We start from the raw sequence: 72,089 nt of genomic DNA on the forward strand, positions 1-72,089 counted from the left end.
TATGCATTGTGTTTGGTGCACTGTGACGCTTACGCCAGCTTTCGCGTGGCGGATGTGTTTTCGGGTTTGCTTGCCTTTTGCAGTGCGCCAGTGAGCCCTGTTCGATTACATAAATAGTTCTTGTTAGCGCACCTGTGGGCGTTGCGAGTATTTTACTGTGGTAATTCCCACGTAACGCCCACATTTACGCTTGTTGTTCCCCATTCCACATGTGCCGCCCCTTGTTACGTGACTGCGCTCAGTGGTATGCGCCTTCGCTGGGCGTCTCATGCAAGGCGTTTGCGATGTTGCTGTGACGTGTTGAGCCTGCGCCAATTCCGCACACGTCTCAGGTAAGCCACGTGCAATGTGTTCCATGAATCGGTAAAGGTGCGCTTGCGCCCATTCTCATGCAGATTATTCCATGAATCAGGCCCTTTGCTTCTGTCTTGCACTGTAACCACTCTATTTCGTGCGCTGAAAAAATTGTTATGAAATGCGAAATTCATGGTCAATGTCAATTTCTTATGCTTTTGCCTACTGTCGCATGTGTTTTCTCAGAGAATTCGCCAGGAGGCTCGATTGTAGGGCAGAAATCCAATTTTCAAATAAACATGGAAGCGGATGGAAGTAGGCGGGTTGCCTGTATCTTTGGATGATTTTGCCTAACCCTACTCCCCCAGTGGTTTCACTAGGTTGGAGTCAGAGGAATGCTGCCCCCTACAATGCTGCTCCACACTGGCCCTCCCCCAGTGAGCAGGGGTGATGCCAGGTCTGGAAAAGATTTGGGGCTACACTAATGTCGGGATTGTCGTGACTCGGGGCTAGCTAGCCTTTTGGTTGTAGACTCCCCTGAGATTCTATCCGGGGCTACAACCAAAAGACCCGGGGCTATAGCTCCCTAAGCCCCCCCCTAGCAACATCTCTGCCAGAAGGGAAGGTGAAGAGGAGCGATTGAAAAGATCCCGATCGTACAGTGCCCCCTTGTCGGCGCTATAGTCTCATGAAATAAATGTAGACTGCACAGAAGTATTCACACATCAGTCATGGGCGTGGCTTGAACATGGCGGTAAAAGAGATATTTTTAAGTGTGCTCACAACACTGCAGACAAAACATATGACTAAGAACAGTGCTTTAAGAGGGCCTGGGGCCAGGCTGGGCCCTGCCATCTTCAAAAGGTGAGGCTGAGCCGTGGCCCTACCGGGGCCAGCCGGTCCCACCACTTCATGGTGTGTCATTGTCCTACCACGGCCCCAGCCGCGATGGGAGATGAGCCCGCAGTCATTAAGTTAGGCAGCTGTGACTGACAGAAGTGTAGGGCAGTCACTGCTACGCTCAAACTAGATCACGCGAAGGAAATGCGCAGCATCCCTACCATTAACACCCCTTTGCCTCCACTCCCTGTTGTGTCTTTTACAGCTTAAGGTTGAGATTAAGAATTCAGTTTCAGCCGTGCACTGTAACAGGCACAACAGGTATGGGGACAAAAGGGTGTTAATGTTTGACCCATTAACCCCATAGCAGAGACATTAGCTTCTGAAATCCTTCAATTCAGGGGAAAAGGCCATAACCTCCCAGCCATCACCTCTTTCCTTTTGCAAATGACCTGGTGCAGCAGATCACATGCACACCATGTTGGTGATGACATACTCACTGCCTTTGTAAGTTTCAAGTCATCTGGAAACTGAACTCTCCATGGGTCATTAGGACGCTGCTTATACTGCTCCCAATCTTGATACTGGTTGCATGTTTACAAACTACCGGTTTTTTTCACAAATGCAAGTATGACGTGTTTATCGTTATGTGTATATGAGCTTAGTTATGTAGACGAGACCACCCCTGTTCATTTTTACATGCTCTTCTTTAGGCCATGCCTTCAAGTTTTAGGCCATGCCCATCTGGCAAGCCATGCCTCAAATGAGGCCCCCCCACCTCAATTTCTTACCCCACTTAAAGCACTGACTAGGAAGTGCTAAATGTCATTGTTTTGGATTCCGCTGCAATGCTTGCCTTGGGTTATGATATGTGTCTGGCTCTGGACAAATGCTATCTCTTGAAGTTCACAATGCAGGGATACATATGATTTCCTAAAATGCAAAGGGACCTCTATGCCTGCCCCACCGCCCCTTTCCCCCTTAGACTTCACTTTGTAGGAAATTTTGAAGTGGCAAAGGGGAGGGGGGGGTCAGAAAGCAAGGCCTCCCTGGCCCCATCAGGACAGCTTCCCTTCCAATGGCCTTACTTTCTCCTACATTGCTGCTTTTTCGCACATACTCCCCTTTGCCCTGGGAACATGTTATCCTATGCAAACGAATTAAAGTAATATGCCGAGGATGCACACCTGAGTAATTGATTATGTATTGCAAATTTATATTTATCACTAAAGATTCTTCATGATGATTTCCAGGTGCAGGTGAGAAAAATGTGAGTCTGGCACTGGAAGTTGCTAATACGTAATAACAGATAATAGAGTGTCTGTAATTGGTGTACACTCCCGTCCCCTGCACACCTTGTATACTAACAATAATGTCAGTCAATGATTTCAATGTTTTACAGTTGTAATATACTCAGTTTGGATATATATTCACAATATGTTCCAAAATTATGAATTTAACAACATATATATGTATATGGAAGATCTTGATGTAAGGTTCCTTTATAAATCGCATGCGATCACACCAACGATATACTTCCTTCCCAAAATCCATAAATGTGCCTCAAAACCTCCAGGTAAACCTATTGTCATGCTAACAGGCTCATTGCTAGAGAATATGTCAAAATTCATCGACAAATGTCTCTTTCCATTTGTTTTAACATTACCGTCCTATTTGAGGGATACAAAGGACTTTCTGTTGAGAGTAAATGAGCTACCATGTGACCCAGATTTCTTGTTAGTAACTATGGACGTTGTTTCCCTTTATATATCTATCACACATGAACAAGGAATGAAGTCCTGTGAGTATTTTTTGAACACCCGATCACTAAACTATACTCGGCATTCCGAAATGATCATGGCCATGATCCACTTGTGTTTAACAAACAATGTATTTTTATTCAATCAAAAATACTATAGACAAAAACAGGGCACTGCAATGGGCACGACCTTCGCCCCATTTTATGCTAACCTGAACATGGGTTATTGGGAAAAACATGAAGCGTGGAAAGAAGAACATGGAAATTTCACAAGCAAGGTGATCATGTGGCAGCGATACATTGACGACCTCTTCATTATTTGGAAGGGTACTTCTGGAGAATGGGTTGACTTTGTGAATTTGTTGAATATCAACAGCTATAATCTACAATTCACCGAAACACACAGTCCCAAAGAGGTGGTCTTTTTGGATGTGACAGTCTACATAGAAGATGGGAAAATCAAGACCAAATTGTTTCGAAAAACCGACCGGAGTGAATGCCCCACTGCATGCAAAAAGTGCACACAGTCAAAATCTTATTTGGAGCATACCTTACGGCGCGTTTATCCGATTACGGAGAAACTGTTCTGAGATGAGCAGCTACGATGAGGAAAGCAAAGTGACAGCATGGGGTTTCAAGAAACAGCACTACCCTAAACAAATTATTCAACGTGCCTATCTCAAAGCAAGAGTGTGTCATAGATCATTGCTGTTACTGGACAATGCTAAGAAAATTCCTAGTCCGGCTAAAGATGAAACAACTCGCCTCATATTAACATATGGTCATTCAGCAAAAACGATTAAAACCATCATTCGGAAACACTGGACGACATTAGTGGTAGACACAGATTTGAAACAACTACTGGGTAGCTACCCCAATTTTGCATTCCGAAAGTGTCAATCCATTAAAGACAGATTGGTCAGCAGCTACATGACACCTGTAACAACTCCCAGTCAATCGACATGTCTAAATTGTAGGAACAAGGGTTTCTACAAATGCACAAAATGCAGGATATGCACATTTGCAGTTGAGTGCTCAAGTTATCTACACCCTGTACTTAAGAAAAGCATCACCATTACTGAAAGAATCACATGTGAATCAGAGTACATAGTGTATGCACTCAAATGCACTTGCAAGAAATGGTACATTGGAAGCACAATGTGTCAGCTGAAAATACGTATCCAACAGCATATTAGAGCGATTAAAAATCGTGACTTTGAATACCCTATAGCCAAACATTTTTGGGAGAAGCATGAAGGGAATCTTTGTGACTTTTCATTTATGGAGTTACAACAAATCAACATCGGATTAGGGGAGGAGATAGAGAATAACTATTGAGACAGCGCGGGGGCGTGGCTTGGTGGCCATGCAAGCGTGAGCTAGTCTTGGAGCCCACTTGATCTGGCGATAGATCCTGGAAAAGGCTGTAAGCTGAAGGAAAACGACCAAACAAAAGCTGGGGAAAGGCACCGGAAAGCCCAGAGAACACACAGGAGAAAGTCCGGAGAAAATCGGAGACTGGGGAGACAGAAACGGAGAGCGCGAGATACGCGGCACCGTCAAGCAAAATGGTGGGCGCCTCTCGCTGAAACGGCCGCTCGCCCCTGAGAAGGAAGCAGGTGAAGGAAGAAGGAAGACGGGGCTCGGGGGCGCCGACGGCAGACAATCAGCCCAGTGAAGGCCATTGAGTGGCCCAGGAGAGGTGGCGGACTGATCGCTGCGGGAAACGGACCAGCCGCTGCAGGGGGAGAAGACTGAGATACGCACTGCCGCGCTGTGCCAGGGCAGGCAAGCAGAGGCGCGGATGCCCACAGTTGCAGACGGCGGGCGGTGACCCGCAGCACAGACTGTAGCCGAGGGGGAAGAGCCCAGGTGGGCAGTGGCGGCGGAGCTCATGGGGGCCTGGCAGGTGCGGCCCCCCCTGGTAACCGACAGTGAGCACGGGTGGCTGTGCCGGAGTGGAGGCTGACGGTGGGGACGCAGAGGGATCCAGCTAGGCGAGAGGAGACCCCAAGGCCAGAAGGCAAAGGGGGTAAACGGAGCGTTCGGACCCACGCCCGGGGGCCGATCTGGAGACCGCTGGACACACGTCAGGGGGCTCCCTTAAAGTGGTACCCAGGCCATCAGCAGGCACAATGGATGGTGATACGGTGGGGACACAGCCCCGCGTGTGGCCAGCTCCCTTCCCAAAACACCGGGGCAGACAGAGGTCAACGGCAGGGCCACTGAAGAGAAGGCCAGAAAGGTTAATCGAGCACCCGACCCCAAGCCCACTCCCGGGATCATAGGACATACGTGGGAGGACACAGCCCACTCAAAACAGCGTCTAGGCCGCTAACGTAGACCCCCAAAAGGGCCGTGAATCACGCAACTGGCTTGCAACACGGCGGGGGAGGCGGCCCCGAAGACGGCTAGCCTCCTTCCACACACACCAGTACAGAAGAAATAGCCAGGGAAACACCACCCCATGGCAAGAAAGATAACAATCGTTCCCCCGGTGCTGCCACGTGAGACAGCGGAGCGGCACGGGTGCGACTACCGGGCAATATCGAGGAAAGACGGGGTGAGGCCACCTATCAGAGGACGGCGCAACGGGGAGACCGCAGGAAGGACCTCAGCCCAACACAATAACAATAAGCTAACACTACGAAGTTGAAGCATAGACTTGCATGAACAGGACCCACATACTGGCATAAGGCAACTGAAACCAATATGCCGGACAAACAAAAAGGCGGCAGGGGAGGCAGACGGTCATGGAGTCATTTGCCCGCAAAAATGAAGACCAGCAGCCTGAGACAGCTGAAATGGACACGGCAACGCCGTACGCTATGCAGGGAGAGATCAAAGAGGGCAGCATTCTGGAGGCCACAGAAGCACTGAAGACATAGATAGAAGCCAAGCTAGATGCAGTAATCGTGGACGTGGGGCTCCTTCGGCAGGACATGAGAAACCTGGCAGAGAGAGTGACAACGGTGGAACAACAAGTACAGAGTAATACAGCGAACATGGCCACCTCCCAATCACAAATGTCAGAGGCGCTGGAACGGATCAGCACACTGGAACGTAGAGCCGAGGACGCGTAAGGCAGGGCCAGATGCAACAACGTACGCATAGTGGGGCTGCCGGAGGGGGAGGAAGGCAGAGATCCCACAAACTACATAGAGAACTTACTAATCCAAGCGGTCGGAGCCGGGACCCTGTCCCAGGGTTTCGTAGTGGAAAGGGCACACAGAGCACTAACTTAGAAACCACGCCCAGGGGCACCACCGAGGCCTATGATCGCAAAGATCATGAACTTTAAAGACAGGGAAAAAATCCTGGCGTTCTCGAGAGACGGTGGAGTCATAACCCGGAATGGAGCCAGGATAATCATCTACCCAGATTACACGGCACTCGTGCAAAGGCAGAGAGCTCAGTTCTGGCCGACCATAGAACGCCTTCGGGCTGCAGGTGTGAGGTTCATGCTACTATACCCGGCTGAGCTTAAAGTGCTGCACAACGGGAGGACACAGATCTTTGAGACCACAACTGACGCCCAACTGTGGATGGACCAACAACGGATCCCACAGCCAGAGGGGGGGGATGGATGGAACAGAGAGGCACCCCGACGTGGTAGAGAGTGAGATTGAGAACGGCATGCACGACCTAGGCGCCCGGGCACGACCGGGCGAGACAGAATCTGAGAAACACTGCAGTGGGCCGCCGGTTGCCACACCACCTCGCTGCAACAAATTAAAAAAGGAAAAAAGAAAACACAGAGATACACCCTGCGGAAACGTGAAAGAGCAGGATAATCAACAGCTCAAGAGTTCAAAGGCCTAAATTAGTGAGTTATACTGGGAGCACAAGACTTCTGGAACTGGACCGCCAAGACCCACAGTAGGAACCCCAAGCAGAGACAATGTTTGCAGTGTCAGTTCTAAGGCACTATGCTGCGACAAGTACGCCTGTGGAAAAAAAGGCGGTACCTGGAGAGCGGTGGGGCCTGAGCAGGGGGAGGGAGGCTAGGCGTTTGTTGTTGTTGTTGTTTTTAGTTATAGTCGTTTGGAGGCTATGTTTGCGGGGAGAAGGCACGAGGAAAAGAGGACATAACAGACAACAAGGTCACAGTGGAGGCACGGAAGATGGACATGTGGGGCAGCGCCCGGGTGCCGGGGGCCGGCGGAGCGCACTGAAGGGAAACGCCGATAAAAAACTGAAACCAAGGGCCGTAGGATCAACTATACGCTGGGAAAACGCGGGAGAAGGAGGACAAGCGAATCATTTAAAGTGCTACAGCAGGGAGGCGGGACATCGATCCCCCAAAGAGGCACACCAGGAGGACATAAAAGTGAGTGGGCCCATGGGACGGAGCGGGCCACTAGCGGCTAACCCCACAAGAACCAAGATGACCTAAATATCGTCACATGGAATATTAGAGGGCTACATGCATATGTCAAGAGGCTGGTTAAATAAAGCGAGAGCCCACATTGCAATGCTCCAAGAGACGCATTTGACGGCTGGAAAACAAACCAAGGTGGCCAAGAAATGGGGAGGCCAGATGTACAGCTCAACATACTCCAACTAACCAAGGGGGGTGATGACCTGGATCGCCCCGAGCAGCCCATTCCAACTCATCAATCAGGAAAAGGATGCTGAGGGCAGGGTCCTGATCGTCCACGGAATGCTGGAAAACCGGGAGGTGTGCCTGGTGAACACCTACGCCCCCAATCATGACGTGACAGCCTTCTTTAAGTCACTCATGCCCCGGCTGGCCCTGTACAGGAACGCTACGATCATCTCGGCTGGAGACCATAATTGCACATTGGACCCCCGACTGGATAGGTCGGACGACAAGCATAAACGAGCAGCGCCACCAGCACGGACGCTACTGAAGATACTGGACCAGCTCCAACTGGAAGACATCTGGAGGAAGGTACATGAGGGGGAAAGGGGATACACACATTACAGTGCTCCGCATGGGACATTCACTCGGATAGATTACCTTTTCACGGGTAGAGAAACACTGGGTGAATTCACTGAGGCACATATACATGCACGAACCCTGTCTGACCATGCCCCCCTGAGAGTCACATGGGCACATACACAGGGGAGCCCCCACACCCACATGGAAACTAAGAGCAGAAGCACTGCTGGATGGGGAATTCCAGGAACATATCCAAAGCATGATAGAAGACTACTTTGAGCATAACTCGGGTAGCGTGGACAGCACAGTGACGATGTGGGAGGCCCTTAAGGTGGTGGTCAGAGGTGCGGCGATGGGGAAGATGGGTGGACTCAGGCGGGAAACCCTAGCACAACTGGACGAGTTAGAAAGGAACATTGAGAGGGCTGAGTAACGGGCAGGGGAGAATGGAGGAGAGCAGGACAATCTTACCACCCTGCGGCAACAATGCACGGCGACTTGGGAAAGACTGGGGTGCCTAGACTATGGGAATTATATACAGAAGCTGCACGCAGAGGGGGATAAGCCCAGCAGACTCCTGGCCTGGCTAACCAAACAGGAGACCAAGCGGGAACCGATGAATGCAATTCAGAATAGCCAAGGGGAGGTGATAAGGTCGCAGGAGGGTATAAATGCGGTGTTCTCGCAATTCTATGAGAAACTGTACACCAAAGTCCAAGAAGCAGAGGAGGGGGACCTGGAGGATGCCTTCGCGGAAATCAGGCTCCCACAATTAACCGAGGAGCAGGCCCAAATGCTGGATGCCCCCCTTACCGTAGAGGAACTGGCGGAAGTGATCGCCCAACTGCCGACAGGGAAGTCCCCGGGGCCAGACAGGCTGCCGAGGGAATTCTATAAGAAGTATAGAGACAGTTTAGCCCCCAGACTGCTAAAAACATTGGAGGAGGCCTACGAGACGGGGAGGCTCCCGAATAGCATGTCAGAATCCATTATAGTACCAATACTTAAACCAGGGAAGCCACCCCTCGATTGCTGGTCTTATAGACCAATTTCCCTGATAAACCAGGACTCTAAGATCCTGACAGCGGCACTAGCTAACCGGTTCAAAAGAGTGATACCCACCCTGGTCCACACAGACCAGACAGGGTATGTACCAGAACGAAACACGACATGGATCCACCGAAGACTCCATCATGTCATTGATAGGACTAACCAAGCAGAGGGGGAGTGGGCAGTAGCTTCACTAGATGCGATCAAAGCATTTGATTCGGTGAGCTGGGACTGGTTTCTGGGAGCGCTCGCCCATTTTTGGATAGGACAGGGGTTCCTTCGTTGGATAAAGCTGCTCTAGAAAGATCCGAGAGCAAGGGTCAAGACAGGTAGGCTTGTCTCCGGGGAATGGAGCACAGAGCGAGGTACGAAACAGGGGTGCCCGCTGTCCCCAATGTTATATATTTTAGCCCTGGAACCATTTGCGGCCTTCCTAAGAATGGATTACAAAGACACGGGCATAGTGATAGACGGGTAGACACACCAGATATCGATATACGCAGACGACATACTGTTCTACGTCCAGAACCCACGCACCCACTTGCGAGATTTACTTGAGGCACTGGGAGCGTTCGGTAGGCTATCGGGAATTATTGTTAACAGGGAGAAATCCTCACTGTTCCCCCTGGCTGGCCTGCAAACAGTGCCACCAGAACAATTGCAGCACCTGGGCTTCACATGGACCCCGACCACCTTCAGATACCTGGGGGTGGACATTTACCATGATACCACGGACACACATATAGCCAACACGCAGGCAGCCCTGGACAAAATTGAGAACGCCATGCAGTTCTGGAAGACCCTACCATTGGGGATGATAGGCCGAGCGGCCTTACTGAAGATGACGGTCCTGCCCGGCTCCTATATTATTTTACCAATATTCCTTACAATATCCCAGGGGCTTTCTTTAAACGCCTGCACACCATGGTGAGAACCTTCCTGTGGGGAGGGAGGAGAAACAGGGTAGCACTGAATACACTACAAAGGGGCTACAAGTGGGGGGGCATCAAACTCCCTGACTTCGAGCATTATTACCTAGCGGCACAACTCCAATTCGTGGTGCGATGACTGGTGGGGGAAACCTCCATAGACGCAATACTTTTTTCGGCCAGCACTCCGGCAATACTACTTGAGAGAACTTCTGTGGATAACTGCTGCCCAGGCTAAAGCCCTTCCCAATATGGCCCGGCTGGGCCGGACACTATGGAAAAGAGCCTGGAAGACCCAAGGCATGCAAGACCCCTGCTCGAGACAGATCCCCTTGGCGGGTCTGGTAGACACCCGAATAACAAGCCTGGCCACGTATAGGGCACAATGGGAGGACAAGGGAGTAGCCCAAATAGGGGACTTGTGGCAAGATGGACAGTGGGTCGGATTTCAGTCCCTGATGGAGGAACAGGATGTACACAAAGGCCAATTCATCCTGTATAACAGCTTAGTACAAGCAATAAAGAAGAGATGGGAAACCATGCCAGAGGCAGAGGACACTGGGGGTGAGCTAGACGCCTGGTATGATATTTCTGAAGAAGGACATACTGTGTCCAGGCTCTACGAGCAACTATTAGGTACCACTAACAAAAGGACACTGAACGCGTGGGCAAAGTGGGAGGAGGAGCTTCAGCATCCCTTCCAGGATGAAGAATGGAACAGAACCCTCCAGTACACGGAAAAGGTTTCTAGGAACGCCAGGTTTAGGCAGCTGCAAATCTATATTGTGCACAGAGCATACCTAACTCCCAAAAGAATGACGAAGATGGGAAACGGACAAACTCTCAGCTGCCCACGCTGTCGGGAAGAACAAGCAGACATGGTGCACATGTTCTGGTCGTGCCCAAAAATAACAGACTTCTGGAATACGGTGAGGGACAAGGCGAGGACAGCGGGAATCCATATGCAGGCTTGGTCACCTAGGTCTTATATACTGGGCCTATTCCCGAGGGGAGACAGGCAGATGACACACGTGACAAAGATGAAAGACCTGATGACAATACTGGCGAAGCGCCGCATAGCAATGGCATGGAACACGAGTGAAGGACCCTCGACAGAGGGCTGGTGGGCAGATCTACAAAAGTGCGCAATAGCTGAAACGACAGTCTGGACGAGAGCTACGCAGAGGGGAGAAGGCAACAGTGGGGCCAGGATACTGGCGTGGAACACCCTGGCGCAAGACCTGTTCAGAGACGGGAAGAGGGCAAGCCGACTCGTCCGTGCTCGGGAGCGAAACATAAACCAGAGGGAATACATCAATTGGGAAGGAGGAGGCCTGGCCGTGGCCGGAGCAAACGATGGACAAGATAGACTCAACTCCAAGGTGCCAGAATACGTGTTCATGGACAAGGAGGAGCCACCCCCAGAGGAGGGAGGGGGGTAGTCTTGAAAGATGGTCTCTCTGTTATGAACTTAACAACCTTTGGTGAGCGGACCATGGCGGTAATGGACCATGGACATAAAGCAGCTGCCTTCAAGGGGAGGGAGGGTTGGGGGCTGGGGGGAGTTGGAAAATGCATTTTTTTCTTTGTTGTAAAACCAATAAAAAGAAGTTAAAAAAAACTATTGAGACAGCGAGAAACACGATATATTATCGACTGTGAGAGTAAGTTCCCTCTAGGATATAATATTGATGAGGAGCTGTATACATTTTTGGGTGAATAATTTTAGGAATCAAGTTTTGTACCGGTGACATATACTTTTTGTATAACCATGAGAAATTTTACACCATTGTTTGCTATTACTTGCGAAGATTAAATTAATTATTGCAGTCTGGTAATGATGGATAGCCTATTCCCTTACATTATTGTTTATTATTATTGTTCTTGTAACATTTTTAATACTCCTGCCCATATATTTTTTTGGTTGGCAGAGAGCCTTTTAGTAGCAACATTAGACACCCTGAAGGATTTCGGATATTCCCTTGTGCCCTCCGCGTGTTCATGCGATGAACCATTTTTGGGGTCTTTGAAGATGGGCATTGGGTAGGTAAATAAACGCAGGCACCTTAGTTCTGAGATTGGCAGTCGCTAGAGGAAATGCACTATGCATTTGATATCAGACATGGAGAACAGTGTGTGAAGAGATATGGCACCTATAATATTTTGTATACTCATATGAATATTATGTAATCAGGATGTGATGCACTAAGCACATACGTTTTAACCTACATGAAGAATGTGGAATTTGTCTTGTTCAATAGGTGAGCTGGCACACGGGTTATGCCACTTGATCGAGTGGTCCCTGTAGTTTAGCATTTAGTGACCTATCACACTTTGTTGAATTTATATGTGTCATGGATGGCTTAAAGGTATAGGTAACCACATCTCCAGGCTATCATATCTTCTCCTGTCCTCGGTGACCACAGACTTTGCTGTACTCAATATGTCGTATTAATGGAATAGTAGAGATAACCATATTTTCCCCAGGCACTAGGCAATAATATCTTTCCCTGTCATCAGCATAATGTATAAGATTGCACTCTGTATCGTCTTCGAATACAAAAGAAGGCGATTTACTTATGTAAAATGCTAATCTGTACTATACATTTGTTATTGGCATTATGTATGCGGTTGTACTTGACATTTGATAATCCAGATTTATACAGACAAACAACACATTGTGTGGGATAGATATTGCTTACTAAACCATATGGACGTTGACAATGGCTGCAAAAAAGTCTTGGGTATTACTGTGAGGTCTTGTTTGTATTCATGCCCATCACGTGGTTTGGAGGGGAAAGGAGTAAAGGAGTGTCTAGAATGTTATCAAGATCATGTGACCAAGCTACAAGTTTTAGCGAAACGCGTCATCTGTGGAGCGCCTTTGTCAGGCTGGGCGAGGGCTGGAGGTTTTCCAAATGAAATCTTTTTTAAACCTAATTTTTGACAAATAAAGCTAAAACTTTTTACTTCTCTTGGATTACGGTGCAGTTTGTGGTTGTGAGCTGGGAACCTGCCTTTGGAATTCCACTCCAGGAGTGCGGCTCAACATCACTCCGTTCAGTCGCAGGGAAAGAATTAAAAAAAATATATATATATACACGTATGTATATATATATATATATATATATCACAAATAAAACAAGGGGGAAATAAAGGAGGGGTTCAACACGTTTCAGGAAATCAATTCCCTTCACATTTCATCAATTTCAGAAGTTATGTATCAATCTTCTAACTTCCACTTTCTGATGGAATCTACAATGGAAATAAAACACTATTAAGTATCAGTTTTCACATACACATACAAGTCGTGTGTCTGTTAATATGGGTAAAGTTGTGAGGAATTAGAGCATCAGCAAGGGGAGAGTGTGCTCGACTGGGCCTTTTTGATTTTTTAATAATGAAAAGGAATGATGGGAGACCAACCTCCGAAGACTGTGTGAGGCAATTCCACACACAGTCCCTCTGCATCCCGCACAAAATGCATAGTCACATGTACTCGTCTTCCCCTGTCATATTCAGCTGGAATGTGACAGCCCAGGTACATCAAAGAATCTAAAGGAGCAGGAAGGCACATGTTCCTCCAGCATGGGCAGCCTAATTTAAATATCAAAGGCCCCATGGATCTGCTTTCCTTTGTCCTCCGGATGGTGGCAGTGCATACTAATGAAAGATAACTGAAGCAAGTCTGAAGGGGCCTGGTTGCCGGGTAGACAACAGGAAAGGCGGGGCTAACACCCCTTTGGTATGCAATGTGTCAACTAGAAGCTAGTTCCCACCCCTTTGTATGAAAGGCAGTGAACTATGTGTTTGAGTCCACTATTTACCGTAGGCAAACCCCTGTAGAGCTGACCCCTTTCAGAGGGGAGAAGTATGTGGTTTGGGGGAGACAGGAAATCTGCTCCAAGCATAGACTTCAAGGGAACCCTGTGCTTTAATCAAGCCTCACAGAGGGCTCAGTAAACCAGAGAGACACTTTGATCTACAACCGACAGTGAGATGGGTGGGACTTAGGTATATGCTGTCACCCCCTTGTCTATCCTGTGGCAGAGTACTCTGGTCCTGACCTCATGCATAACAGAAGATTGTTGGTGGGGACACAGGATTGGTTAATTATGGTGGGCTCAGCCCGCACCAATCACTGGGGCCCATTTGGCTTTAAAAGAGGGCTGAACCCCTCACTTGGCAGATTATCTGAAGACTTTGAAAGGAGTAAGAAGAAGGACTCATTTGGACTTGAGCTGAAGATACAGTCTATCTTACATCTTTCGCCAGTGAAGGAAGGCCAAGAGTTCCAAGAGGGAAGCAAGATCCCTCCCCTAAATATCTCCCAGAGAACAGAGGGAGATACTGGACTCAGAGGACCCGTCCAGCAGCTCCAGAACCGGTACCCAGCCAGCACACAGCATGTCCTACTAGGTTCTGCCAGCAAGCTTCTAAGGTAAGAATTGCCAGAGAGTCTCTGGACAAAGGACAAGGTTGTTGCCTGCAAACACTCTCCCAAGCTTTGGGCCGTCCACCTTGACAAGACACAAGCCCTGCGAAGAAGCTAGGAGGAGTGCCACACAAGCATCATCCAGCGTCCATCTTTTAAGGGCATTTTCGAGACAGTCGAGCCTGCGAACTGCATGTGGCAGTACTGCTGAGTGTTATCACTCTGCAGTAACCAGAGCTGTCTGAGACGCCTTGACCAGTGCGCCAGATCTGCCACCCAGCACAGAGACAACGATTCTGGCCCTGAGCCACCCACCGGACAGCCTGCAGAAGTCCGTCCAGCCTCACTTGCCGAATTGCCTGCTGCCTGCTACCCACAGATGTCTCCCGCCACTAACTCTGACTCAGGGGCTGAGAAGTGCCCTGGAACTGCCTCAAAGCTGTCGAGCAACAAGAACGTCTTCTGCATCACGTATATTGTTGTTCTGCCTGCCTGGTCCTTCTCCAACGGCTCCTAGAGACAGTTACGACCCTTTGGCCCTTTGGTTCTGGAACCAAACCACCTGGAACTGTAAGACTGATTACTTTACCAACTACCCTCCTGTTAGTATCCAGAGTGCATCCCTTTCCTTCTTGAAACTGTTTGTCCTCTGTGTTCCTTTACAGGATGGGTTGTATTTTGTAGTGTGCTAGAACTGTCTGTTGTAGTAAGAATAAAGTAGATATTTTTTATAAAACCTTGACTTGACAGTCCCTTTTTATCACTGGGTAATAATTGTATTTTCACTGTGTTGAAACTAACCAACGATCCACGACCTTGCAGAGATAAACCTGCCGTTCCGTCCATGTTACCAAAATTGGACAAGGAGGTTTATAATTCACTTGCATCCCAATCTGTTCAGATCCCTTCTGGTATACTAGAGGTGTGGGGTTGATTGATGGTTTAGTAACCGATATTCATCACTGGACCACTGGTGCCCCAGAAGTTGATTCGTCACAAAAGCCACCTGAGTAATTGTTCCATAATGTTGTGATCTTCTAATGTACTGATCCATCTTCTGGAGATAATTGGCAATCTGTTCTTTGTCATGCGCCTAGAAATACTTGTGTACAGATGCATTATAAATGCCATATCATATCATATCATATCATGCAGAAATCTGCAAAATACATTATGTAGAAATTATGTGTACATTTATCTAGTTAGTGTTACTCTATAGGATACCATATTTAGGAGGAGGAGCCTACCTGTCAAAGATCATCAGCTTGTAAACAATGATTTATATAGATCGAAATGTTTCTATATTCAGGGTCGCGCAGATTTGTTCAATGAAAGATGCTTGACCTAGGTCCAAAATAGTCGGATCAATCTAGTAGTATATGCATGTGTTTCTGACAAAAATGTCACTTTGCCATATAGAAATTGCAAGGCTTACCTCATCCTATCAGTATTCTCAAGTATGGCCGTTAGAAGGATATTGAATGGAACGGTGGACTGACACGTAGTGATCTTATCCATTTTGATATGATCTATAATAATTTGAAAGTCTGATATTAGTATTCCGTTAACAGCTTGAGATCTAATTTATGGTTCATAGCATCAGTATTGTCTTACTTTTATTCATGAAGCACACCACGATATGCAGCATATCCGTGAGAGTCTGTGTGTTTCAAAATGGCTGCTAGAGTATTCAAGTGCAGGATGTCCTCACGGGCGTCCTAACGTGATATTATAATCATTGTTTACATGTTTCTGGGTGGCTTGTCAATCGCCTGTCACTGTAGCGGTACTTGTGTTACAAATAGTATTGGTGGCTTATCAATCAACTGTCTTTGTTGCGGTACTTATGTTACAAAATAAAATGGTTTAATAACAAAATAAAATGGTTTAATGACAATACAACCTGTCGTTATGCAGTTTAATGTCAATAGTGTATGCACAGTGCTACGCTGGCTCAAACTTCTGTTACTCTGCATGGTCTTCCTTCCAAGATCAGCACAGTTGCACCTGTTCTATCCTCGGTTCACTCTGTAATAGCAACATGTGAAGCACCTGACCTTCAGTCCCTGGAGAGATGAGCCCAGATGACCCCACGCAAGAGAAGACAGACGGGCAAGACTGGAACCAATTGCAGCCTGGCATCCCCCATGGAGCAGGCCATGAATAGGGTTTCAATACCAGCCACGTGGATTATTACTGTATGGTGATGATGCGGTGACGCCTTGTAAGCTTATGTTTGTATCACTTGGAGCCAGACTGTTCTCGAGCAGTAGACTTCTTTGCTTGCACCTTTTCTTTTTGTACGGTTAAAACTTGTTATCATTGCAAGAAATCTCTTGGCCTTTCTTCCCTACTCGGCATGATCGTACAGAGGCGTGCCTTCAATTTTAATGCACCTCTCTAAGAAGTTTGGCAAAATAGTATTTTTCCCTAACTGTGAATTTAAATCAAGCTAATCAGGATCTCAGTGTATTCATCTTCTGTGTTTTCTGGCAATCATGCTTCATCTGCCTTTTAGCGCTCTGATCCCTGGCACCTCAATGAGCTGTGGCTCACCCTCTCAGTGCCTTGTGTCATAGACGGCTCAAAGAATATTCCAAATCCGACAGATGGTACATATGTTGCGTGTGCCTTACCATCTTGCTCAGCTGGACTGCATGTGACTTTTCCAGTGATTGATACGGATCATCTCCATCAGGATTCGTGGTGCCCGAGTGGCCCTGAGGCCTGTGAATATCAGCTGGGTTGTGATTGTGGTTGCCTAGTTACACCCGGCAACTCATTAGCCATGCCCCCAGCCTCACTATCATCCCGCTTGCCGGCTCCAAACCCGCACCCCTGGTGAAGCTGTGGCGAAGTTCGGCCAAGTTGCTGCTTCCTGCTGTCTGCAGCAGTCTGCGGTGGGACCGGGGCCCATGGCCCTGTAGCTATGTTGTGCTTTGGCCTCACGTCCTCCTCCGTACTACCGGGTAAATCATTGTCCATTATCAGGAATTCCATCAAGGTACTGGTCTATTTCTACATGACTATATCAATATCACATTTTGTATCTTCTGATAGCACTCAATTGGACAGCCGGTATACATATTCATGCTCCAATCCCTCATCACTTATTCATTGACTACCAATACTTCTGCCTGCCATTGACCTAGGCCTCTGGAATGCCAGGTCCTTATGTATTAAATCATCTGCAGTACTGGACCTTTTTTTAAGAATACATTTTCATTTCTCTGTATTACCGAAACCTGGATTCTACCTACCTCATAACTCAACTGTTGCTGCTTCACTTACCTCTTCCCTGTTTTCCTTTGCTCACGTCCCTCAAGCCACCGGCCACGGAGGCGGCATTGGTATACTTTATCGCTCCTCCTATTCGCCTATTCCTTCATCAGTTGCCATACCTGACTACACCTCCTTTGAGTTCATTTATAAGGTCTTCACTGCTCCCCGCTCTATTTTATTCTTATTGTCTACCGTCCGCCTGGCCCGCTTGGGTCATTTTGCGAGTATATTGACCATCTTCTCTGTCATATTGTTCCCAGTCCTACTCCTTTTGTCCTACTAGGAAATGTTAACCTTCACCTTTCCTCTACTCACTCTGCTCCTCCCTTTTTCTCTATTCCTGATTCTCATTTACTTTCTTCACTTGCCACTCCTCCTACTCATATTTCGGGCTTGTCACTAGACCTAATCTTTCTTTCAACTTTTACTGCCTCTTCTGTATTAGCCTTACCTGTCTATCTATCTGAGCATTTGTTACTCACTGTATCACTTCTTCCTCATACTTCTTATATCTCCCCTATTCCTCTTACTTCCAAAACATTTTTTCGACGTGACTTACGCAACTTTAACTCTTCCCTTTTTTTGAAACTTGTACTATTATTCTTCCCTCTCTCTCAAATTTCTCTTCTCTCTCCCCTGATGAGGCCACGTTAACCATTTCCTCATCTCTTTCTTCAGGTCTCGATCGACTCTATCCTCTTTCTGCTTTCCTGCCTACTCGTAAACTTGCTCAACCTTGGCTCTCTTTAATATCTGTTCTATGCAGCGTCTTCTATGTCACTTGGAAAGGCGCTGGCTTAAAACTCTATCCTCATTTAACCATTCTGCTTATTTCTCCTATCGCACTCTTTATGACACTTGTCTAAACTCTGCTAAAAACACTTACTTCTCTGACCTTCTCCACAATCAATCTGCTCACCATAGGCGTCTCTTTCAAACTTTAACACGGCTCCTCTCCCCTATTTTCTTCTGATCCCTCTATTAACTCTACTCTTTCTGTGTCTGATTCTGCTCTCTTTTTCTCTTCTAAAGTTCATTCTTTACGTCAGGACATTGTAAACTAGTCTTTTTCTAACACTGCGCACCCACCCCCTCCTTCTCCCTCTACTCTCATTTCTAACGTTACTCCTGTCTCAGATTCCGATGTCCTACTCCCGCTGACCATAGCTCATCCTACAGCAGCTCCTACGGACCCAATTCCATCTACACTTATTCCCAAAATCTATCCTCTTCTTGTACCATGTCTTGTTTCCTTCTTTAACATTTGTCTTTCTACTTCTATTTTTCCCACTGCTTTCAAATATGCAACCATTATTCCTTCCAGTCTGGTTTTCGTCCCCATCACTTCACTGACACCGCTCAAATCTGTCTGCTTAACTCTCTTCTTTCTGCTCATTATGCTAAACACTCCTCTTTTCTTTTTCTTCTCGATCTATCTGCAGCTTCCAACACCGTGGACCATTCTTTGCTCTTGAAATCACTTTCTTCCTTTGGTCTTCGCAGTTCTGTTCTCTTCTGGTTTTCTTCTTATATGTCCAACAGAACTTTCTTTGTCTCCTGAGGTGGTAAGACCTCCTTATCTTTCCCCTTCGAACACGGAGTCCCTCAAGGGTCAGTTCTGGGTCCTTTTCTATTTTCACTATACACTTCACTACTCACTCCTATAATCTCCTCCTTTGGTCTTTCACGTCACATTTATGCTGATGACACACAACTTTTTCTATTCTTTTCGTCTTTCACTTTGAAATACACCACACTCTTACGGCTTGCCTCTCTGCCATTAAATCTTGGATGGCTTCTGACTTCCTCACTCTATATGCCGGGAAGACGGAGGATTTATTATTCCCATCCTCCACCATTGTCTATTTCTTTTCCTCCCTCTAATCTATTTCTCCTACTGCACGCAATCTTGGTCTTTACTTCGACTCCAATCTTTCATTTGTTCACATTTCTCTCACGCCTCGTTCCTTTTGCTTTCATCTCTATAACATTCATAAAACTCGCTCCTCTCTGACCTTTCATGCCACGAAACCTCTTATTTCTTCTCTCAACTTTTCTTGACTTTTCTACTGTTCTGTTACACTTTTTAGTCTCCCTTGCTCTGGCCTTGCTCCTATAAAATCAATTGATCACTCCTCTGTTCGTTTACGTTGTCTTCTGTCCTATCGTGACCCTATTTCACCATCTCTTGTCTCGCTTGGCTGGCTACCTTTTCACTCCCAACTTAAATTTCATTTTCTTTGCTTAGTCTTTGCTTAGTCTTTAAATCTCTGTACGGGCTTGCTGCTGACTATCTCGCTGTACTCTTATCTTTCTACACTCCCTCTCGTCCTCTCCGCTCTTCATCACTTTTTAGGTTGAACGTTTCCCGTCCTCCTTGTACCCTGTCCCGTTTCCGTTCTTTTCAGCTTCTTGCCCCTCTTCATTGGAACGCTCTTCCTTTTTCACTTCGATCTATCACTGCCTATTCTCTCTTTCGTGTCTCTCTGAAAACGCATCTTCTCCATTGCCCCTAATTGCTCGCTACCAGAATTGATGTTTGACATGTACCATTGTTCATTATTTTGTACCGTTTGTTTTTAAATTCTGTTCAGCGCTTTGGGTTAAGGCACTATATAAAATACAATAAAAATACAAATACAAATATAAGGGTTTTTATTAAAAAGATTCAGCAGCAGGGCACTAGGGCTGCCCTCACTGTCTCTTCTAGATAGTACATTTTCCACCCTAACCCTGGTGTCTATACACCAAGTTAGTAAAAAGCGACTACTGACCTCTACTGTCTATTGCTGGTATGGCAGGCAGCATTTACAATGGATTTATATGGAGTCCATAGGAATCTCCAACATTTGCACGTGCATGAAAATGCGTGCTCACTCAAATGCTAGTGCATTTGTATGGTAGAGATGAAGGGTGGTGTTGCAATTGTAACTTATGATCCGCCTTTCCTCTCCGCCAATCAAATGAATGAAAATAGTCATGACATGAAATGAAAGGCGTAAAAGCCTTACCCGAGGCTTTTCACTTTGTATTTAAGGTACACCTCGATCCAGCATGACCTTCTTTGTGTTTTTTGATAGACTAAATTGCTGTTAACTGGGTGGCCTGATTTGCCCGCGCAAATAAAGAATGATGCAATGGGAATGCTCCACTGGTAGCGGCTATCAACATTCCAATGCAGTGATTCGCACACAGCCATGATCATATTTCAGTGTCTGCAGACGGCCCAGATGTATTTAAAGCCACTTTCCTGAAGCCTGCATCCCAGAGAGCTTCCTCGCTCGCACGGCTGCCAACAAATGTCTGTCACCTTGCCCAGATTCGTGAATGTGTTTCCTGGCCCCGTGACTAACTCTACAGTGCTGCCAGTTTACAATTAAAGTGTGTCATTTAATTTTCATCTCCAAGAGGCTGCGACAGTCATCAAACCTACTGTGCAAGAGGGCGGAGGCCAAACACCCAGCCTGGGGCTCCATCATGCCGCCTGACGAGTCTCTACATTTTAGAGTGCTCAGGCACAGTCACAATACATTGTGTAACAAATAACTAGACGGCAGACAAAGGTGATACTAATAGAAAGCATCGTTTTATTGGGGAAAAGCATACATATCCCACGTGTAACTTGGCAGTGTATCCTCCCCGCGCGGGATGGGTGAAAGTAACGGTTGGTGGCTGCGGGACGTTCAGCAAAATACGCCCTATATTTTGCTTCTGTATTGCACTGTAACCGCACGAGTCCGTGCGCTGAAACAATTGTTGTGAAATGCAAAATTCATGGCCTATGTGAATTTTTTACACGTTTGCCTATTGCCACGTGGCTTTTCACTGAGAATGTCACCAGAATGTTCGATTGTAGGGCAGGAATCCAGATTTCAAATAAACGGACAAGCGGACGGAAGAAGGCGGGTTTCCCGTATCTTTTCATGCCGTTGCCTAGCCCTACCCCCACAGTGATGTCTTTAAGGTGGAGCCAGAGGAGTCGCGGCCCCCTACAATGCCGCTCTCCTCTGCTCATCCCCCAGCGAGGAGGTCAGAAGGGGAAGGAGGAGCGATTAAAGTAGATCCCGATTGGACAGCGCCCCCTTGTCCGCGCTGCAGTCTCATAAAATAAAGGTAAACTGCACAGAAGAATTCACACATCAGTCATGGTCGTGGCTTGAACATGGCGGTAAAGAAGATATTTTTAGTAACTGATTATGTATTGCAAATGTATGTTCCTCACTAAAGATTCTTCATGGTGCTTCAGAGGTGCAGGGGAGAAAAATCCAACTCTGGCACTGGAAGTCGCTAATACGTAAAACAGATAATAGAATGTCCGTAATTGTTGGGCACTCATGTCCCCTGCACACCTTGTATACTAACAATAACGTCAGTCAATGATTTCAATGTTTTACCGTTGTAATATACTCGATTTGGATATATATTCACAATATGTTCCAAAATTATGAATTCAACAAAATACATATATCACAAATAAAACAAGGGGAACAAGGGAGGGGCTCAACACGTTTCAGGAAATCAATTCCCTTCATCAAGAGCACATTTAATCAATTTCATCAATTTCAGAATTATGTCTCAATCTTCTAACTTCCACTTTCTTATGGAATCTACAATGTAAATAACACACTATTAAGTATCAGTTTTCACGTATGTCTACAATGCAAGTCGTGTGTCTGGTAATATGGCTAAAGTTGTGAGGAATTCGACCATCCGCAAAGGGAGAGTGTGCTCGATTGATCTTTTTTGATTTTTTAATAAAGAAAAGAAATGATGGGAGATCAACCCCCAAGGACCGTTTGAGGCAACTCCACACACAGTCCACCTGCTTCACGCACAAAATGCATACTTACATATATTCCGGGAAGACGCAGCCCACAGGCACCATCCTCCCCTGTCACATTCAGCTAGAATGTGACAGCCCCAGGTACAAAAAAGCATCTAAAGGAGGGGGAAGGCACTTCCTCCAGCATGGACAGTCTAATTGAAATATCAAAGGCTCCATGGATCAGCTTTCCATTGTCCTTCGGCTGGTGGCAGTGCATACTAATGAGAGATAATTGAAGCAAGCCTGAAGGGGCTTGGTTGGCGGGGTAGACAACTGGAAAGGCGGGGTTAACACCCCTTTGGTGTGAACTGTGTCTACTTGAAGCTAGTTCCCACCCCTCTCTATGAAAGGCAGCAAAATGCATGTCTGGGTCCACTATTTACCAAAGGCAAACCACTGCAGAGCTCACCCTTTTCAGAGGGGAGAATTATGTGAATTGACGGAGACAGGAAGTCTGCTCCAAGCACAGACTTCAAGGGAACCCTGCGCTTTAATCAAGATTCACAGAGGGCTCAGTTTATCAGAGAGACACTTTGATCTACAACAGCCAGGGAGATGGGTTGGACTTATGTATATGTTGGCAGCTGCTTGTCTGTCCTGTTGCAGAGCACTCTGGTCCTGGACTCATGCTTAAAAGAATATTGTTGGTGAGGACCCAGGATTAGTTCATTAAGGTAGGCTTAGCCTGCACCAATCACTGGGGCCCATTTTGCTTTAAAAGAGGGCTGAACCCCTCACTTAGCAGATCATCTGAAGACTTCAAAAGGAGTAAGAAGAAGGACTAATTTGGACCCGAGCTGAAGGTACATTCTACCTTACATCTTCTGCCAGTGAAGGAAGGCCAGGAGTTCCAAGAGGGAAGCACAATCCCTCCCCTAAATATCTCCCAGGGAACCGAGGGAGATACTAGACTCAGATGACCCATCCAGCAGCTCCAGAACCGGTACCCAGCCAGCACACAGTGTGACCTGCTAGGTTCTGCCAGCAAGCTTCCTAGGTGGGAAGTGCTGGAGAGTCTCTCGGAAAAGGACAAGGCTGTTGCAAGCAAACACTCTCCTAAGCTTTGGGCCATCCGCCTTGAAAGGACACGAGCCCTGCTAAGAAGCTAGTAGGAGTGCCATCTTTTAAGGACATTTTCGAGACAGTCGAGTCCTCGAACCGCATCTGGCTGCACTGCTGACTATTGTCACGCCGCACTCACCACAGCCGTCCGAGATGCCTCGAGCTGCATTCCAGATCCTCCAACCAGCACAGAGACAACAATTCTTGGGCCAGAGCCGCTGCGCTGAGCAGCCTGCAGACTTCCGTACAGCCTCGCTTGCCGAACTGCCTGCCGCCTGGTACCCGTAGCTGCCTCCCGCCACTAACTCTGTCTCAAGGGCTGTGAAGCGCCCTAGAGCCGCCTCAATGCTGTCGAGCAACAAGAACTTCTTCAGCACAAGGTACATTGTGTTTCTGCTCCCCTGATTTTACAGTACCATAACATTTTCATGCCTGACGTAAAACCAATGATTTCCTGTGCAATATACCTGCTTCTTGTGCCTGCAAAAAGCAAGCAGATTCTATAGGAAAACATTGTAAAAACCACCTGCCATGCATACATAGCAGGCAGTGTTTACTCTATTTGCACTGCAGAAAATGGTAGTTTACAAACCGGCTCACAACCTCCGGCTTTCTTATGCACATGGCCTCATTACTCCCCATGTCCAGAGAAGTAGGGGAAATGGCCGCTCTTTTCCCTTCCTAATTGCACAATCTTGTAATGAGTTAACTGAGACACGTCGAAAGGAATCAAACTATGTTTTTTTCAGGAAATGCTTGAAGACTAGTCTTTTCTCCTAGGGAGGTTTCCCCTTTTTGTCTTCTGTCTCATAATAGTTTCTTTTTCTCTCTCTTTATGTCTGTCTTTCGTTTACAAATATTCAGAAATAGAAATAGAAAGTGAGGTGTAGAAACTTCCACTGTCGCTTTACACTTATCTTTTGTTCTCCACAGTGCAAATGATAAACATTGCCCAGAGCAGTCATTTTTGCACCTAGGTGCAAACATAAGTGGTCCCCTCTGGACAATGTATGCACCAGAGGAGGAAAACGAGATCCTATGTGTTTAACTGGAGATCAATTCTCACCTTTTTATGTTAAAATGCAGCAATGTAGAGGTAAATGGGGCAGGCCAATCTTAAAACATTTGGAGCTACAAATATCCCCCCTCCTGTGCCTTTCTCAAAGATAAGTTAATGTAGCGAGGGGTGGGGAGTTATGGTGGTAAAAAGCATATCATTCTAAAGGGAAAGTTAATATATTATTACACAGCCTTTCATTTGCTTTTAATAAATTATAAAATATAATACTTTATACACATGAAGTAGCCACAGTAAATATTACTTTGTCACTTTGTGGGCTAAAAGCTCAATCTTTTCACTGTCTTTGAATATATGCGGTGCAGATTGTCTTTGAGTTCTTGCATTTGCCCTCCAGCCTCCAACAGGAAGATAGGAAGGGTTGTGACAGCATTCAGCTGTGCACCCAGTGGCACCCTACTCTGCCAGAACAATGACCTTAATGAGCATTTCAAGATGAGAAAGCATTGCCAGTTTATATTTCAAGCACCTGGAAAAAGAAAGGGGTATTTCTAAAACTTCTGGCCAGTTTCACAATCAGAGAAGTAAACAGCCCGTCTTTCCTCTTGATCCAGATCGAGTGGGGGATAAATCATATTTTATTCCCCTGTTTAACATTGTGAGGGGATGTAATAGCCCCAGCGCCCACCCGCTCCCCCCCCATTTCCCACGCCCATGGTTTCACTGTCCCACAGAGCCCTTCCTATAACATTGACTATTAGGGAGTGCTCTGCATGACAGTTTTGGGGGCCTGTCCATAATGTGAGCCCACCATCCCAGTGCCCATGATGGCTGGTTGCCACTGACCACACGCATGCTGTGATTCACTGATCTGCCTGCAGCACCCGTAAACACAGGTCAGAATTGCATAAAGAGCAAGTCTGTGCAGTTGTGCAACCCAGGGCCTTTCACATGCTGTTCCTCGGTCTTGGAATGACCCTGAATGGCTGCTAGATAATGTTTCAACACGTGGTTTTATTTAATGGAGTGCCAGATTATGACTGACAGGAAACCCTTCAGTGTGCAGCTGTTCACTTCCAAATTGATAATAGTGCTGTGAGGTCATATGGAACCAGTTTATAGCTTCACAAAAGCTAGGGTAACATAACATAACGTCATGAATGATTTGTAACTCGCTGTGATTATATCGCTTTGATTATATCGAATTTTAAAACTTGCAGAATGAAGTACCGACATTTTTAGTGATTGTTTACCCATTTGAAGAGCTGCACCATCTCATCCACTTTTGTAATTGGTTATTTATAACGCGCTTAATACTACGCGTACCCAGGAATCCATGTTGCTCCACGTCATCTTGCTTCCAAGGCGAGCGTGTTGCCCCTGAGCTATCCTCCCAAGACAATCTTTCTGATGCAAAAAGTCCTCATGACGAAAATTGCCCTAATGCCAAAAGCCTAGGTCCAAATTGTCAAATAGATGGGAATAAAAATGCTTTTTTGATCCATTGTTGACACTTCTTTTAAGTATTTGATGAGGCGTATGATACTGTATCCAGATGTCGGTAGATTTTAATGCACCTTGAATGCAAGAAGTTTGGTAAAATAGTTTTTTTACCTAACTTTGAATCTAAGGCCTGGTCTTGTGTCACAGACGGCTCAAAGAATATTTCAAATCCGACGGATGGTTCATGGGTTTTTATAAAAAATGATTAAGCAGGGCACTAGGGTTGCCCTCACTGTCTCATTTCCCCCCCTAACCCAGGCATCCCTATTTACCAAGTTAGTACAAAGTGACTACTGACCCCTACTGTCCATTGCTGGTATGGCAGGCAGCATTTATAATGTTCTGATTACTTACAGGCAATCTCCATTACTCCTAGACCTACTCTTCCTCGTCACAGTACTTTCTTCATGTGGCCTCCGCCCACGACACAGGACCTTCTTCTATTTCTTTTGTTAAGCATGACTTCTCCCCTGAACCCACAGCATCCAGTTTAACATATCCAAGCCTGAGCATGGGACCCCCCGCAGGGAGGGAGAGGTGGGTCGTCAGTACTGTGATGAGGAAGAGTAGGACTTGGCGTAATGAGGATTACTGGTAAATTATCAGAGCATTAACTCCACGTCCATTCTTCCTTGTCCCAGCTAGGCCCCTGAATGAACCTCAAGACAAGAAGGAGATCCCAAGGGAGAAGGCCCTTATAAGTACAAAGACGGGAAGAAGAGAGACCCTGAAGAAACTTCGCCACTAAAACCTCCCCATCCAGGTGGCCATCAGAGTTCCCCAAGAGGACTTTAATGGAGGCCCATTGGGAGAAAATCGTGGAGATTGCCAGGCCCTTGTCAAAACCCTCCTGGAAGAATTGGAGAATAATGGGCAGACCAGAACATAGGGGTGGTGGTCCAAGACCACCCATACCAATCCCGAAAAAATTGCCCCAGGCCTGTCATATGCCTTCAGAGTAGAAGGTCTACGAGCATTAATGATAGACTCGATCACATGACCCGAAAAATCGTGGGAGACTAACCGAGACCGTGCAACAGCCAAACCACCCATTGAATTTGTATGACCCCAGATCTGCCTGCAGGGGACAAGGTCACCTCGGAATCAACCAAGGTTCCTGGGACTGAAGCTCCAACAGGGAGGGAAACCAGCTCCAACGGGGCCAGAATGGAGCAACCAACAGCACAGTCGCCCCGCTTTCCCTGATGCGCTGAACCACCCGGGGAAGAAAGGAGGAGAGGAGGGAACGCATGAATGAGACCCCAAAGCCACTCCACAGCAAGGGCATCCACCCCCCAATCCCATTTGGCCGGGAACCGGGAGCAGAAGAGAGGAACCTTCACAGAGGCCGGAGAGGCAAAGAGATCCAGGACCGGGAGCCCAAACCTGACACAGATCTCCGAAAAACACCTTGTCCGACAGAACCAGTTCCGAAGAGGAGGGGAACAGGTGGCTGAGCAGATCTGCCCAAACATTGTCCACCCCCCTGACATGAGAGGCCACCAGGGACAACAGGTGCGACTCCCCCCAGGAGCCTATCAGAGCTGCCAGCGCATTCAAGGAGCAGCCGGACCCCCCCCTGACGGTTGACATAGGCCAATGCTGTAGTATTGTCCATCCGGACCAAACACCGCCCAGCCTTCCAGAAACACCCTGAAGTAAACAGGGTCTGGAAAATGGCACACAACTCTCTCCAATTGGACGACCGACGGACGTTCTTTGGAGACCACAACCCCTGGGCCGAGAGGACGCCCAACCTGGCAACCCAACTGTCAGAGCACAGGGCGTGGGAGTGTGTAAGCAGGGTGTGGGATTGAGGTGGCAGTGCTCCTCAGGAGGCTTCATGCAAAAGACAATAAAAAATAAAACAAAACAGAACAAAAGAAAAAGGTTCCAGCCTTAAAGAAGGCTTCTCTGACCTCTTTGCAGCAAATACGACCTGCAGACTACATCTCCCAGCAGCCTGCGGACTGGGAATTACTTTATAACACCCACGCTGGGTGTGGCACGTGCGCATGCATGCGCACGAGTGAAAGTACAGGTCTTGTGCTTGAGCATCCGACCTGAGCAGACGCATCAGCAGGAGCTCCGGACAAGGGGTTTAGCGCAAGGGGACGCGCCCCAAGGAAGTAGCTTTCCGGCCCCTCGCTTGCTTCAGATAAGTACCGCAACAACTGAGGGTAGAAACCAAAGCACAGACTTTTACGCGCAGCATCAGATAAGCAGCGCAGAGATAGAGGGGGAAGCGGAGCACCTGGGAGACACGCATCAAATCGAGGGGCACGCACAGGGGGCACAGCCCAGATCAACCATGTCCCCTGCCAAGAGTAAAACTAAGTACTCTGCGCATGCTAAAATAGTAGCAATTTGAAACGCCCACCGGCGCCCATTGAAACAGCAGTTTTCTCCCACAACCACGTCTTGCTGCAAAAGACATAGCCACGTGCGGCCATTACTAACTGAATACATTTAGCCACGTTTGGCGAACTTTAGCAGCATGTTGTGACTTGTGGTGTTCAGCCGGGTGTGGCAGACATTAGCTGCATGTTCTTTCATCACAATTCAGCCACGTGCGGCGGACTACCGTTGCTGCACGTTTAGAGCTGTATGAGCAGTACTAACTCCGCAGTTGTTCTAGGTTGCATGTACCTGCATTAGCCTCCCTTGGGGGTGTCACCAGTCTTAGCTGCATGCACAACTGTATGCCTTGTGAGCCATGTGTAAGCAACACGCAGATCCTAAATAAAAGCTCTCTTTGCAGAATTTGAACTGCTCCCGACACCGGACCTGGGAGTGCACAGGCAAGAGGCCAGCACTCACAATCAGAGCTAAGTGCCTTTCTGACTACCTTATATTGTTTATGGATGCAGTGTGAGATGTATGCAGTTGGGTGTGTGTGTTTGTTTATTCTGTACGGTTGTTAAGTTTAGCCTGTGTTCCCCTACCTATCCACTTCCCCTCTCCTAGCCCTTATTCAGGTTACCCTCTGCACCTGTACCTATGCAACCATCGTGATCCTAACCCTCTTTCTCAGCTGGGTCTGAGACTTGTGTAAGCTTAGTCTTGCAGGCACCAAGACCGCAGTGGGGGTGGTTGGTTCATGCCACTCCTGTTCCTGGAAGCCAAAGCTGTGACACTAACCCCTTCTACTGGCGTCTGTAGTAAAAGTGGTCAAATGGGGCTGGACCAGGGACACCCCTGTCCAGTAATTTGGAACCAGGAACCACCACAGTAAAGCAGCCCTCAAAACATGCAACACCGGGATGAAGGCCTTGTAAGCCTGAGAAGCCCACAGCTAGTGGGCGAGTAGATAAGACACCAAGTGACCAGGAAGACACAAGAAGCCATGTGCCCCTGAAGCATGAGCAATAGGCGAGCCGTGACACACTGCTGCCTAAGACCTGCCCAGAACAGACAGCAGGCGCTGGACCCTCTCCCAGGACAGAAAAACCCTCCCAATCTGAGCCCTGATGAAAACCAGATCCTGAGAGGGCTCGATTTGAGACTTCTGCCAGTTCACCAGAAACCCCCCGTCCTGCAATGCTTGGCAAACCAGCTGGAGTTGAGCCGGGATCGTCTGCCGGAGGGCCATCTTGACCAACCAGTCGTCCAGGTAGGGAAAACTCTGAATGCCCACCAGGTGGAGATGTACCACCAGGCGAGCCACCAGCTTGGTAAACACCCTGGGGGCTGAGCGCAACCCAAACAGGATCACTCGGAACTGAAAATGCTGAGACCCCACTGCAAAAGGGAAGAATTTCATCTGGCAGGGGCTGAGAGACATGTGGTAATATGCACCCTGGAGAGCCAGGGACGCCAGCCAGTCCCCCCTGCGCAACATCGGGAGAATGTTCTGCAAGCAAGATGAAGCAGTTCAGAGCCTTGAGGTCCAAAATGAGGCAAGACTTTCCCAAAGGTTTGGGGACCAGAAACACCTTTGAGGAAAAACCCAGACTCCGTCACGAAAAGGGAATGGGCATGATAGCCACCTTTCGTAACAACTCGGACAGAACCATCGACATACCCAATCTCTTGAGCAGAGAACAGGGAACAGCAGTCTGAACCATGCATCCCCAGACAGAGGGAGAGAGGAAGTTCACTCGATAACCCCACCGGACAGTGTCCAGAGCCCATGAATCTGAGCAGCACCGGTCCCATACTGGAAAAAAACAGCAGTGACGTCTGCCGACTGGCCCGCCCACACCGTCAGGACTTCTTAGCCAGGCTCAGACGAGAAGAGCATAGAGGGCCACGGCCCCCTCTGGGCCTCCGAAAGGAGCAGGAGGAGGGACCAGGGAATGACCGTCTTGTCCCTGCACCCCCTGCATCCCCACCAGAAGAGGATTTCTTGAATGTCAAACAGCATGTTTGTCAGAACGAAACACTTTATCCTCAAGCAAATCACCAAAGAGTTTGGAACCATCAAAAGGAAGTTTAAGGGCAGCCACCTTCTGCGAACCCTCTGTTTTCCAATCCCGCAGATGTACATGCCTGCGGGCCGACACACCAGCACCCGTAGCCATGGCCGAGCCACGCAATCCATCAAACGCCAGATCGGAAAAGAGTGAAACCTGCCGTTGCATCTCAGCCAGCAGCCAGGCACAGTCAGAGCACTCTTGCACAGCCTTCTTCAACTTCCTGAAACCACCCAGCACTGTTTCCGCAGTGTAAGATTCATAGACATTCACCGTGAGGTCCAGATGTGCACCAGCATGAACCTTCTTCAGGAAGGAATTCACCCTGCGGTCCACCGGAGCCCAGACTGTCGCCTCCCAGCTCACATAGAGGAGAGACCCACCAGACTAGGGAGGATATCATCAACTTCAACAACGTCCGAGAACAACTTCTCACCGCCCTTCAACGAGTAGAGCTTGGCCATAAAGCGGGGTATGGAAATCTTCTCCGGATCACGCCACTCACAAAGGATCTTAGCACGGATGTCAGAAACCAAAGGCAACCCCATACTCTGGGTATGCTTATACTGTCTAATAGTGGGGTCAGCCCCTTCCTCCTCCACCAAGGGCTACGAAAACCCCATACATTCCCAAACAGGTGTAAGAACTTCCTCCACCTCTTCCCTGTCCAGATATTTCCCTTCCACATCAGTCGATCTGGAACGGGAAGTGGCAGAGGTGGCTCGGCCACAGAAGAGGAAGATGATGAAGATGACCAACGCTGGCGCTTGTGCCCTTGCGTGTGGCCATGATGCCGAAGGAACAACTTTTTAATGTCCTTCCTGGACAAGGAAAAATGCCTCGACTTTTTCTCCTTCCTCCATCGAAGTCCAGGTGAAGAGGAAGACGAGGAAGAGGAAAGAGCTTTCCCACGGTGTAGTCAGAAGTAGAATTACAGCAAAACAAGAACACCAGAACACACCTGTTGAGCCATGACTCTTAACTTCAGGGCCGGGAGAAGACCACAAATGAGGGTGAAAAACCACTTAATCCCAATGGCAACGGGCCGTTCCTGCAGCACCCCTCCCAATCACATACAAAGCCCTGGAGGCGGGGCCAACCCGCCCCCTGAAGCCACAATCACCTCCTGCCCAATGCGCACGCACACATGGAATAGACCTGGCATGGCAAGGGATTACAGCCTCACACAGGACAGGCCTGGGGCAGAAACAGGGCACGACTCCCACACAACACCAGGGCAGAGCCAGACAGCAGCCCCTCACCTCAGCCCGGGTCTGCAGGACCCCGGCAGTGGCACCTTACACGCCGGCGACGAAGCCCCGCAAAAAAACGAGAGGCTCCATGCTCAACCGTAGCCCAAGCCTTGCAGGGTAACCTTGAGCATGCCGTACCTTCAGGGAACCGAGGCCCCGCCACCAAGCCCCAGCAGGGGGCGAGCAAACGTAGCTCCCTGGTGCCCTGCACCGGGAACAGACAACCTGCCGGAGGCAGGAAAAATTTAACTGGATGCCGTGCGTTAAGGGGAGGAGTTATGCTTAACAAAAGAAAAAGAAGACGGTCCTGTGTTAAAGGTGGGGGCCTTATGTAGTAAGTACTGTGACGAGGAAGAGTGGACGTGGAGGTAATGGTTTTCTATGGAGTCCATAGGAATCCCCAGCATTTACACCAGCATGAAAAGACACAAATGCTGCCGCATTTGTATGGTAGAGATGAATGGCGGTGTTGGAACTGTAACTTATGATCCGCCCTTCCTTTCCGCCAATCAAATGAATGAAAATAGTCATGACATGAATTGAAAGGCGTAAAAGCCTTACGCACGGCTTTTCACTTTTCACTTACATTACGCCCCGATCCAGCATGACCTCAATTGTGTTTTTTGATAGACTAAATTGCTGTTAACTGGGTGGCCTGATTTGCCCGCGCAAATAAAGAATGATGCAATGGGAATGCTCCACTGGTAGCGGCTATCAACATTCCAATGCAGTGATTCGCACACAGCCATGATCATATTTCAGTGTCTGCAGACGGCCCAGATGTATTTAAAGCACTTTCCTGAAGCCTGCATCCCAGAGAGCTTCCTCCCTCGCACGGCTGCCAACAAATGTCTGTCACCTTGCCCAGATTCGTGAATGTGTTTCCTGGCTCTTTGACTAATGCCACAGTGCTGCCAGCTTACAATTAAAGTGTGTCATTTAATTATCATCTCCAAGAGGCTGCGACAGTCATCAAACCTACTGTGCAAGAGGGCGGAGGCCAAACACCCAGCCTGGGGCTCCATCATGCCGCCTGACGAGTCTCTACATTTTAGAGTGCTCAGGCACAGTCACAATACATTGTGTAACAAATAACTAGACGGCAGACAAAGGTGATACTAATAGAAAGCATCGTTTTATTGGGGAAAAGCATACATATCCCACGTGTAACTTGGCAGTGTATCCTCCCCGCGCGGGATGGGTGAAAGTAACGGTTGGTGGCTGCGGGACGTTCAGCAAAATATGCCCTATATTTTGGGCCCAATTCATAGAATCCAGCGCAGAAGTAGCGCAAGCAAGCAAACCTGCAATTGCGCGGCACACGTATTCATGGATTCTCTGAGTTATCAGTAGCCGTGGCGCAATGAACATTAAGCAGCACCAGTAATGCCCCCAACACGCCCTTGTGCGCAGGAGAAAGCCAGTGAAATGCCTACTACGGCACAAGGCTGCGCCACATCCGTGGGACAGCACACAGCCCCCCATCGTAATAGCGTGAAAAATCAGAGCGTACCCCGGTCGCACCAGCCAAATTGCGTGGAAAGGGCCATGCGTACCCCATCCTCACCCCAGTGTAATCGTGTACCACTCTCACACCAGCCAAATCACGTGGAAAGGGCCGTGCGTATCCCCTCCAGACCCCAGCATTATCACGTACCCTGCTTGCACCAGCCAAATCACATGGGAAGGCCCACGCATACCCCGTCCCCAACCCAGCATAATAGCGTACCCCACTCACACCAGCCAAATCGCATGGAAAGGGCTGCACGTACCCCATCTGCACCCCAACGTAATCGTGTACCACGCTCGCACCAGCCAAATCACATGGAAAGTTCCGCGCGTACCCCAACCGCACCCCAGCTTAATCGAGAACCTAACTCGCACCAGCCAAATTGCGTGGGAAGGCCTGTGCGTACGCCGTCCGCACCCCAGCGTAATCGTGTACCTCACTCGCACCAGCCAAATCGCGTGGAAAGGCCTGCGCATACCCCATACGCACCCCAGCGTAATCGCATACCCCGCTTGCACCAGCCAAATCGCATGGGTAGGCCTGCGCGTACCCCGTCCGCACCCCAGCGTAATCGCATACCGCTCGCACCAGCCAAATCGCGTGGGAAGGTCTGCATGTATCCTGCGATACATGTACAATTCTCCTTGAAGCAGACACCTCCTCATGGGACAGCCAGACCCCAGCAGTGGAGCATATCCCGCAGGCAGCCCACACCACACGGGACCCACACCATCACCTGTGAACATACCCCACAGGCAGCCCACACCACATGACACTCCATCACCTGTGAACATACCCCGCAGGCAACCCACACCACACAGCCCCCCCATCATCTGTGAACATACCCCACAGACAGCCCACAAAACATGGCCCTCCCATCAACCGTGACCATACCCTGCAGGTAGCCCACACCACATGGCCACCCATCATCCGTGATCATACCCCGCAGGCAGGCTCCGCCTCATGTCCCCACCCCCACCTGTGATGGCAACCTGCAGGCCGGCCCCGACACATGTCCCCATCCCCCACCAGTGACGGAAACCTGCAGGCAGGCCCCGCCACATGTCCACACCCCCCACCAGTGACGGCAACCTGTAGGCAGGCCCCGCCACATGACCCCACCCCCCACCTGTGATGGCAACCTGCAAGCAGGCCCCGCCACAGGTCACCACACCCCACCTGTGATGGCAACCTGCAGGTACACGAAAATGAGTCATGGAGCAGTGAAACATGCACTAAACCACTGAGACCAGACACCACTTAGATTTCAATGTCAAAAAATATATTAAAAAACATGTATCTGTCACACACAGTAAAAACATCAAATTAAACCTGAGTGAACCAAATCAAAAGCCAAAAGAAAGTGAAAACCAAAATCAATGTAATGTAAAAAATGAAAGACTCAAAAATGTGGTCCATGCCCATTTACGTATGTACAAAGGAAATCACATACCATAAGAAAACCATTCCTTCATGAAGAAAAAACTGTTCAAATTAAAATTCAAATATTTACAAAGATCCAGGGTCCATGTTCCCAAAAGATGTAGAAACATCCTAAAAATACAATCCAAAAATAACTATATGCAAGATGCGGAATAAAGTCCAGGAACGCCAAATAAAATGAAAAAAAAACAATGAAACCTACTCCTAAAGAACTATATACAAAGGCAGCGCGCTAGTCCACCTCCTCACCAAGCTCTCTCATAGTCACCGCAAGGGCATCATCGGACACTGTGTTCACTTCCACTAGGTGGGCCTCCGCTTCCCCCTCGAGGGCTTGCAGGGACTCCTCCATGCTCCTCTTGAACTCCCTGCAAGTCTCCTCGAGGACCTCTACCCACCTCGCTTCCCGACGCAGGGAATTCTCTGCCCTGGCCATGGTGAGATGCGCCTCCTGTGCCCGCTGCCAATCTGCCCCGATTTGGTGGCCCAAACGCTTCAACACAGAAGACATCCTTGTTGTAAGGTCCACGTTTGCCTCCTGCCCGATGGCCGATACCTGCACCTCTGATGATGAACGCCCCGAGTCCTGTTGCCTGGTGTTGCCAAAATGCCTGGTGCCTGCGCCACAAGGAAAGCCTCTGGGATGATGACACCACCCGGGGCCATCTTGCACGTGCCCTGCTGCTTGGTGCCTGCACTTCCTCCATTGCCATAGCTCCTGTTGCTGCGGTGACCACCTCTGCTGATCCTCCTTCGACTCCCGACTGTGGCAGGGATGTGATCTCCACCAGACTGGCTGCCGGGGTTGGGACAGGTACACCGGGGGCCCTGGTGGTATCTGGGCCGGAAGATGGCAGGGAGGACGACTGGCGCACAGAGGAGGAAGAGGGGGGGGGGGGTCGCAGCAGTGGCCGGCACACGTACCAAATTTGTGACCAGGAACTGAGGTAGCCAGTTCATGAGGCGACAGACCTCAACATGATGATGTGCAAGCCCCCGATTGGAAGCCTGCACATCATCACGAATGGTTCCTGTAAACCTTGCGATACCGGCTACCAACGGTTCCACCCTGTCACAAATTCCTTCATCCGCGGATAGTGGTAGATCCGTTTGCGTGGATACATCTGCCACCTGCGGATGGGTCCGGCCTGAGGAATGCCCGCAGGTGCTTACTGGTGCAGTCGCAGTTCCAGGGACAGGATCAGGCACAGGCCCCTCCACGGTGACCTGCACTGCCTCCGGCCCCTGAACCTGGACTGCACCCGTCACACCTACCTCATCACCCCCGCCGAGCCGCATGTGCTTGGCTGATGTGGCCTCCTCCTCCACCTCCACTAACCTGGATGCATCCCCAATGTCTTCTGCATTGGATTGCCCCCTGTGTGGGCTCACCTGTCACTCCCACTGCCGAAGAGCCCACAACCAACTTCACCCTCTTGGGCCTCCCCTCAGAAGCTGCGGCCGTTGTCGTTCATGCGGCACCAGTGTCCTCGCTCCCAGAAGATGACGGTACCTGGGAGGATGACTGGGCCCTGCGTCTGTGCCTGGTGGAGGCATCCCTGCTGCCGTGCTCCACAGCACCTTCTCCGCCCTCTTCTTCCATCGTGCTGTGGATAGAGAAACATAAAACACAAACATCAGGCTACTGAACATATGTGTGTATGTTTGTCTGTCACAATGCAAATGTACATCAGTGGCACTGTCAAAGGTCACAACCATCATAACGCTACACTACACACAGGGAAGTGCCATTCACAATCATTCACAAACATGTCTGTCATTCACACCAGACATTCACCTCCTTGGACAAGGCACTGACACAAGATCATAATTGTGTATTCAGCTCACACACATCATGGGGCATACATATCTCATTCACACACATCACCTGACAGACATGAGGCAGGCCATAGAGCTATCATGTCATAGTGCACTCGAGGGCAAATTGGCAGCGTGAGGCAATCACAAATCAAAAATTCAAGTAACATATATCCAGGATTGTTGGCCAGACACACACTCACTACTCAGACACATGGACATGTACACCATGCATGTCCAGGACGGTGACATAAGCACCCATGTGTCACACCTCTCGCATGTCCCAGTCCAGACACAGGTATGCAAACATGTGCGCGTCGTTACATGCCGGTACGCATCACGCATTGCAACACAGGCACCATTGATGTGGGACACGACTGAATGGACTCCCATGTAGTACTGTCAGGGACATGCACACATACATCTGTACAGGAGGCATGACAGACATAAGGCCAAGGTGCACACTCCAGCCACACATCAACATGCACATGCACTATGATGGACAAGAGCACATGAACACTTACCAGTCGACTCCTGACGGAGCACCAACTACAAGACTTGGGCGTACAGCGCTGAGTAGGAGCGCTCCAGAATCCTCATCTCGTCGGTGGTCAACTGGCTCCAGCGCCTCACTCGATCATCACCAGCATTGATGAGGCGCTTGGCCTTGTTAACTTGAACTCTTCCCAGTGATTGTGGACATGATGGTAGTCGCGGGGTGCCACCCCCGCCGCATTGATGGTACCCACGATGTCTCCCCAGATCTTCTTCCGTCCTTCATTGCTAGCTTGCGATGGGCCGGTGAAAAAGGCATCATGATGCCCCAGGACTTGCTCCACCAGGATGCCAACTTCCCTCGGTGAGAAGCTGACCGCCATCTGCCTCTCTGCCAGGGGGTTGCCACTTGCCTCAGATGGTGTTGTGTCAGACATGGCAACCCCCGAGGCAGGTGTGGATGGTCAAGGTGGTCCTGGGGCTGGTCTGTGGAGCGGTGGTATGGCAGTCAAGAGTCTTCAGGAGCAGCAGAGGTGGTCACAATGACAGGATCACTGGCAATGGCTTCAGAGCAGGCACCAAAATGCAGGGCACGTGGGCAGCAGGCACACAGAGTGGGCTGGCAGCAGCAGTAGGCTCGTAGGAGGCAACCTGGGGCAGTTGGAGGCAGGTAAATTGGCTGGTAGGCAGGAGCGTGGGTCTTCCATGTTACTCACGTGGCGAGCCGGAAACAGAGTGACTCTGCACGTGCGGACACAGCGCATTAGCATGGTATCAGATGAAAGGCCCTAAGCGCATAAATTAGGTGACATGCGCTGAACGTTGGGCGTTGGCATTCAGGATCGGGATTAAGTTGTGCGTAGGACAACATTGCAATGTACGTGCATTTTGTGGAGGACGGACATGTGGTCTTCGGAGTATTTTGGGTTCCCACGCACATTGTTCACTACTGTTCGAGTATGTACTTCTTCTTTTGGCGGGGGAGTTGCCTACGCGCAAGGCAGATGGTGAGTCGCGCATGCATTTTTCATACTGTGCTTGCCCCTGTGTGTCGCATACCCTATTTTCGAGCTCAAAGTACCAGACGTGATCCTCGCGTATGCATTTTTTGTGTGGCTGGGTGCCACGGCGTACTGCAGGACAGTTTTTCTTCACACATGGGCTACAGAGAGGTCGCATACACATTAATTTTTGTTTTTGCAGTGCCTGAGCGTTACGCGACCCATAATTTCTTTTCACCAGGGGTTACGTAGAGCCTTGCTGAAGCACAGTGGTATGTTTTCCATCACGTACCATACCCTCTCACTCCAATTGCCCAGGACAATTGGTTGCTGCACCTCCCATTGCGCCAGTCCATCAGTGCCATGACTGGGAGGGCAACAAGTGGGAAGGGAGGCAAAGGTGGGCGACCTGGCAGAGGTGGCCAAGGTGGCCGAGGTAGCAGAGATGGCCAAGGGTCTGAGGTGGATGAGGTGGGCAAGGTGTCCGAGGTGTCCAGGCTCATGCAGGGAGAGCTATGCCCCCCACCCAACAGGGTCGGGGGATGCAGCTGATGCTCACGTCCCCAGCAGCCGGGGTCACACACCAGCAGTGTCATCTGCTGTCCAGGGCAGCCAGGGTGTAGAAGCTGCAGGGACAGCTGCGGCTACCACCACCCAGGCTAAGGGTCACCCAGCCTGGACTGTAGTGGTCCCGGCTCAGGGCCAGAGTGACTCAATGGCCAATTTCCATGTCCCAAAGGCCAAAACACGTGCGGTGCAAGGTCCTTGCACTGGCACACAGGGATCTGGAGAAGCAGTGTCAACTGCTGTAAACACCGGCCAAGGTCCGGAAGCTGCAGGGGCAGCTGTAGCAACCGCCACCCTGTCTCAGGGTCACCCAGCCAGGACCGTATTGGTCCCGACCCATGACCAGAGTGACTCAGGGGCCAATTCCCTTGTCACTAAGGGCAAGACACGTGCAACGCAGGGTCCTGGCAACAGCACCCAGGTACCAATACATGCAAGCCGACCTTCTGTCGTAACATTAGTGGCTGACACAATAGGCCAGTCCACCAGTACTCAAGCCCCTACTGACCCGAGCAGTACAAGCCACTCAGGGTCTGCTCCACCTTGCAAGAAGCAAAAGCGTGCTGTAGCGGTACAGACTCAGACCCCAGGCATGGCACAGGAGTCCCACACATCGAGAAAGAGGAGTTTCTGCGATCAGGAACTGGACATGCATGTTGGAACACGGCCATGAGATGCTGGTGCAGGCAGGGAGTACAGCTACGCCTGCTCAGCGTATGGCCCACTGGAAGGTCCTCGCGGACCGAACTAGCGCCTTGGGCTATGAGAAGCGCACAGCTGGTGATTTCTTGAAGCGTTGGAATGACCTCCAATGCCGAGCAAAAGATAAGATGGCTGCCAAGTTCGCCTCTACTCTGGTGACTGGCAGTGGGTCACCACCAGAAGACGATGAACTCACTGGGCATGGAGAGATCGCTAGTGATTTCATTGCAGTGGAGCAGATCCAAGGCATGGGAGACCTGCCAATGCATGAGGCAATGTCCGGTGAGTGATGCGTGTGTGTCCAGACCCTATGTATGTTGCTTGGGTGATGTGTTATGATTATCTGCCAGTTCAGACTACATTGACACGACTGCAATGTGTGAACTATGTAATGTTTGACTGATACATGCTTGTTGTCATGCAGACTGCATACAAACAATGTGCTGCACACAGAGACAATCCTCATCACCACACCTGTTGCCTCCTTCCATGACACTCTCTATCCAGCCTCACTTGGCCCTATTCCTGCACCAACCTGTGGCGGTGGATAGCCTGTGTTGATCTTCCACTCAACACTCGCCTTCTATCATCACATGCCTGACGTCTCTGAAAGGTCACCCTGCCAGCAGCACCTTCTCAGAGGCATTCTTCCTTTCCTCTCCTTCCCCCAGCAGCTCACTGTCTTGGACTGGCAATTCCGATGGTGGATTACTGCAATGGGCTTTACCAGGATTTCTGTGATCCTACACTCTTCCCTCTGCAACTCAGCCAGACCATGTGTGAATAGTCCTTTAGGCTTGGTGCCAGGTATGTCCCTAGGACTGTGATGATGGCACAGGCTCACAGTGGCTACGAGTGTTCATTCCTAAACCCTGTGCATTTGTCACAATCCACTTCCTGAAACCCCCCCGGCAGGTCCATGGGCCAGGAGGGGTCTCCGCTCGGGCCCCCTACAAGCTAAGGCATCCTTTGCCTAGGCCCTCTTGGGGCCAGTCCTGGCGCCTTTGGCGCCAGGCTCATACTTAATGAAGACTTGTGCTTGGGAACTACTTTATTTCAGTGTCAGTCAACATGGAGGCATCCGCGTAGCTTGGCTCCTTGGAACCAAGCTATGCGGTATAGTGTTTTGGGTGTGGTAGCCTAGGGACTATTTTACCTGGACTACTTTCTTGATGCTATTTAAACCACACCCGACTTGGATAGCACGCTTCGCGTTACTTTGCAATCCTGCAACGTGACGCTCATCGTGTTCACCTGCATCTGCGAACCTCGGAAGAACAGATTCTGAAAAACAAAGGACATCATTAAAAGCAGCATCTTACCTGTGATTCCACCGCTAGCTGCCCTTCGTTCCTGCAAACAGCATCCAAGGAACAGCGAGCCTCCCGGACCGTCGAATCTGCAAAAAGGAGAGAAACAGGACATTAGACATTTTACAATTGTGCCGGCAGCTTACCTCACGAGTCTCCCATCGACCAGCATCGCCTTGGGAATTCTTGCTCCAGGTGAGCACCGCAACCTACGGGAACAAAAGACAACAGGTTAGCAAAGGCAAGGCATCATAGTGCTGCGCATAGCGCCTACTTACCGCATCAAGTCGCTCTCGAAGCACCATCACCTGCCGGCGAGTCCCAATTCAGCCAACGTTCCACAGCGAACTTCCGCGCACCTAAGGAGAGAGAAAAGACATTATTTAAATCCAAGAAAGGCATACAGTATAACAGTAATAAGACCTACCTGAAAGACTCTAAAGGGCCTGCATCAGTGAAGTAACTAGATCGCACTCGCCCACAAAGGACAATGTGCCCCTGCCAAGAAGGCAGGACGGAGAGCACGCCAAAACCCATAACAAGGCAGAACTTCTCTGCTGATTATACCAGGGAGCGGCTGAGAAGGGTACCAGAGTCCCCACAGCTGGGTGGCGTACCCGTGGATACCAGGTGAGCGTAACAGCATTCTCAACAAGACCCTATGGGTCCTGGGCCAGCAATTCCTTCAACTCCATCTCCAGTATTTACTTCATGGTCTTTGATCATCACTTTCCTTCTCCCTCAGGGTCAGTTGCTCCTCATGGCAATTAGTTTGTGGTTATCGTCTGTTTTGAGCTGGGGCCTCCCTCTGGTACAGCCTCCCTGGCTCTATGTAACTGGAGGCTTCTGATGCTTCCTCGTGTGTTGTGCTCTCTGTCCTCCTCTCCCCTGCTGTAGTCCCGGATGACTGAGAGAATGCACTTGTCACCTGCCCACACTGTGAGCTACAACACGGTCCTCTGACCCACCTTTTAACCCATGCGCTGCCTCCCAGCCATCCCCCTCACTTGGGGGGGGGATTACTGTATCCCTACAGCCCACTACCAACACTTTACACATGATGACTGCACTTACCCTTCCACTGCCATCAGGCCGCAACATTGACATTATTGGTTACGTGTTTTTATTCATAGTTGAGGCCATTCCCATGTACTGCACTGCACCCTCACACTTCAAAACCCTGTTCTCCCCTTCAACATGCCTATTCACTTGTGTGATGTCAATGTGACCTTGCATTATGGAATCAGTGTGCCTGCCTTCACTGTATTACACCACCCTAGCGTTATTGCACCCTGTGACACGTGTTTTGAAATTGTGATTTCCATGTAATGTCATCTGACATGCATTGTACATGGCACATGGACTGTAGTATTCAACTTCCATCTGAGGCTGGTTGACCGTTCTGGCATGGCTTTGCTACGTGCCATCTGTGAATTAGCATCAGTCATGTTTGTGGAAGGACTATACAAGTCACATGTTTGTGTGTGAAGCAGGTGCTATGCACCATGCAGTACATGTGTTATTTTGACCTTTGACACACATCCATGTCTGCTTTCGTGCTACCCTTCCCTTTCATAGGCACTGCGTGCGTGCCTGAGTGTGTGCCATGTGTGACATGGCAGGTTTATGTGTTGGCTGACAACATTGTGATACCTATGTGTGTGGCCTATGCTATTTACATGTGTATTCATGTCTTTTTTTGAATTTGTGCAGGTGATGAGGCACTGGATGCAGCGGAGGAGGACGTGGAGAATGAGGAGATGGTAGAGGAGGAAATGTATTCTGAGCCACAACCAGGCACCAGTGGAGGACATGGTGTGGTAGCCCATGACAATCCATTGGTGCTACCGACCATCCTCGCCAGGGGTGTGTCTGATTACACCTCTCAGGATGCCTATGCCTCGGGTGCTGAATCGGACATGGAACCGCCATTGCTGTCGCAGGTGAGTGATTCTACTGTGGGTGCTGTTCTGTCCCAAACACCTGCAGGGGGGTAGACACCTCACGGGGCCAGTCAGTGTTGGAATGTCCGTTTGTGGTGGTTATGGCTGCAGGGTCACGCCCCAACGTGTTGGCTCTTGTTCCTCGGGCAGCTGATCAAGGGAGGAATGCAGTCCTGCAGCCACAGCAGTGCCAGCGCAGCAAGGACCAGGTATCCTTGGGTCCGGCTGGTGTGGGATCCGGCAACGCAGTGGCTGTGTGCCACCCAGGAATACTGTGTGGGAGCAATCCATGTATGCTGTTGTACAACAACAGGGGGCATCATGTGAGATGTTGGCTCAGGGCATGGATAGGGTGGGCAATTCCATTCTCCCCCCCCGAAAGCCAGATGGAGCTCCAGCAGCAGGCATTGCAGTCCACATGCCGCTCACACAGGCTGGACATGTTGGCCAGCAACAGGAGCCGACGGGCTGAACTGGGAGCTCTGCGCACAGCCATAGGTGCAGGGCAGAGGCCCACAGGGCTGCCCTGAGGGAAGAGAATACCTCCCTCAGATCTACTCTGGGTACATTCGAGTTATCCCGCAGTAGACGGGCCGAACAGCAGATGGAGCAGTTGACTCACAACATCTCTGTCAAACTACGTGCAACCCAGGAGGTCTTTCAAGCAGAGATCCGTGCCTCCCATGAGGTCTTGCAAGCGGAAATACGTGCATCCTGTGAGGTGGTGCATGTGGACCTCCGGACCATCATGATGCAGAATCAAACCTATCAGGCCTGCATGCTCGCTGCCATTGAGGAGCAGACCAGGGCTATACGTGGTCAGCCTCCCTTACCACGCAAACCTCCGAATGCTACACCAGAGGGTGATGACAGCATCAACACCTCTCCCACACTATGCTAGCAGTGTCTATTGTGCATTCATGTAATAGTGTGTTGCTTTGTGTGGCATTCGAAGACATCCACTGTATGTTCCGGCTGGGCCCAGACAGGCTTGTCTCGTGTTGGTACACTCCATGCTTGTGCCTTAGGGCCCAGACACATATACCACTCCTGCATCCCCTTTCCATGGGCTTGCAAGGAGGGCTGCGTGTTAAAGTAACTTACACAGAGGTATCGGGCTTCCATTATTTCTGTGGCCAGTCTGAAGTCCAAACTGTGTATACACCCCTAGTGGGGATTCATGATTGTTTGGCCAGTGCATGGTTTGCATAACTTTTTGTTTGTACATTGATAAATGTCCTTTTTTCATGTTACTTCTTGATGTATTCCCTTGCCTGTCTCCATTATTGTTGGCCTTCCTGCTGTATGTGTTTCCCTGCCACCTTTACTTAGCAGAGACACACTCAAGATAGAAGGAGTCCATGTGGTAGTTTATTCACATTGAGGCACTTGTGCTATTACGATTGGTCACTGTCTGACATTGTCACTTTTGGGTCCTGTTTGTATGATATATTATGCTGGACAATGTATGTTCCTGTGTGCAATTTTATTTTGATCTGTGAGAGTGAGTTATTCTGACCTAGTTCCGTTTATCGGAGTGCACTTTGTGACAGTAGTGTTATGTGTTGTCAATTTTGACATTGCATGCCATGGCATGGTGAGGCTACCGGGTGACATGAAGTTTGGGAAGGTTTAGGTGACATACCAGCATTTAGATGTGTACTTTAGCATGGGGTTAGTGGCATACTGCTTCTTCAATGTGTGCCTTTTTTTCACACGAGATTGGGTTAGTTTAAGTAGTTAGGGATGAAAACAATGTAGCACTTCCAAGGACACATTCTCAGGGTGGTAAGGTTGGGACAGTTGATTGCCCCTTTGTCATCATCGATTGTCACCTGGAATGTGCCAGGCCTGTGTGCACTCTGCAGGTGTTGGATTTTAGGTGAACAGTTGCGCCACAAGCTGGGTACGGGCTGCCTCGCCACGTGCCCTTTCCCCTCCCATGCGCAGCAAGCGTGCATGTGGTTGGGGATGTGGGGGCACTATCATGTCCACGGTATGCCACGCCGTGTTGCAACGTTGTGCAGGACACATGCTGCTACAATGATCCTGCACACTACTGGTGGTGCATATAGTAGCTGTCCACCAGAGTGGTCAAGGGAGCGGAAGCGTGACTTAAGCACTCCGAATGTGTGCACCACTATGGCCATAATTGCAATATGGGCTGTGTTGTATCTTACAACTGAACTTCCGATAAAATACTATATGAAAATCAACTGACAACCTCATCAACCTTGAAGTACTCCTGTGATACCCTGATAAGAACTATATTTTTGAATGTCTTGATTGAATGCCCGGATCTGGGCCCTTTTTGAGAGCGGTTGTGTGACCTTGTATTCTTACTTGGTCTTTAGCTGTTGGTGTATTTTGAAGTCCGGGTGTCTCCAGACTTGTCACAGCCAGCTCCATTCAAATATCTACTATTTTACATTTCTTACCTCTACATCTACCTGGATATATAATAATTTCTAAACTAGTGGTGCCCACTTCCTTCCCTGTCTGTGTTGTACCTTACCTGGGGTGGTGTGGTGGGGTTCTGTATTGGTGTCATCATGTAGGTGCTCAGAGGGCAGGCACTATCCCCTGTGGAGGTGAGAATGGTTGTCATTAGTTGGCTTTGTCTATTTGTCTGTGTCTAACATGCATGCAGGTGCATGGTCATTTGTACTCACCAATGAGCCATGTGTTGCCATGCCTCCCAGCTTCCAGGTCCCAGTGTAGGGATGACATTCTGAATATGAAACTATCATGGGTGGACCCTGGATAGTTGGCATATACAGAGGTAATGATTCCCGTGGCATAACATACAACCTGCACGTTGATGGACTGCCAGTGCTTGCGATTGCGATAGATGTTCTCTGTGGCCTTAGGTGGATGTAGGGCCACATGGGTGCAATCAATAGCATCAAGCACTTTGGGGAAGTGCGCCACCCCATAAACGTCCTGTACCACGGCTGCCTTTCTGCAGGTGTTCTGGGCATGTATGTGTGCCTGCGGACAGAGGGGTGTGCAGTCATGATTGACAACACCTGCCGTAGTCAGCATGACTGCCTGGGCTGTGAAACCCCCCCAACAATGGCAGTTATCCACTGAAATGACCCAGTGGCCAAAAAATGCAATAGATTGAGCACCTTTTCCAAGGGGTTCAGTGCTTGTGATCACAGGGTGGGTGATGTAAGGTCATCCTCCCACTCAGTGACCGGTTCTAAGATGATATGAGGTGGAAACCTATACCTGCCATAGACCTGGTCATCAGGCATCCCAAAAAGGCTGATCCTGGGTAAAAAAAATGCAGGCCATAGCTATCCTCCTTCTCCTCCTGCGGTGTCTCACGATCGCTGCTGCGAGAAATGATACATTCATTGTAGCTGTATACACGCGTTTATTTTTCGCACGCACTTTTATGCATTGTGTTTGGTGCACTGTGACGCTTACGCCAGCTTTCGCGTGGCGGATGTGTTTTCGGGTTTGCTTGCCTTTTGCAGTGCGCCAGTGAGCCCTGTTCGATTACATAAATAGTTCTTGTTAGCGCACCTGTGGGCGTTGCGAGTATTTTACTGTGGTAATTCCCACGTAACGCCCACATTTACGCTTGTTGTTCCCCATTCCACATGTGCCGCCCCTTGTTACGTGACTGCGCTCAGTGGTATGCGCCTTCGCTGGGCGTCTCATGCAAGGCGTTTGCGATGTTGCTGTGACGTGTTGAGCCTGCGCCAATTCCGCACACGTCTCAGGTAAGCCACGTGCAATGTGTTCCATGAATCGGTAAAGGTGCGCTTGCGCCCATTCTCATGCAGATTATTCCATGAATCAGGCCCTTTGCTTCTGTCTTGCACTGTAACCACTCTATTTCGTGCGCTGAAAAAATTGTTATGAAATGCGAAATTCATGGTCAATGTCAATTTCTTATGCTTTTGCCTACTGTCGCATGTGTTTTCTCAGAGAATTCGCCAGGAGGCTCGATTGTAGGGCAGAAATCCAATTTTCAAATAAACATGGAAGCGGATGGAAGTAGGCGGGTTGCCTGTATCTTTGGATGATTTTGCCTAACCCTACTCCCCCAGTGGTTTCACTAGGTTGGAGTCAGAGGAATGCTGCCCCCTACAATGCTGCTCCCCACTGGCCCTCCCCCAGTGAGCAGGGGTGATGCCAGGTCTGGAAAAGATTTGGGACTACACTAATGTCGGGATTGTCGTGACTCGGGGCTAGCTAGCCTTTTGGTTGTAGACTCCCCTGAGATTCTATCCGGGGCTACAACCAAAAGACCCGGGGCTATAGCTCCCTAAGCCCCCCCCTAGCAACATCTCTGCCAGAAGGGAAGGTGAAGAGGAGCGATTGAAAAGATCCCGATCGTACAGTGCCCCCTTGTCGGCGCTATAGTCTCATGAAATAAATGTAGACTGCACAGAAGTATTCACACATCAGTCATGGGCGTGGCTTGAACATGGCGGTAAAAGAGATATTTTTAAGTGTGCTCACAACACTGCAGACAAAACATATGACTAAGAACAGTGCTTTAAGAGGGCCTGGGGCCAGGCTGGGCCCTGCCATCTTCAAAAGGTGAGGCTGAGCCGGGGCCCTACCGGGGCCAGCCGGTCCCACCACTTCATGGTGTGTCATTGTCCTACCACGGCCCCAGCCGCGATGGGAGATGAGCCCGCAGTCATTAAGTTAGGCAGCTGTGACTGACAGAAGTGTAGGGCAGTCACTGCTACGCTCAAACTAGATCACGCGAAGGAAATGCGCAGCATCCCTACCATTAACACCCCTTTGCCTCCACTCCCTGTTGTGTCTTTTACAGCTTAAGGTTGAGATTAAGAATTCAGTTTCAGCCGTGCACTGTAACAGGCACAACAGGTATGGGGACAAAAGGGTGTTAATGTTTGACCCATTAACCCCATAGCAGAGACATTAGCTTCTGAAATCCTTCAATTCAGGGGAAAAGGCCATAACCTCCCAGCCATCACCTCTTTCCTTTTGCAAATGACCTGGTGCAGCAGATCACATGCACACCATGTTGGTGATGACATACTCACTGCCTTTGTAAGTTTCAAGTCATCTGGAAACTGAACTCTCCATGGGTCATTAGGACGCTGCTTATACTGCTCCCAATCTTGATACTGGTTGCATGTTTACAAACTACCGTTTTTTTTCACAAATGCAAGTATGACGTGTTTATCGTTATGTGTATATGAGCTTAGTTATGTAGACGAGACCACCCCTGTTCATTTTTACATGCTCTTCTTTAGGCCATGCCTTCAGGTTTTAGGCCATGCCCATCTGGCAAGCCATGCCTCAAATGAGGCCCCCCCACCTCAATTTCTTACCCCACTTAAAGCACTGACTAGGAAGTGCTAAATGTCATTGTTTTGGATTCCGCTGCAATGCTTGCCTTGGGTTATGATATGTGTCTGGCTCTGGACAAATGCTATCTCTTGAAGTTCACAATGCAGGGATACATATGATTTCCTAAAATGCAAAGGGACCTCTATGCCTGCCCCACCGCCCCTTTCCCCCTTAGACTTCACTTTGTAGGAAATTTTGAAGTGGCAAAGGGGAGGGGGGGGGTCAGAAAGCAAGGCCTCCCTGGCCCCATCAGGACAGCTTCCCTTCCAATGGCCTTACTTTCTCCTACATTGCTGCTTTTTCGCACATACTCCCCTTTGCCCTGGGAACATGTTATCCTATGCAAACGAATTAAAGTAATATGCCGAGGATGCACACCTGAGTAATTGATTATGTATTGCAAATTTATATTTATCACTAAAGATTCTTCATGATGATTTCCAGGTGCAGGTGAGAAAAATGTGAGTCTGGCACTGGAAGTTGCTAATACGTAATAACAGATAATAGAGTGTCTGTAATTGGTGTACACTCCCGTCCCCTGCACACCTTGTATACTAACAATAATGTCAGTCAATGATTTCAATGTTTTACAGTTGTAATATACTCAGTTTGGATATATATTCACAATATGTTCCAAAATTATGAATTTAACAACATATATATGTATATGGAAGATCTTGATGTAAGGTTCCTTTATAAATCGCATGCGATCACACCAACGATATACTTCCTTCCCAAAATCCATAAATGTGCCTCAAAACCTCCAGGTAAACCTATTGTCATGCTAACAGGCTCATTGCTAGAGAATATGTCAAAATTCATCGACAAATGTCTCTTTCCATTTGTTTTAACATTACCGTCCTATTTGAGGGATACAAAGGACTTTCTGTTGAGAGTAAATGAGCTACCATGTGACCCAGATTTCTTGTTAGTAACTATGGACGTTGTTTCCCTTTATATATCTATCACACATGAACAAGGAATGAAGTCCTGTGAGTATTTTTTGAACACCCGATCACTAAACTATACTCGGCATTCCGAAATGATCATGGCCATGATCCACTTGTGTTTAACAAACAATGTATTTTTATTCAATCAAAAATACTATAGACAAAAACAGGGCACTGCAATGGGCACGACCTTCGCCCCATTTTATGCTAACCTGAACATGGGTTATTGGGAAAAACATGAAGCGTGGAAAGAAGAACATGGAAATTTCACAAGCAAGGTGATCATGTGGCAGCGATACATTGACGACCTCTTCATTATTTGGAAGGGTACTTCTGGAGAATGGGTTGACTTTGTGAATTTGTTGAATATCAACAGCTATAATCTACAATTCACCGAAACACACAGTCCCAATGAGGTGGTCTTTTTGGATGTGACAGTCTACATAGAAGATGGGAAAATCAAGACCAAATTGTTTCGAAAAACCGACCGGAGTGAATGCCCCACTGCATGCAAAAAGTGCACACAGTCAAAATCTTATTTGGAGCATACCTTACGGCGCGTTTATCCGATTACGGAGAAACTGTTCTGAGATGAGCAGCTACGATGAGGAAAGCAAAGTGACAGCATGGGGTTTCAAGAAACAGCACTACCCTAAACAAATTATTCAACGTGCCTATCTCAAAGCAAGAGTGTGTCATAGATCATTGCTGTTACTGGACAATGCTAAGAAAATTCCTAGTCCGGCTAAAGATGAAACAACTCGCCTCATATTAACATATGGTCATTCAGCAAAAACGATTAAAACCATCATTCGGAAACACTGGACGACATTAGTGGTAGACACAGATTTGAAACAACTACTGGGTAGCTACCCCAATTTTGCATTCCGAAAGTGTCAATCCATTAAAGACAGATTGGTCAGCAGCTACATGACACCTGTAACAACTCCCAGTCAATCGACATGTCTAAATTGTAGGAACAAGGGTTTCTACAAATGCACAAAATGCAAGATATGCACATTTGTAGTTGAGTGCTCAAGTTATCTACACCCTGTACTTAAGAAAAGCATCACCATCACTGAAAGAATCACATGTGAATCAGAGTACATAGTGTATGCACTCAAATGCACTTGCAAGAAATGGTACATTGGAAGCACAATGTGTAAGCTGAAAATACGTATCCAACAGCATATTAGAGCGATTAAAAATAGTGACTTTGAATACCCTATAGCCAAACATTTTTGGGAGAAGCATGAAGGGAATCTTTGTGACTTTTCATTTATGGAGTTACAACAAATCAACATCGGATTAGGGGAGGAGATAGAGAATAACTATTGAGACAGCGCGGGGGCGTGGCTTGGTGGCCATGCAAGCGTGAGCTAGTCTTGGAGCCCACTTGATCTGGCGATAGATCCTGGAAAAGGCTGTAAGCTGAAGGAAAACGACCAAACAAAAGCTGGGGAAAGGCACCGGAAAGCCCAGAGAACACACAGGAGAAAGTCCGGAGAAAATCGGAGACTGGGGAGACAGAAACGGAGAGCGCGAGATACGCGGCACCGTCAACCAAAATGGTGGGCGCCTCTCGCTGAAACGGTCGCTCGCCCCTGAGAAGGAAGCAGGTGAAGGAAGAAGGAAGACGGGGCTCGGGGGCGCCGACGGCAGACAATCAGCCCAGTGAAGGCCATTGAGTCGCCCAGGAGAGGTGGCGGACTGATCGCTGCGGGAAACGGACCAGCCGCTGCAGGGGGAGAAGACTGAGATACGCACTGCCGCGCTGTGCCAGGGCAGGCAAGCAGAGGCGCGGATGCCCACAGTTGCAGACGGCGGGCGGTGACCCGCAGCACAGACTGTAGCCGAGGGGGAAGAGCCTAGGTGGGCAGTGGCGGCGGAGCTCACGGGGGCCTGGCAGGTGCGGCCCCCCCTGGTAACCGACAGTGAGCACGGGTGGCTGTGCCGGAGTGGAGGCTGACGGTGGGGATGCAGAGGGATCCAGCTAGGCGAGAGGAGGCCCCAAGGCCAGAAGGCGAAGGGGGTAAACGGAGCGTTCGGACCCACGCCCGGGGGCCGATCTGGAGACCGCTGGACACACGTCAGGGGGCTCCCTTAAAGTGGTACCCAGGCCATCAGCAGGCACAATGGATGGTGATACGGTGGGGACACAGCCCCGCGTGTGGCCAGCTCCCTTCCCAAAACACCGGGGCAGACGGAGGTCAACGGCAGGGCCACTGAAGAGAAGGCCAGAAAGGTTAATCGAGCACCCGACCCCAAGCCCACTCCGGGGATCTTAGGACATACGTGGGAGGACACAGCCCACTCAAAACAGCGTCTAGGCCGCTAACGTAGACCCCCAAAAGGGCCGTGAATCACGCAACTGGCTTGCAACACGGCGGGGGAGGCGGCCCTGAAGACGGCTAGCCTCCTTCCACACACACCAGTACAGAAGAAATAGCCAGGGAAACACCACCCCATGGCAAGAAAGATAACAATCGTTCCCCCGGTGCGGCCACGTGAGACAGCGGAGCGGCACGGGTGCGACTACCGGGCAATATCGAGGAAAGACGGGGTGAGGCCACCTATCAGAGGACGGCGCAACGGGGAGACCGCAGGAAGGACCTCAGCCCAACACAATAACAATAAGCTAACACTACGAAGTTGAAGCATAGACTTGCATGAACAGGACCCACATACTGGCATAAGGCAACTGAAACCAATATGCCGGACAAACAAAAAGGCGGCAGGGGAGGCAGACGGTCATGGAGTCATTTGCCCGCAAAAATGAAGACCAGCAGCCTGAGACAGCTGAAATGGACACGGCAACGCCGTATGCTATGCAGGGAGAGATCAAAGAGGGCAGAATTCTGGAGGCCACAGAAGCACTGAAGACATCGATAGAAGCCAAGCTAGATGCAGTAATCGTGGACGTGGGGCTCCTTCGGCAGGACATGAGAAACCTGGCAGAGAGAGTGACAACGGTGGAACAACAAGTACAGAGTAATACAGCGAACATGGCCACCTCCCAATCACAAATGTCAGAGGCGCTGGAACGTATCAGCACACTGGAACGTAGAGCCGAGGACGCGTAAGGCAGGGCCAGATGCAACAACGTACGCATAGTGGGGCTGCCGGAGGGGGAGGAAGGCAGAGATCCCACAAACTACATAGAGAACTTACTAATACAAGCGGTCGGAGCCGGGACCCTGTCCCAGGGTTTCATAGTGGAAAGGGCACACAGAGCACTAACTTAGAAACCACGCCCAGGGGCACCACCGAGGCCTATGATCGCAAAGATCATGAACTTTAAAGACAGGGAAAAAATCCTGGCGTTCTCGAGAGACGGTGGAGTCATAACCCGGAATGGAGCCAGGATAATCATCTACCCAGATTACACGGCACTCGTGCAAAGGCAGAGAGCTCAGTTCTGGCCGACCATAGAACGCCTTCGGGCTGCAGGTGTGAAGTTCATGCTACTATACCCGGCTGAGCTTAAAGTGCTGCACAACGGGAGGACACAGATCTTTGAGACCACAACTGACGCCCAACTGTGGATGGACCAACAACGGATCCCACAGCCAGAGGGGGGGAATGGATGGAACAGAGAGGCACCCCGACGTGGTAGAGAGTGAGATTGAGAACGGCATGCACGACCTAGGCGCCCGGGCACGACCGGGCGAGACAGAATCTGAGAAACACTGCAGTGGGCCGCCGGTTGCCACACCACCTCGCTGCAACAAATTAAAAAAGGAAAAAAGAAAACACAGAGATACACCCTGCGGAAACGTGAAAGAGCAGGATAATCAACAGCTCAAGAGTTCAAAGGCCTAAATTAGTGAGTTATACTGGGAGCACAAGACTTCTGGAACTGGACCGCCAAGACCCACAGTAGGAACCCCAAGCAGAGACAATGTTTGCAGTGTCAGTTCTAAGGCACTATGCTGCGACAAGTACGCCTGTGGAAAAAAAGGCGGTACCTGGAGAGCGGTGGGGCCTGAGCAGGGGGAGGGAGGCTAGGCGTTTGTTGTTGTTGTTTTTAGTTATAGTCGTTTGGAGGCTATGTTTGCGGGGAGAAGGCACGAGGAAAAGAGGACATAACAGACAACAAGGTCACAGTGGAGGCACGGAAGATGGACATGTGGGGCAGCGCCCGGGTGCCGGGGGCCGGCGGAGCGCACTGAAGGGAAACGCCGATAAAAAACTGAAACCAAGGGCCGTAGGATCAACTATACCCTGGGAAAACGTGGGAGAAGGAGGACAAGCGAATCATTTAAAGTGCTACAGCAGGGAGGCGGGACATCGATCCCCCAAAGAGGCACACCAGGAGGACATAAAAGTGAGTGGGCCCATGGGACGGAGCGGGCCACTAGCGGCTAACCCCACAAGAACCAAGATGACCTAAATATCGTCACATGGAATATTAGAGGGCTACATGCATATGTCAAGAGGCTGGTTAAATAAAGCGAGAGCCCACATTGCAATGCTCCAAGAGACGCATTTGACGGCTGGAAAACAAACCAAGGTGGCCAAGAAATGGGGAGGCCAGATGTACAGCTCAACATACTCCAACTAACCAAGGGGGGTGATGACCTGGATCGCCCCGAGCAGCCCATTCCAACTCATCAATCAGGAAAAGGATGCTGAGGGCAGGGTCCTGATCGTCCACGGAATGCTGGAAAACCGGGAGGTGTGCCTGGTGAACACCTACGCCCCCAATCATGATGTGACAGCCTTCTTTAAGTCACTCATGCCCCGGCTGGCCCTGTACAGGAACGCTACGATCATCTCGGCTGGAGACCATAATTGCACATTGGACCCCCGACTGGATAGGTCGGACGACAAGCATAAACGAGCAGCGCCACCAGCACGGACGCTACTGAAGATACTGGACCAGCTCCAACTGGAAGACATCTGGAGGAAGGTACATGAGGGGGAAAGGGGATACACACATTACAGTGCTCCGCATGGGACATTCACTCGGATAGATTACCTTTTCACGGGTAGAGAAACACTGGGTGAATTCACTGAGGCACATATACATGCACGAACCCTGTCTGACCATGCCCCCCTGAGAGTCACATGGGCACATACACAGGGGAGCCCCCACACCCACATGGAAACTAAGAGCAGAAGCACTGCTGGATGGGGAATTCCAGGAACATATCCAAAGCACGATAGAAGACTACTTTGAGCATAACTCGGGTAGCGTGGACAGCACAGTGACGATGTGGGAGGCCCTTAAGGTGGTGGTCAGAGGTGCGGCGATGGGGAAGATGGGTGGACTCAGGCGGGAAACCCTAGCACAACTGGACGAGATATAAAGGAACATTGAGAGGGCTGAGTAACGGGCAGGGGAGAATGGAGGAGAGCAGGACAATCTTACCACCCTGCGGCAACAATGCACGGCGACTTGGGAAAGACTGGGGTGCCTAGACTATGGGAAGTATATACAGAAGCTGCACGCAGAGGGGGATAAGCCCAGCAGACTCCTGGCCTGGCTAACCAAACAGGAGACCAAGCGGGAACCGATGAATGCAATTCAGAATAGCCAAGGGGAGGTGATAAGGTCGCAGGAGGGTATAAATGCGGTGTTCTCGCAATTCTATGAGAAACTGTACACCAAAGTCCAAGAAGCAGAGGAGGGGGACCTGGAGGATGCCTTCGCGGAAATCAGGCTCCCACAATTAACCGAGGAGCAGGCCCAAATGCTGGATGCCCCCCTTACCGTAGAGGAACTGGCGGAAGTGATCGCCCAACTGCCGACAGGGAAGTCCCCGGGGCCAGACAGGCTGCCGAGGGAATTCTATAAGAAGTATAGAGACAGTTTAGCCCCCAGACTGCTAAAAACATTGGAGGAGGCCTACGAGACGGGGAGGCTCCCGAATAGCATGTCAGAATCCATTATAGTACCAATACTTAAACCAGGGAAGCCACCCCTCGATTGCTGGTCTTATAGACCAATTTCCCTGATAAACCAGGACTCTAAGATCCTGACAGCGGCATTAGCTAACCGGTTCAAAAGAGTGATACCCACCCTGGTCCACACAGACCAGACAGGGTATGTACCAGAACGAAACACGACATGGATCCACCGAAGACTCCATCATGTCATTGATAGGACTAACCAAGCAGAGGGGGAGTGGGCAGTAGCTTCACTAGATGCGATCAAACCAATTGATTCGGTGAGCCTGGACTGGTTTCTGGGAGCGCTCGCCCATTTTTGGATAGGACAGGGGTTCCTTCGTTGGATAAAGCTGCTCTAGAAAGATCCGAGAGCAAGGGTCAAGACAGGTAGGCTTGTCTCCGGGGAATGGAGCACAGAGCGAGGTACGAAACAGGGGTGCCCGCTGTCCCCAATGTTATATATTTTAGCCCTGGAACCATTCGCGGCCTTCCTAAGAATGGATTACAAAGACACGGGCATAGTGATAGACGGGTAGACACACCAGATATCGATATACGCAGACGACATACTGTTCTACGTCCAGAACCCACGCACCCACTTGCGAGATTTACTTGAGGCACTGGGAGCGTTCGGTAGGCTATCAGGAATTATTGTTAACAGGGAGAAATCCTCACTGTTCCCCCTGGCTGGCCTGCAAACAGTGCCACCAGAACAATTGCAGCACCTGGGCTTCACATGGACCCCGACCACCTTCAGATACCTGGGGGTGGACATTTACCATGATACCACGGACACACATATAGCCAACACGCAGGCAGCCCTGGACAAAATTGAGAACGCCATGCAGTTCTGGAAGACCCTACCATTGGGGATGATAGGCCGAGCGGCCTTACTGAAGATGACGGTCCTGCCCCGGCTCCTATATTATTTTACCAATATTCCTTACAATATCCCAGGGGCTTTCTTTAAACGCCTGCACACCATGGTGAGAACCTTCCTGTGGGGAGGGAGGAGAAACAGGGTAGCACTGAATACACTACAAAGGGGCTACGAGTGGGGGGGCATCAAACTCCCTGACTTCGAGCATTATTACCTAGCGGCACAACTCCAATTCGTGGTGCGATGACTGGTGGGGGAAACCTCCATAGACGCAATACTTTTTTCGGCCAGCACTCCGGCAATACTACTTGAGAGAACTTCTGTGGATAACTGCTGCCCAGGCTAAAGCCCTTCCCAATATGGCCCGGCTGGGCCGGACACTATGGAAAAGAGCCTGGAAGACCCAAGGCATGCAAGACCCCTGCTCGAGACAGATCCCCTTGGCGGGTCTGGTAGACACCCGAATAACAAGCCTGGCCACGTATAGGGCACAATGGGAGGACAAGGGAGTAGCCCAAATAGGGGACTTGTGGCAAGATGGACAGTGGGTCGGATTTCAGTCCCTGATGGAGGAACAGGATGTACACAAAGGCCAATTCATCCTGTATAACAGCTTAGTACAAGCAATAAAGAAGAGATGGGAAACCATGCCAGAGGCAGAGGACACTGGGGGTGAGCTAGACGCCTGGTATGATATTTCTGAAGAAGGACATACTGTGTCCAGGCTCTACGAGCAACTATTAGGTACCACTAACAAAAGGACACTGAACGCGTGGGCAAAGTGGGAGGAGGAGCTTCAGCAGCCCTTCCAGGATGAAGAATGGAACAGAACCCTCCAGTACACGGAAAAGGTTTCTAGGAACGCCAGGTTTAGGCAGCTGCAAATCTATATTGTGCACAGAGCATACCTAACTCCCAAAAGAATGACGAAGATGGGAAACGGACAAACTCTCAGCTGCCCACGCTGTCGGGAAGAACAAGCAGACATGGTGCACATGTTCTGGTCGTGCCCAAAAATAACAGACTTCTGGAATACAGTGAGGGACAAGGCGAGGACAGCGGGAATCCATATGCAGGCTTGGTCACCTAGGTCTTATATACTGGGCCTATTCCCAAGGGGAGACAGGCAGATGACACACGTGGCAAAGATGAAAGACCTGATGACAATACTGGCGAAGCGCCGCATAGCAATGGCATGGAACACGAGTGAAGGACCCTCGACAGAGGGCTGGTGGGCAGATCTACAAAAGTGCGCAATAGCTGAAACGACAGTCTGGACGAGAGCTACGCAGAGGGGAGAAGGCAACAGTGGGGCCAGGATACTGGCGTGGAACACCCTGGCGCAAGACCTGTTCAGAGACGGGAAGAGGGCAAGCCGACTCGTCCGTGCTCGGGAGCGAAACATAAACCAGAGGGAATACATCAATTGGGAAGGAGGAGGCCTGGCCGTGGCCGGAGCAAATGATGGACAAGATAGACTCAACTCCAAGGTGCCAGAATACGTGTTCATGGACAAGGAGGAGCCACTCCCAGAGGAGGGAGGGGGGTAGTCGGGAAAGATGGTCTCTCTGTTATGAACTTAACAACCTTTGGTGAGCGGACCATGGCGGTAATGGACCATGGACATAAAGCAGCTGCCTTCAAGGGGAGGGAGGGTTGGGGGCTGGGGGGAGTTGGGAAATGCATTTTTTTCTTTGTTGTAAAACCAATAAAAAGAAGTTAAAAAAAAACTATTGAGACAGCGAGAAACACGATATATTATCGACTGTGAGAGTAAGTTCCCTCTAGGATATAATATTGATGAGGAGCTGTATACATTTTTGGGTGAATAATTTTAGGAATCAAGTTTTGTACCGGTGACATATACTTTTTGTATAACCATGAGAAATTTTACACCATTGTTTGCTATTACTTGCGAAGATTAAATTAATTATTGCAGTCTGGTAATGATGGATAGCCTATTCCCTTACATTATTGTTTATTATTATTGTTCTTGTAACATTTTTAATACTCCTGCCCATATATTTTTTTGGTTGGCAGAGAGCCTTTTAGTAGCAACATTAGACACCCTGAAGGATTTCGGATATTCCCTTGTGCCCTCCACGTGTTCATGCAATGAACCATTTTTGGGGTCTTTGAAGATGGGCATTGGGCCCCACAGCGGTTAAATAAACCTAACCACAGTAGGTAAATAAACGCAGACACCTTAGTTCTGAGATTGGCAGTCGCTAGAGGAAATGCACTATGCATTTTATATCAGACATGGAGAACAGTGTGTGAAGAGATATGGCAACTATAATATTTGTATACTCATATGAATATTATGTAATCAGGATGTGATGCACTAAGCACATAAGTTTTAACCTACATGAAGAATGTGGAATTTGTCTTGTTCAATAGGTGAGCTGGCACACGGGTTATGCCACTTGATCGAGTGGTCCCTGTAGTTTAGCATTTGGTGACCTATCACACTTTGTTGAATTTATATGTGTCATGGATGGCTTAAAGGTATAGGTAACCACATCTCCAGGCTATCATATCTTCTCCTGTCCTCGGTGACCACAGACTTTGCTGTACTCAATATGTCGTATTAATGGAATAGTAGAGATAACCATATTTTCCCCAGGCACTAGGCAATAACATCTTTCCCTGTCATCAGCATAATGTATAAGATTGCACTCTGTATCGTCTTCGAATACAAAAGAAGGCGATTTACTTATGTAAAATGCTAATCTGTACTATACATTTGTTATTGGCATTATGTATGCGGTTGTACTTGACATTTGATAATGCAGATTTATACAGACAAACAACACATTGTGTGGGATAGATATTGCTTACTAAACCATATGGACGTTGACAATGGCTGCAAAAAAGTCTTGGGTATTACTGTGAGGTCTTGAATTAGTCCCTTGTTTGTATTCATGCCCATCACGTGGTTTGGAGGGGAAAGGAATAAAGGAGTGTCTAGAATGTTATCAAGATCATGTGACCAAGCTACAAGTTTTAGCGAAACGCGTCATCTGTGGAGCGCCTTTGTCAGGCTGGGCGAGGGCTGGAGGTTTTCCAAATGAAATCTTTTTTTAAACTAATTTTTGACAAATAAAGCTAAAACTTTTTACTTCTCTTGGATTACGGTGCAGTTTGTGGTTGTGAGCTGGGAACCTGCCTTTGGAATTCCACTCCAGGAGTGTGGCTCAACATCACTCCGTTCAGTCGGAGGGAAAGAATTAAAAAAAAAAATATATATATATATACATATATGTATATATATATATATATATCACAAATAAAACAAGGGGGAAATAAAGGAGGGGCTCAACACGTTTCAGGAAATCAATTCCCTTCACATTTCATCAATTTCAGATGTTATGTATCAATCTTCTAACTTCCACTTTCTGATGGAATCTACAATGGAAATAAAACACTATTAAGTATCAGTTTTCACATACACATACAAGTCGTGTGTCTGTTAATATGGGTAAAGTTGTGAGGAATTAGAGCATCAGCAAGGGGACAGTGTGCTCGACTGGGCCTTTTTGATTTTTTAATAATGAAAAGGAATGATGGGAGACCAACCTCCGAAGACTGTGTGAGGCAATTCCACACACAGTCCCTCTGCATCCCGCACAAAATGCATAGTCACATGTACTCGTCTTCCCCTGTCATATTCAGCTGGAATGTGACAGCCCAGGTACATCAAAGCATCTAAAGGAGCAGGAAGGCACATGTTCCTCCAGCATGGGCAGCCTAATTTAAATATCAAAGGCCCCCTGGATATGCTTTCCTTTGTCCTCCGGCTGGTGGCAGTGCATACTAATGAAAGATAACTGAAGCAAGCCTGAAGGGGCCTGGTTGCCGGGTAGACAACAGGAAAGGCGGGGCTAACACCCCTTTGGTATGCAATGTGTCAACTTGAAGCTAGTTCCCACCCCTTTGTATGAAAGGCAGTGAAATATGTGTTTGAGTCCACTATTTACCGTAGGCAAACCCCTGTAGAGCTGGCCTCTTTCAGAGGGGAGAAGTATGTGGTTTGGGGGAGACAGGAAATCTGCTCCAAGCATAGACTTCAAGGGAACCCTGTGCTTTAATCAAGCCTCACAGAGGGCTCAGTAAACCAGAGAGACACTTTGATCTACAACAGACAGTGAGATGGGTGGGACTTAGGTACATGCTGTCACCCCCTTGTCTATCCTGTGGCAGAGTACTCTGGTCCTGACCTCATGCATAACAGAAGATTGTTGGTGGGGACGCAGGATTGGTTAATTATGGTGGGCTCAGCCCGCACCAATCACTGGGGCCCATTTGGCTTTAAAAGAGGGCTGAACCCCTCACTTGGCAAATCATCTGAAGACTTTGAAAGGAGTAAGAAGAAGGACTAATTTGGACTTGAGCTGAAGATACAGTCTATCTTACATCTTTCACCAGTGAAGGAAGGCCAAGAGTTCCAAGAGGGAAGCAAGATCCCTCCCCTAAATATCTCCCAGAGAACAGAGGGAGATACGGGACTCAGAGGACCCATCCAGCAGCTCCAGAACCGGTACCCAGCCAGCACACAGCATGTCCTGCTACGTTCTGCCAGCAAGCTTCCAAGGTAAGAATTGCCGGAGAGTCTCTGGACAAAGGACAAGGTTGTTGCCTGCAAACACTCTCCCAAGCTTTGGGCCGTCCACCTTGACAGGACAGAAGCCCTGCAAAGAAGCTAGGAGGAGTGCCACACAAGCATCATCCAGCGTCCATCTTTTAAGGGCATTTTCGAGACAGTCGAGCCTGCGAACTGCATGTGGCTGTACTGCTGACTGTTATCACTCTGCAGTAACCAGAGCTGTCTGAGACGCCTTGACCAGCGCTTCAGATCTGCCACCCAGCAAAGAGACAACGATTCTGGCCCTGAGCCACCCACCGGACAGCCTGCAGAAGTCCGTCCAGCCTCACTTGCCGAATTGCCTGCTGCCTGCTACCCACAGATGTCTCCCGCCACTAACTCTGTCTCAGGGGCTGAAAAGTGCCCTGGAACTGCCTCAATGCTGTAGAGCAATAAGAACTTCTTCAGCACCACGTATATTGTGGCTCTGCCCGCCTGGTCCTTCTCCAACGGCTCCTAGAGACAGTTACGACCCTTTGGCCCTTTGGTTCTGGAACCAAACCACCTTGAACTGTAAGACTGATTACTTTACCAACTACCCTCCTGTTAGTATCCAGAGTGCATCCCTTTCCTTCTTGAAACTGTTTGTCCTCTGTGTTCCTTTACAGGGTGGGTTGTATTTTGTAGTGTGCTAGAACTGTCTGTTGTAGTAAGAATAAAGTAGATATTTTTTATAAAACCTTGACTTGACAGTCCCTTTTTATCACTGGGTAATAATTGTATTTTCACTGTGTTGAAACTAACTAACGATCCACGACCTTGCAGAGATAAACCTGCCGTTCCGTCCATGTTACCAAAATTGGACAAGGAGGTTTATAATTCACTTGTATCCCAATCTGTTCAGATCCCTTCTGGTGTACTAGAGGTGTGGGGTTGATTGATGGTTTAGTAACCGATATTCATCACTGGACCACTGGTGCCCCAGAAGTTGATTCGTCACAAAAGCCACCTGAGTAATTGTTCCATAATGTTGTGATCTTCTAATGTGCTGATCCCTCTTCTGAAGATAATTGGCAATCTGTTCTTTGTCATGCGCCTAGAAATACTTGTGTACAGGCGCATTATAAATGCCATATCATATCATATCATGCAGAAATCTGCAAAATACATTATGTAGAAATTATGTGTACATTTATCTAGTTAGTGTTACTCTATAGAATACCATATTTAGGAGGAGGAGCCTACCGGTCAAAGATCATCAGCTTGTAAACAATGATTTATATAGATCGAAATGTTTCTATATTCAGGGTCGCGCAGATTTGTTCAATGAAAGATGCTTGACCTAGGTCCAAAATAGTCGGATCAATCTAGTAGTATATGCATGTGTTTCTGACAAAAATGTCACTTAGCCATATAGAAATTGCAAGGCTTACCTATTCCTATCAGTATTCTCAATTATGGCTGTTAGAAGGATAGTGAATGGAATGGTGGACTGACACGTAGTGATATGATCTATGATAATTTGAAAGTCTGATATTAGTATTCCGTTAACAGCTTGAGATCTAATTTATGGTTCATAGCATCAGTATTGTCTTACTTTTATTCATGAAGCACACCACACTATACAGCATATCCATGAGAGTCTGTGTGTTTCAAAATGGCTGCTAAAATATTCAAGTGCAGGATGTCCTCGCGGGCGTCCTAACGTGATATTATAATCATTGTTTACATGTTTCTGGGTGGCTTGTCAATCGCCTGTCACTGTAGCGGCACTTGTGTTACAAACAATATTGGTGGCTTATCAATCAACTGCCTTTGTTGCGGTACTTATGTTACAAAATAAAATGGTTTAATAACAAAATAAAATGGTTTAATGACAATACAACGTGTCGTTATGCAGTTTAATGTCAATAGTGTATGCGCAGTGCTACGCTGGCTCAAACTTCTGTTACTCTGCATGGTCTTCCTTCCAAGATCAGCACAGTTGCACCTGTTCTATCCTCGGTTCACTCTGTAATAGCAACATGTGAAACACCTGACCTTCAGTCCCTGGAGAGATGAGCCCAGATGACCCCACGCGAGAGAAGACAGACGGGCAAGACTGGAACCAATTGCAACCTGGCATCCGCCACGGAGCAGGCCCACGAATAGGGTTTCAATACCAGCCACGTGGATTATTACTGTATGGTGATGATGCGGTGACGCCTTGTAAGCTTATGTTTGTATCACTTGGAGCCAGACCGTTCTCGAGCAGTAGACTTCTTTGCTTGCACCCTTTCTTTTTGTATGGTTAAAACTTGTTATCCTTGCAAGAAATCTCTTGGCCTTTCTTCCCTACCGGGCATGATCGTACAGAGGCGTGCCTTCAATTTTAATGCACCTCTCTAAGAAGTTTGGAAAATAGTATTTTTCCCTAACTGTGAATCTAAATCAAGCTAATCAGGATCTCAGTGTATTCATCTTCTGGGTTTTCTGGCAATCATGCTTCATCTGCCTTTTAGCGCTCTGATCCCTGGCACCTCAATGAGCTGTGGCTCACCCTCTCAGTACCTTGTGTCATAGACGGCTCAAAGAATTTTCCAAATCCGACAGATGGTTCATATGTTGCGTGTGCCTTACCATCTTGCTCAGCTGGACTGCATGTGACTTTTCCCAGTGATTGATACGGATCATCTCCATCAGGATTCGTGGTGCCCCAGTGGCCCTGAGGCCTGTGAATATCAGCTGCGTTGTGATTGTGGTTGCCTAGTTACACACGGCAACTCATTAGCCATGCCCCCAGCCTCACTATCATCCCGCTTGCCGGCTACAAGACCCGCACCCCTGGTGAAGCCGTGGCGAAGTTCGGCCAAGTTGCTGCTTCCTGCTGTCTGCAGCAGTCTGCGGTGGGACCGGGGCCCATGGCCCTGTAGCTATGTTGTGCTTTGGCCTCACGTCCTCCTCCGTACTATCGGGTAAATCATTGTCCATTATCAGGAATTCCATCAAGGTACTGGTCTATTTCTACATGACTATATCAATATCACATTTTGTATCTTCTGATAGCCCTCAATTGGACAGCCGGTATACATATTCATGCTCCAATCCCACATCACTTATTCATTGACTACCAATACTTCTGCCTGCCATTGACCTGGGCCTCTGGAATGCCAGCTCCTTATGTAATAAATCATCTGCAGTACTGGACCTTTTCTTAAGAATACATTTTCATTTCTCTGTATTACCGAAACCTGGATTCTACCTCATTACTCAACTGTTGCTGCTTCACTTACCTCTTCCCTGTTTTCCTTTGCTCACGTTCCCCAAGCCACCGGCCGCAGAGGCGGCATTGGTATACTTTATCGCTCCTCCTATTCGCCTATTCCTTCATCAGTTGCCATACCTGACTACACCTCCTTTGAGTTTATTTATAAGATCTTCACTGCTCCCCGCGCTATTTTTTTTCTTATTGTCTACCGTCCGCCTGGCCCGCTTGGGTCATTTTGCGAGGATATTGACCATCTTCTCTGTCATATTGTTCCCAGTCCTACTCCTTTTGTCCTACTAGGAAATGTTAACCTTCACCTTTCCTCTACTCACTCTGCTTCTCCCTTTTTCTCTATTCCTGATTCTCATTTACTTTCTTCACTTTCCACTCCTCCTACTCATATTTCGGGCTTGTCACTAGACCTAATCTTTCTTTCAACGCTTACTGCCTCTTCTGTATTAGCCTTACCTGTCTATCTATCTGAGCATTTGTTACTCACTGTATCACTTCTTCCTCATACTTCTTATATCTCCCCTATTCCTCTTACTTCCAAAACATTTTTCGACGTGACTTACGCAACTTTAACTCTTCCCTTTTTTTTGACACTTGTACTATTATTCTTCCTTCTCTCTCAAATTTCTCTTCTCTCTCCCCTGATGAGGCCACGTTAACCATTTCCTCATCTCTTTCTTCAGGTCTCGATCAACTCTATCCTCTTTCTGCTTTCCAGCCTACTCGTAAACTTGCTCAACCTTGGCTCTCTTTAATATCTGTTCTATGCAGCGTCTTCTATGTCGCTTGGAAAGGCGCTGGCTTAAAACTCTATCCTCATTTAACCACTCTGCTTATTTCTCCTATCGCACTCTTTATGACACTTGTCTAAACTCTGCTAAAAACACTTACTTCTCTGACCTTCTCCACAATCAATCTGCTCACCATAGGCATCTCTTTCAAACTTTAACACGGCTCCTCTCCCCTCTTTTCTTCTGATCCCTCTATTAACTCTACTCTTTCTGCGTCTGATTTTGCTCTCTTTTTCTCTTCTAAAGTTCATTCTTTACGTCAGGACATTGTAAACTTGTCTTTTTCTAACATTGCGCAAACACCCCCTCCTTCTCTCTCTACTCTCATTTCTAACTTTACTCCTGTCTCAGATTCCAATGTGCTACTCTCGCTGGCCATAGCTCATCCTACAGCAGCTCCTACTGACCCAATTCCATCTACACTTATTCCCAAGTCTATCCTCTTCTTGTACCATGTCTTGTTTCCTTCTTTAACATTTGCCTTTCTACTTCTATTTTTCCCACAGCTTTCAAACATGCAACCATTATTCCTTCCAGTCTGGTTTTCGTCCCCGTCACTCCACTGACACCGCTCAAATCTGTGTGCTTAACTCTCTTCTTTCTGCTCATTATGCTAAACACTCCTCTTTTCTTATTCTTCTCGATCTATCTGCAGCTTTCGACACCGTGGATCATTCTTTGCTCTTGAAATCACTTTCTTCCTTTGGTCTTCGCGGTTCTGTTCTCTCCTGGTTTTCATCTTATATGTCTAACAGAACTTTCTTTGTCTCCTGGGGTGGTAAGACCTCCTTATCTTTCCCCTTCGAACACAGAGTCCCTGAAGGGTCAGTTCTGGGTCCTTTTCTATTTTTACTATACACTTCACTACTCACTCCTATAATCTCCTCCTTTGGTCTTTCACGTCACTTTTATGCTGATGACACACAACTTTTTCGATTCTTTTCGTCTTTCACTTCGAAATACACCACACTCTTACGCCTTGCCTCTCTGCCATTAAATTTTGGATGGCTTCTCACTTCCTCACTCTATATGCCGGGAAGACGGAGGATTTATTATTCCCTGCTAGCACTCTCCCTTCCCATCCTCCACCATTGTCTATTTCTTTTCCTCCCTCTACTCTATTTCTCCTACTGCACGCAATCTTGGTCTTTACTTCGACTCCAATCTTTGATTTGTTCACATTTCTCTCACGCCTCGTTCCTTTTGCTTTCATCTCTATAACATTCATAAAACTCGCTCCTCTCTGACCTTTCATGCTACGAAACCTCTTATTTCTTCTCTCAACTTTTCTTGACTTTTCTACTGTTCTGTTACACTTTTTAGTCTCCCTTGCTCTGGCCTTGCTCCTATAAAATCAATTGATCACTCCTCTGTTCGTTTACGTTGTCTTCTGTCCTATCGTGACCCTATTTCACCATCTCTTGTCTCGCTTGGCTGGCTACCTTTTCACTCCCAACTTAAATTTCATTTTCTTTGCTTAGTCTTTGCTTAGTCTTTAAATCTCTGTACGGGATTGCTCCTGACAATCTCGCTGTACTCTTATCTTTCTACACTCCCTCTCATCCTCTCCGCTCTTCATCTCTTTATAGGTTGAACGTTTCCCGTCCTCCTTGTACCCTGTCCCGTTTCCGTTCTTTTCAGCTTCTTGCCCATCTTCATTGGAACGCTCTTCCTTTTTCACTTCGATCTATCACTGCCTACTCTCTCTTTCGTGTCTCTCTGAAAACGCATCTTCTCCATTGCCCCTAATTGCTCACTACCAGAATTGATGTTTGACATGTACCATTGTTCATTATTTTGTACCGTTTGTTTTTAAATTCTGTTCAGCGCTTGGGTATATAAAATACAATAAAAATACAAATACAAATATAAGGGTTTTTATTAAAAAAGATTCAGCAGCAGGGTACTAGGGCTGCCCTCAATGTCTCTTCTAGATAATACATTTTCCACCCTAACCCTGGTGTCGCTATACACCAAGTTAGTAAAAAGCGACTACTGACCTCTACTGTCTATTGCTGGTATGGCAGGCAGCATTTCCAATGGATTTATATGGAGTCCATAGGAATCTCCAACATTTGCACGTGCATGAAAATGCGTGCTCACTCAAATGCTAGTGCATTTGTATGGTAGAGATGAAGGGTGGTGTTGGAATTGTAACTTATGATCCGCCTTTCCTTTCCGCCAATCAAATGAATGAAAATAGTCATTACATGAAATGAAAGGCGTAAAAGCCTTATGCATGTCGTTTCACTTTTCATTTACGTTACGCCCCGATACAGCATGACCTCAGTTGTGTTTTTTGATAGACTAAATTGCTGTTAACTGGGTGGCCTGATTTGCCCGCGCAAATAAAGAATGATGCAATGGGAATGCTCCACTGGTAGCGGCTATCAACATTCCAATGCAGTGATTCGCACACAGCCATGATCATATTTCAGCGTCTGCAGACGGCCCAGATGTATTTAAAGCCACTTTCCTGAAGCCTGCATCCCAGAGAGCTTCCTCCCTCGCACGGCTGCCAACAAATGTCTGTCACCTTGCCCAGATTCGTGAATGTGTTTCCTGGCCCCGTGACTAACTCTACAATGCTGCCAGTTTACAATTAAAGTGTGTCATTTTAATTATTATCACCAAGAGGCTGCGACAGTCATCAAACCTACTGTGCAAGAGGGCGGAGGCCAAACACCCAGCCCGGGGCTCCATCATGCCGCCTGACGAGTCTCTACATTTTAGAGTGCTCAGGCACAGTCACAATACATTGTGTAACAAATAACTGGACAGCAGACAAAGGTGACACCTTGACTTGGCTTGGATGTACGTAGGGGTGAACCCTGAAACCAGCATGTATACTAATACAAAGCATCGTTTTACTGGGGAAAAGCATACATATCCCACGTGTAACCTGGCAGTGTATCCTCCACGCGCGGGATGGGTGAAAGTAACGGTTGGTGGCTGCGGGACGTTCAGCAAAATACGCCCTATATTTTGTTTCTGTATTGCGCTGTAACCGCACGAGTCCGTGCGCTGAAACAATTGTTGTGAAAAGCGAAATTCATGGCCTATGTGAATTTTTTACGCTTTTGCCTATTGCCGCGTGGCTTTTCACTGAGAATTTCACCAGGATGTTCGATTGTAGGGCAGGAATACAGATTTCAAATAAACGGACAAGCGGACGGAAGAAGGCGGGTTTCCCGTATCTTTGGATGCTGTTGCCTAGCCCTACCCCCACAGTGATGTCTTTAAGGTGGAGCCAGAGGAGTCGCGGCCCCCTACAATACCGCTCTCCTCTGCTCATCCCCCAGCGAGGAGGTCAGAAGGGGAAGGAGGAGCGATTAAAGTAGATCCCGATTGGACAGCGCCCCCTTGTCCGCGCTGTAGTCTCATGAAATAAAGGTAAACTGCACAGAAGAATTCACACATCAGTCATGGTCGTGGCTTGAACATGGCGGTAAAGAAGATATTTTTAGTAACTGATTATGTATTGCAAATGTATGTTCCTCACAAACGATTCTTCATGGTGCTTCAGAGGTGCAGGCGAGAAAAATCCAACTCTGGCACTGGAAGTCGCTAATACGTAAAACAATGTCCGTAATTGTTGCGCACTCATGTCCCCTGCACACCTTGTATACTAACAATAATATCAGTCAATGATTTCAATGTTTTACCGTTGTAATATACTCGATTTGGATATATATTCACAATGTGTTCCAAAATTATGAATTCAACAAAATACATACATCACAAATAAAACAAGGGGAACAAGGGAGGGGCTCAACACGTTTCAGGAAATCAATTCCCTTCATCAAGAGCACATTTAGGGGGTAATTCATAGAATTCAGCGCACAAGTGGCGCACGCGGCTGGCGCACAGTGTGCGCGTGCGAATCCCTGCGCCAGCCGCGTGCGCTAAAATCCATTTCCGCGCACAGCGTATTCATGGATTCCAGCCACCAAAACCAGCCGTGGCGCACAGTGGCGCAGCGACCCTGCAGCAGCGCCAGTTACGCCCCCAAGAACGCCTCTCGCGCAGGGAAAAGCCATCAATATACCCAATCCAGCGCAAAGGGCTGCGCTAACCCTGTACCAGCACAGCAAGCGGGCTACGTGTATCACTGGGGTGCGCGGGAAGTACCTCACGCGATTGGCCCCGTGCGAGCAGGGTACGCGTATTTCAGGGGTGCGCGGGAAGTTCCACACGCGATTTCATCATGGTACGTGTATTTCAGGGGTGCGCGGGAATTTCCACACGCGATTGGGCCCGTGCGAGCAGGGTACGCGTATCTCAGGGGTGCGCGGGAAGTTCCACACGCGATTCCATCAGGGTACGTGTATTTCGGGGTGCGCGTGAAGTTCCACACGCGATATCAGCACGGTATGTGTATTTCAGGGTGCAGGGGAAGTTACACACGCGATTTCCGCAGGGTACGTGTATTTCAGGGGTGCGCGTGAAGTTCCACACGCGATATCAGCAGGGTACGTGTATTTCAGGGTGCAGGGGAAGTTACACACGCGATTCCAGCAGGGTACGTGTATTTCAGGGGTGCGCGGGAATTTCCACACGCGATTGGGCCCGTGCGAGCAGGGTACGCGTATCTCAGGGGTGCGCGGGAAGTTCCACACACAATTCGATCAGGGTACGTGTATTTCGGGGTGCGCGTGAAGTTCCACACGCGATATAAGCAGGGTACTTGTATTTCAGGGTGCAGGGGAAGTTACACACGTGACTTCCGCAGGGTACGTGTTTTTCAGGGGTGCGCGTGAAGTTCCACACACGATATCAGCAGGGTACGTGTATTTCAGGGTGCAGGGGAAGTTACACACGTGACTTCCGCAGGGTACGTGTTTTTCAGGGGTGCGCGTGAAGTTCCACACGCGATATCAGCAGGGTACGTGTATTTCAGGGTGCAGGGGAAGTTACACACGCGAAATCAGCAGGGTACGTGTATTCCAGGGGTGCGCGGGAAGTTCCACACGCGATTCCATCAGGGTACGTGTATTTCGGGGTGCGGGGGAAGTTCGACACGTGATTCCATCAGGGTACGTGTATTACAGTGGTGCGCGGGGAGCACCACACGTGAATTGCACGTGTGGGCCCTCCCAGGTGTTCCCTCTACACCCTCCACGGCCCCTGCAGGTGGCTCACACCACAGGGGCCTACCCTGCACATGTCCTGCAGGCACCCCATCCACCATGGCCATGCCCCCCAGCCAACCCACATGTCAACTTGCACTACTGCCCACCAACGCATGTCCCCCTGCACCCCCAGCCACCAGGGGCACCCTCCACAGGCCCCCACCCATGTCTCCCACCACCCCCCAGCAGTGCAGGGGCACCCTCCACCAGGCCCCCACCCATGTCTCCCACCACCCCCACCCCCCAGCCACCAGGGGCAGCCTCCACCAGGCCCCCACCCATGTCTCCCACCACCCCCACCCCCCAGAAGTGCAGGGGCACCCACCACCAGGCCCCCACCCATGTCTCCCACCCCCCAGCCACCAGGGGCAGCCTCCACCAGGCCCCCACCCATGTCTCCCACCCCTTCCACCCCCCAGCAGTGCAGGGGCACCCACCACCATGTCCCCACCCATGTCTCCCACCACCCCCACCCCCCAGCCACCAGGGGCAGCCTCCACCAGGCCCCCACCCATATCTCCCACCACCCCCAACCCCCAGCAGTGCAGGGGCACCCACCACCAGGCCCCCACCCATGTCTCCCACCACCCCCACCCCCCAGCCACCAGGGGCAGCCTCCACCAGGCCCCCACCCATGTCTCCCACCACCCCCACCCCCCAGCAGTGCAGGGGCACCCACCACCAGGCCCCCACCCATGTCTCCCACCACCCCCACCCCCCAGCCACCAGGGGCAGCCTCCACCAGGCCCCCACCCATGTCTCCCACCACCCCCACCCCCCAGCAGTGCAGGGGCACCCACCACCAGGCCCCCACCCATGTCTCCCACCACCCCCACCCCCCAGCCACCAGGGGCAGGCTCCACCAGGCCCCCACCCATGTATACCACCACCCCCACCCCCCAGCAGTGCAGGGGCAGCCTCCACCAGGCCCCCACCCATGTCTCCCAGCACCCCCACCCCCAGCACTGTGGGGCACCTGCCAGCAGGCCCCCACCCATGTGCAACTCATGTACCCCTGCACCCCCACCACCCAGCACTGTGGGGCACCTGCCAGCAGGCCCCCACCCATGTCCAACTCATGTTCCCCACCACCCCACCCCCCAACACTGTGGGGCACCTGCCAGCAGGCCCCCACTCATGTCCAACTCATGTACCCCTGCACCCCCACCCCCCAGCACTGTGGGGCACCTGCCAGCAGGCCCCCACCCATGTCCAACTCATGTTCCCCACCACCCCCACCCCCCAGCCCTGTGGGGCACCTGCCAGCAGGCCCCCACCCATGTCCAACTCATGTTCCCCACCACCCCCACCCCCCAGCACTGTGGGGCACCTGCCAGCAGGCCCCCACTCATGTCCAACTCATGTACCCCTGCACCCCCACCCCCCAGCACTGTGGGGCACCTGCCAGCAGGCCCCCACCCATGTCCAACTCATGTTCCCCACCACCCCCACCCCCAGCATTGTGGGGCACCCACCACAAGGCCCCCACCCATGTCTCCCACCACCCCCACCCCCCAGCCACCAGGGGCAGCCTCCACCAGGCCCCCACCCATGTCTCCCAGCACCCCCACCCCCCAGCAGTGCAGGGGCACCCACCACCAGGCCCCCACCCATGTCTCCCACCACCCCCACCCCCCAGCCACCAGGGGCACCCACCACCAGGCCCCCACCCATGTCTCCCACCACCCCCACCCCCCAGCCACCAGGGGCAGCCTCCACCAGGCCCCCACCCATGTCTCCCAGCACCCCCACCCCCCAGCAGTGCAGGGGCACCCACCACCAGGCCCCCACCCATGTCTCCCACCACCCCCACCCCCCAGCCACCAGGGGCAGCCTCCACCAGGCCCCCACCCATGTCTCCCACCCCCCAGCAGTGCAGGGGCACCCACCACCAGGCCCCCACCCATGTCTCCCACCACCCCCACCCCTCAGCCACCAGGGGCAGCCTCCACCAGGCCCCCAGCCATGTCTCCCACCACCCCCACCCCCCAGCAGTGCAGGGGCACCCACCACCAGGCCCCCACCCATGTCTCCCACCACCCCCACCCCCCAGCCACCAGGGGCAGGCTCCACCAGGCCCCCACCCATGTCTACCACCACCCCCACCCCCCAGCAGTGCAGGGGCACCCACCACCAGGCCCCCACCCATGTCTCCCACCCCCCAGCCACCAGGGGCAGCCTCCACCAGGCCCCCACCCATGTCTCCCAGCACCTCCACCCCCCAGCACTGTGTGGCACCTGCCAGCAGGCCCCCACCCATGTGCAACTCATGTACCCCTGCACCCCCACCCCCCAGCACTGTGGGGTACCTGCCAGCAGGCCCCCACCCATGTCCAACTCATGTTCCCCACCACTCCCACCCCCCAGCACTGTGGGGCACCTGCCAGCAGGCCCCCACTCATGTCCAACTCATGTACCCCTGCACCCCCACCCCCCAGCACTGTGGGGCACCTGCCAGCAGGCCCCCACTCATGTCCAACTCATGTACCCCTGCACCCCCACCCCCCAGCACTGTGGGGCACCTGCCAGCAGGCCCCCACCCATGTCCAACTAATGTTCCCCACCCCCCCACCCCCCAGCACTGTGGGGCACCTGCCACCAGGCCCCCACCCATGTCTCCCACCACCCCCACCCCCCAGCAGTGCAGGGGCACCCTCCACCAGGCCCTCGCCCATGTCCCATCCATGCCCCCCTGCACCTGGGTCCCACCAATCCCCAATCATGTCCGTAATGGCCATCCTCCCCTGCCAAAAGGCCCAACCAACTATCACATCCACCCACATATCAAAGGCATTACATGTTACACACTCAATGTAAATAATGCAAATGAACACATGTCTGTCACACACAATGGCTGCAAGTGAATGTTAAAACACCCAACATGACATGCA

This window comes from Ambystoma mexicanum, chromosome 3q (assembly GCF_040938575.1).
Source record: "Ambystoma mexicanum isolate Mex_15411 chromosome 3q, UKY_AmexF1_1, whole genome shotgun sequence".
In the NCBI taxonomy this organism is placed as follows: domain Eukaryota; kingdom Metazoa; phylum Chordata; class Amphibia; order Caudata; family Ambystomatidae; genus Ambystoma; species Ambystoma mexicanum.